Below are 71,013 nucleotides of genomic sequence, written 5' to 3'. Positions count from 1 at the left end.
ATGAGTCGACTTCTATGGCGCGACCGGATACCGTCGCATATTTTTTTCTTTGTGATTTTATTTTCGCCATTCGGGGTCGATTTCGTGCGTGTTTACCACATGTATATTTTCATTCAGTCTAAAAGCGACGATGTTTAGATTTTACCCCCGTAAGGTGTTGTGTACGGACGTGGTTAAATTTAAGGTTATAACTATGCTAACATTTTAAACCACTATGTTTTGCTAAAATATTTACAAAAATCAGGGCTTAAAAATAATCAAATATTACAGAAGGCAAAAATGTAGCACAATGTAGGGTACTTCATTGCTATCAAACGGCAATATTTCTCTTATGATTGGAAACAGGATCTGCATATTTTTTAAACCAATCCAGGATTTTAAAATTAAATGTTCTTAAAATAAAAAAAATAAATTAAAAATATTTAAACACCCCTAACATTTACCTAGAAGTCCTAAACTTTGTTTTATAGTTGAGTTTAGAAAATATTTCCAGATTTTGCATATCAGATGTACACATGTATAGGCCAGTGACCATACATGCACCGAACCTAAAACTCAAACAAAATCAACGAATTGTGTGGTATTCTCAAAGTTAGGCTGCTTATTCACGCCGTCCGGTTTTGCGTAAGTTTGTGGAGTCAATTTATCTCTGATTTTTTTGTTTTTGACAACCAAACAATAATCCTGGATCTGCGTTTACTCTAGCTTGACCACGTTTTATATCACCGACTTTGAATATATTAATCCGTAAGATAGGCTAGCATTATAGACGCTACACATTCACGATAGAAAAGATTTATTATACCAAAATAGACGCTTCTACAATCTACGTAAATTACGGTACAATTCAGTTAGCAACTTACAGAACAAGTAAGTACAATGTGTAGGCTACTTCTGATAAAATCATTCGACAAATAGCAAACACATTTATACTACAATCATCATTAACACCTTATTTCGAGCAAGGTAACCATTTCAACATGGTGAAAAAAAAAGCATTAATTGTTTACTTTTTATAAATAACATATTAGCAAAACGCAAAAATATTCAAGAGGTAGAACAACAAAAAACATTAGAAATCCCTGTGCTGAACATAGAAACAAACTGCTTATTTGGGCAACTGTTGTTTTTTTTTTTTACATGTTTGTAAGCTAAAGTGTTGACGTTTTTAACTCACAAGAAGGGCGTATAAACTTAAGGAAGGAGATTTCTGTTTAATAGGCTAAAAATTATAATGGCACCTAATGAAATCTTATATTTTACCAAAGCGAGTAGGGTTTCGTTTAGTTGATGCCATTTCTTCGTTCAGTTATTTTATGTTTCACCCGAGATGCGGCTGATTATCATGAAAGATAACTTGATCCGAATGAGACTACATCTTCGCTTTGAGTTGCCGAAACACACGAAACTTCCTTCCTGATTTGAGCAGGTGTGGTTGTCTTTTGCAAATTGAATTCCGTTGATGTTAGACTTCTCAGTTTTTCCAACACAGACACAGGACTGCAAAATAAAAAGTAATACAACCCTAATAGTTAGCGATTACGGACACAAAAATGTAAATCATGCCTAAGGAACTGAGGTCTACAGTGTTATGTTATTCCAGTATGTTGAATACCAGTTTTAATTTTGTTGAAAAGAAATAAATTGAGTTATTCGAAACGTTCAAAACGATACCCATTTCTTTATGGGCTTTGATATTCTTATTACTTACTCCAACCTCCAACCATTATGCTCCAAAGTTTTAATTTTGTTATACACACGTACTGTCATTAGGTATAGGCATGGTAGTGCTTCCAATAGCTCTACAGTCTACAGTTTGCGGTTAATTACGTTTGACACGATTAAGAATTTTTAACATTATGCTAAGTAAATACCCAACAACAAATATGTAGTAAAAATATAAAATAAAATAAAGTATATTATTGCGTTGTTTCATGTTTTTCAATAACCTTTTGTAGACCAAGTAAGACACCATCACAACAACGTTAACGGTGAATAGGGTTCCAAGACCGATCATAGCCTTAGCCCAGGGACTGACGCCTGTTTCTTTTTCAGTAGACGTTCCATTTTCTAAAATGGTTAAAATTAAAACATTATTTGTGAGCTCTTTTTATTTTATGTTTCAATGGATTTCTGCAATAAGACCGAAACTAGATCAACATTATCATTGAAATAAAACACAGTTGCGGAAGACCTAAACGTTCTGAAGAAAAAAATTACGACCTTTTGCCTAACCCCGAAGTCAACCGCTAACTTTATCACTAACTTCGTCAGTAAAAGCAATTGATCCAAATTTTAACCACACCCATTAGTCCTAACTTCAAACAGAGGCCATTAGTTCAGTGCAAAGCAGCGACGTTTAAACTACAGACCCAAAATGACAATGTCAGAACAAATGTGTTCAATTGACTCATAGCATTTTCTTACAGTATACGACTTTATTTTTGATCGTATTTCGATGGATTTAGGAATTATTCCGACCGTGTTAGAGCTTATTTCGAGCATTTTTATTCCGTCGCTATACTGCGTATTAATTTTATGATGCCGTTGACCTAAATACTAAAGTTTTATAGATAATTTCGCTTTACGCATAGTTGCTCTATTTGTCTTATTGTGATTTCATTTTTTTTAATAACGAGAAACTGTAAAATATGTCGGGTAATTATGTTTTAAGGTGTACTGTGGGCTGAGAAATTTGTAAGTTAAAATTGAAATCCGCCTAATAAATTCTAAACTTCAGTGGAACTGTAAGCATTACATTTGTGTGCGATAGGGTAAAAACGTGTTCGAAGATTAATTGTTGTCTGACATTAGATTAGTTTGACTGTTTTTTGCAGTGTCTTTGGTAAATTATATTCTAATATGTAATGTGACATGCAACAAAATAACCACTTACCCCGGCATCCCGGCATGGCCACAGACCAGGAGCCATTCAAATGACATTTGGACACGGTGAGTCCAATAATGATGTAACCTTCTTTGCACGAAAATTGCAGAACGGTGTCAAAGTCAAATCTCCTGTCTTTGTTCAGGTAGGGAATTCCTGGGTTGCCGCAACCGGTCTCTTTAGAACAAAGTGAAAGCCATAGGAAATTAAAAACTTGCCTTTATAGTGTTTTCGAATTTTCACCGACACAATTGTGCGTAAGTTACCAATCTGATTTGACTGTAATTCTTAGACAGTTAATAATTCAAAACAATCTCGAAGATTCTTAAGCGATTTGTCACAGTGTCACCTCAAATCATTTAGCAATTTAAATTAAAAAGTATATAGTTTTTAGTATTGTATTAATGCGTTTAATTTTAGACCCTTAGGTGTGGTTATAGCCTTTGTTTTCATTAAGCAAATATTAATATTTTGTTGCAACACATATGGTTTTATTGTTGGCAAATAAATGGTTTGGCCGTTTTTTTTTACTATGACAGTATGATCACACAAGGACATATAGTTGATTATAAGATATTCTACGCCATTTTTTATTATCGTTTGTTTTTAGCATTATTACATGATAAGTTTCCAGTACAAAAATTATTTTGCCAAACAAATTTAGCAACTGTGAAGTTAAGCCCGCAGTCAAGCTCGAAAATAAGATCTCGTCTTTGCATTATGATTCAACATTTTTGCTGCAATCTGGACCTGAATGTAACAAGACAACGAAAAATTCCCTTATCTGCCAGTGTTGTAATGACTTACGTCACTGTTTTCAAATGACCTGCCCTGAATTAGCTCTTTTGAATAAAATGACTTGACTTAAATTAAGTCTTTTGGACAAATGAGTTAGGTTCAAATGTTTTTACTAAGGGTTATTGATGTTAAGTTTTGCGCATAAAACAAATTTCTTGCTATTTGTGGCGTTTAGCGTTATTTTTAAATAAGGTATTTATTGTTCATAATTTTTTGACAAGAAGCTGATTTGAAATTGACCTGATGTTTCAAAATGACTTGTTTACAACACTGTTATATCTGCTAATAGAAGCACCGCACGTAACATTCAAAATTACGTATTTAAGTTCACATACCTTCGTCGCACAGTTCGCCCAAATAACCAGGTGCGCATTCGCACTCTCGCTCGAAATCTCCGACCGGAATGCAAGTTGCTCCGTGCTTACAGGGGCTTGGATCGCAAGGAGGACTTCGCCCTGAAACGGTTAAATTGCATGTAATAATGATCCTCAAAAAGCGTACGTCTCGTTCGTGTATATCTATATCTAACTCGAAGAACGAACATGTTAACCATACCGTTTTTATGTGGGGCATAAAAGTAAAAAATAGACAAATAAAAAGTCTAAACAAATGTCAAACCATTTTTTAACATGTAGTATTTAGACCATTTTGGGGGGAAAGCGGTTAAAATCTGTATAACTGAAAACAAACCTTGGAAAAATAGCAATGAAAATTGCGTAACGTTTTAAAAGAAAAAAAGCGATTTTCTTTTGTAAGTTAAGTAATGCAACAAACTTCAACAATTTGTATATACTTTGCCCAATAAGGCGTTAAACAAAATTACGTTAAGCCTGAAAAAACAACAAGAAATAAACTGGAGAAAAAATAATAAATAACAAAAACAACGTGTGTCCAAACATTTTTTTGGTGGACACATAATAATAAAATCCTTTTTTTTCTTACTCGTTTCGCAGTTGACGCCCTCCCATTGTACAGCGCACTGGCACTTGTACATATTGGGTCCCTCGGCTTCGCTACAGATCGCGCCGTTCTGACAAGGATTCGAGTCACATTCTGCAATGTCGATTTCGCACGTCGGCCCGGTCCATCTATGCACAAAGGACCAATTGACAATAAGATGAGCTGATCACATTTTGAGGTTCTGTGTTGTGAATCCAGAAAAAGGCACAAAACTTTGGCTGTTTTTATCCATTTTTCACTAATATGTTTTACTCAAAAATGCAACTTCATGTCTGATCGCGACGTTTAATATAAATATGCATTCCTTTGTGATTTTACGTGTAGTATTGTAGCTGCCGCTGGTATGGTATACCTTCACTATACTAAGATTTTAATTTGTTTAAATAGAGGAATCAGGTGGCACTGTAGAAAAAACAAATTTAAAATCCTTCATACTTTGACCTGATGGCGCTCTGATTTTATTTATTTGTACTCTTACAGGAACTGATGATGCCACTTAATATATTTTCCTTTTAAACAGAACGTCTGATCCTGTTTTTACTCATGTTTTTAACTATGAGTTTTACTTGTTAATATACGCGTCAGCGGAGCAGTGATCTAAAAACCTGCCGCCGATGGTTTTGGATTCTATAAAGATACACCCTATTGTTGACCTGATGAAGCACGGTTGTGCGAAAGCTTGTCGAGAATTCAATAAAATTTGTCTGTACGTAGTGCCACCTGATTCCTCTATTTAGAATTAGACAAATACGGCCGTATACAAATATAGTTTGTCTAAGTTAAACCAGGGGTGTCCAACTCAAACATGCCGGCGTGCCAATTTTTATCTTATAACTTCTTCCCGTGCCAAAGTTTCGTAACCGAACCAATTCTTTTTAATCATAAAAGCGCTTTTTTACAAAAAATAAGAACGTTTATTTCAACTTAAAAAAACAAACCGTCTAGTAGAAATGCGCATCACTACATCAAAGTGTCTCTCGGTGAGCTAACTTTTGTTTCTTCACACCAAGCTATATAGTTATGTGAATGCTAGCCTCCACACAGTACAATGTTACTATATCAAAAGTAATTGTTGGTTTTCGTGATTGCCGCGATTGTTTTATATTGTGAACAAACAATGACAATTGGCTGAATGACAAACTTAGAATTTTCTGACAATTAGCTGAATAGCAAATTGAGCTTTTTTGCAATTGGCTAAATAACAATTTTAGTTTTTGGGGGAGGGCTTGCGTGCCATTTTTTATTAGGTCGCGTGTCACATTTGGCACGCGTGCCGCTTGTTGGACACCCCTGAGTAAAACTCATGGGTAAACCTCGACGAAATACGTTTCAGGATACAAAGACAACTCTTCAAAAGAACTCGTCAAAAGAAGCGAAAACAAGGCTAAAATCAGTAATAATTACTATACAGACCCAGCATGGCAGCTGCAGATGTAATTGATGCCATCCTGGCTGGCCGAACAATCTCCATTTTGTTTGCAGGGCAGTGCCGCGCATGGATTGTATTTGTCTTGCTCTGTATCAGAAATATGATTATCCAGGTGTATTTATTTTCATTTAAAAGCCTTTTTTTTAAATGCGGAAAAACGTTTTGTTCAAACGCTATTAGAACTCTTTCAACCAGTGGCGGTAAAAGGTTTGTGAATGATGGTATTTGTTGGCTTAAGTTATGCTGCCCACATAAATCAACTGTAATTTGTAATTGAGTTGAATGTAAAACAGTATAGACTTTCTTGTCTCAGTCAAAATCAGTCACTATAGGTTCTAGTTTATAAAAGAGAAATATATTTCGCCAATCACGGCATCATCAGTGTCCAAAAAACGAATCTAAAAAACGAATATTTTTCCTACCATTCGAAGTCATTGTCGTCATTAACGTGCATTGGGGCGAGGAGATATCTTCTTTTTTACATATTTAGTTTGTAATTGAGTTGAATGTAATAAGAGTATCAAAGCCCATACAGAAGTAGATATCATTTGACGTTTCGAATAACACTTTATTCATTTTCAACATACCTACTTATGTAATTTATGGGCTGTGTTATTCTTATTACGTCTTACTACAATCTCCAACCACTATGCTCGGGAGCTGAATGTAATTACTAACATTTTTTATGTAATTAGGGGAAAAAATGTAGGATTCTACCCGAATTCGGTCCACAGGGGATCAACCTAACTTATATCAATAGAAGATACCTACAACCTTGGACACTCCACTATACATTGAACCGAAAAAAAAAATAAAATCACGTACTTTGGTATCCAAGCCGGAATCCTCGGTAGTTTACCGACTCGTCGCTGTGGAAATGGAGGGTCAGCTCTCCCAAACCCGAGACCATAGGGGGCCTGAATGAGCTGGGATGCAAATAGTAACAGCGATAAAACGGTAAGCATAGTTGCTGCTAGGGTTAAATATATAGGCCAGTGGTTCTCAACCGGGTGACGCAGTACCCATTTCGAAGCCTCGAGGGTGCCGAGAGATATTTGGAAATCGTTAAGAGTCTTATTTTTGCTTAACTCTTGCAACTTGTTGTGAAAGATTAGAGTAGAATAAATTCAATTATAACTTTCCACGCTGTGTAGAGTTGATGTGAGTTGTTCCAGTTAACATTTATTATGATAATATATTTGTTATTTCTGAAAGGTGCCCCTAACCATAAAAGTCCGAGAAACACTGATGAAGGCAATTGTTTTACGTAATAGTCTGACAAGTAGTAAGAAAATTGGTAACGATAGCAAAAACACAACTTCCAGTTTTTTTAATCGGTTGATTTGACACATTAAAACAAGGACGTTCGAAGATGTCAACATTACGAAAAATGTTTTCAAAATATTTGGCGCTCAGATATAGTGTTGCCGGTTTAAAACCGTAAAGTTTACCGTGAGTAAACACCAAAGAGTAAGTTAGGTTTCTATGATTTAAAAGCAAATTCTCAATCATTTAAGTCTGAAAAACATACACGAAAAAAGCATTTTTTTAATTAACGTAAACTTAATTGAAATCGAGAAAAAAGCTCACAGATTAAATTTATCCTAATGTTTTTTTTTTCTTTTTTTGTCAGGCCCATCGAAGCAAATTGTGTTTAATACATTTGGACCAAGCGCCGTTTAAGCAAATGCGTTAATCTAGATTCTAAATGATTTCGGGCCAGATTTTTGTAAATCGTTGTTAAACATTTCGATAAAAGTTAAAATATAACTTAAAGACGCTGAAGGTTGCGTCACTAGACAAATATTGACAGTGATGAAAGTATGCCAGACTGTTTTGTATAAATATAATTTTCATGTACGTCGTACTGCTAAAAAATGTTTTTTGTTTTGTTCGTTTTTTACCAGACCATTACATTTTACGCCATCTCCTTCAATGTATTTAAACAAAGATTTCAGTTGCATGTATTTGTGCACTATACATAGAACGAGAACCTAAAGTTTACAAAGGTAACATGTTTTAAGCGTCCTGTTATGACGCAACGTTGTGACGTCATCTCTTAAAAAAGTAATGCGCTACAGTAAGAAAATTATTCAACGTTCACCCCTGAATTTATCCCTCAACCAAATGAGCGACAAGTTGTCGTTGTACCTAACGCCATCGAAGCACTCAGGCCAAGAAACAAGCACCCAGCTGCAAAAACAAGCCTACTTAAGAGTTGGCAGGCCTACTAGACGATACAAAGTAACAAATTCTTTGGCGTTTCTTCTCGTTTAAGATGCGTGTGAAGAGTAAATCTAAGTGGGAAAACGCTCACTTGGCTTTGCCTGATTAATGATATTCCGGAAATCGTTAAGACGCTTTGATTTTGGCGCGTAGATCAATCAGACCGAATGGTTTAAAAAAGAATTATCAGTACATTTCGCCAGAGCTTTTGTAACATTTAAAAAAAGTAGAAAAAAGATTTATTGAAAGTGTCAACACAATAGTTTTCTACATACTTTCATATGTCTTCACTATTACCAACCCCTTTTTAGAGCTTGCATAAAACGACAAGGACAGGCGCCGTTTGAACCACAGAACAAATGAAATAAAAGTTTAAAACGTAAATACAATTAGCTTGATGATAAATTGCAAATCCAAAAATGTTGAGTAGATTTGACACTTTGCAATTTATTACCAAGCTACATTACAGATCGTGTACCCAAGTAAATACAATTAACTGAGTAACTCAGGACTTACCCGCAATACTTTGTCCACCCGATGGAGGGCAGACTAACGTTGAGATAGTCGTAATCGCACGTTATGTTGGAGTTGTTTTCACCAGGTTCGATGGAAAGGTCGAAGAAACGCAACTTTATAAATGTACGTAATAAGAATATAAAAGCTCATGCAAGAGTAGCTATCTTTTTGAAATTTCGAATGACTCTTTGTTCATTTTTAACATCGTGATGTATTCAAACTATCTTGATGTTGAAAACAAATGAAATGTTATTTAAAATGCTACCTATACTTCTGTATGGGCTTTGATATTCTTGTTACGTCTTACTCCAACCTCCAACCTTTATGTTTCAAAGTTTTCAAATATAAGTTGTTTCAATTTGTTACAACGGTTATATCTCAATGTGGAAATCAAAAAAGCGCATTTACAATAAAAAAATGTAACCTTATTTTGGAACACAATATACAGGCGTTCTTATTAGTTTCAATAAAAATATCAAAAGCAATAATGTTAGATAAAATCGACATTTCGTTGTTCAAAAATGTTTCGGCAATATCCCATGCCATTATCAGTGTAAGAGTTCAAGTGATGATAAAAGCGATAAAAAAAACTAGAAAAGAGAACAAAAGTAAAGGAAAGAAGGCGAAGTATAAAGGACCTTTTTTCGAAATATAAAGGCTTTGATATTTTTTCTTAAAAGTAACATAAAAAACACAAATTTACGCATTATTTTATAAATTGGGTTGTTTATCATTATTTTTGCCCATAATAGGCCTACATTTTTCGTGCTAAATGTTGCCTTTTTGTTGTATGTATGTTATTGCTCATAATTGAACTTTCATTTTTTTAGTTTAATTTTTAATTTTGTATGAAACGGAGTTAATGACTTTTCTTGCTCCAATTATGACTTGACTGAGACTTGACTTTGTCACAAAATACTTGATTTTACAAATGACTTGAATTAATTTAGACTTTAACAACTTGACTGGGACTTTTTAGGTCATTTAAAATGACTTATTTGCAGCGTAAGTAGTGTTGTGACATTCAAATTGTTGTGAAAACAACTGCCTTATGGACTGGGTTTGACTTTCATGACATTTAGTTTCATGTTGGCAAACAAGGCTACCACATCTAGTTTCGTTGCAACGTGAAAAAAAATATATTTTATAATTTAACCTCACCCTTTGTAAAGTATCCGATTCCCCAGGGACGGTCCAAGTGCAGTCAACACTTGGGGGGTACCTGGCGTCCTCCTGGCCATTCACAGGGTACCCCGGGCTCATTATGTAGCCCCAGGTCGCTGTAAGGACCCCACCACAGTCTTCCTGAGCTTTGCCTGTCATTTGGAGACAAAAACGTTAAAGCGTAAGGATGGGAACTAAAAGTTTATCAAAAGAGAAGTAGGTATCATTTTGAACGTTGCGAATAACTCTTTATTCATTTTCAACATAGAGGCTAAAAATGATACCTACTTCTGTATGGGCTTTGATATTCTTATTACGTCTTACTACAATCTCCAACCATCATGCTCCAAATAGTAGGAAACAACTGGAGATGCGTATCAAGTTACCTTTGAACGTTTCAATTCTATCTATTTTGCTTGTTTAAGCATAATAGTAATGTCACTTAGGAACCAGATCATTGGTGTCATTAATTTTGTTTAGTTTGTAAAATTTACAACTAAGAAGATGAACTACATTAAAAGTATAATGTTGGGAATTGCGTTAAACCAGCAGTTGTTCGAAACTTGAGACACGTTCCACCAAGGTCGCGTATAAGTATTTCGGGAGGTATACCCGAGCAGATTTCTGACGTTATGTTGAGTTTAGAATATTTAATACAAGTGTAGTATTATTGCGTCTTTCTTGGATTATTATATGTTTAATCACCCTATACGTAAAAATCAATAGTTTGCGCTAGGTTTTATTTTTTTGGTTAATATAATCTTTGACATTATAAATTGATAAATAACTTAATTTCAACAAAATAGTTTATTTTCAAAAAAAGTTATACATGGCCAGGAAAGGTCGTTGATAGGTGGAACAACCCCTTTAAAACACGAAAGGTGGTCAACTTATCTTTTTGCACATTTTCGCTTTTGCGAGACATCAATGATGCTGGATTGCCCTTTATAAGGTTATAACTATAAACAGGTTACCCCAAAATACGAAACATTTCACTTTTACAAACAAAAGCGCCGTTTTTATACACTTTTTATACAAATGTACCGAATGAGATACCCGATATTATCGTCCCAGTATTGGTCTTTGGTCTAATAACAATTTAAAATTTTATGCATGCCAATTAGTCCAATGAGGGTAAGTGTGTTTATTGTACCTATGTGTTACGAGTTCTGGCGATCGTAAATAGCCAGAATTGAAAACAAACTCCGAGTATTAATTTCTAAATGTAATACAAATTTAGAATGTTAAAATGAAGCCAGAATGTTTGTCAATAAAGGAGAACGGACGTATTGTAACGCCCTATCCTATCCAGTATGAGTAATTAAAACCAAATTTTCTACTTACCCACGAAGATGCGAATGCACAGAAGAAAGGCAAGTGGCAACAAATAATGAGAGACTGTTTTCCGTTTCATGATATTCTTTGCATCAACAAGTAAACGAACATTTTAAAGACTTTCTATATTTTTATCTTTTTGCCATGTAGGCAAATACTAAACAATTCGATGTTCTACAAAAGCAAATAAAACTTGCTGATATGCAACATTCAGCGTTGTAAAAATATGCCGTTAATCAATAATGTAGCCTTTTAACGGAAATTTAACATAACCCTTAGCGCTAACGAGTTAAATTATTCGACTTGTCCTTAATGTAGGTTAAAGTTGCAAATCTTAGCAAATTCGGCAGGTGCAAACTATTTGTTTACTGGAAGTATAAAATAATTTGGTAAATATTTCGCTGTAAAACGCCCCAAACTTATTCTCTCTATAAAACAAAACACCTTTTGTTGCTAGTACATCACAACTTTTATTGCTAAAACATCACAGATCGGGCCTAAAACGCCGCCTACTGCATGACATACGACCAAGGATTAACTTCCCACGAATATCTGTCTATATAATTAACGTTTTTTTTCCAACGACAACCTCCAAACAAACTCCGGAACTGAAACTCTCACTTTTGAGAGCGCTTTGCTCGCCAGGTCGCCAAACTCCTCTTTGTTTGTGGTTGTTTCTTAACTTGAAAATATTCAATCACACGTTTTGGCCTCTCCTGTGTGCCCCTCGCCTTGTTTGCTAGCGTAATTGGGGCCAACCGCTTTCTCGCTTTCTCGCAATCTCGAAGTGGCCTGTTACAAGTCGAAAACATCCAGCTGAAGTCCCAAGTCGAGAAGGTGACCAGTTAGCGGCGAACAAAGCGAGTCCGTCGTCGAGTGATCCTTGATTTGGGAAGGCGCTGACCGAGCAGGCCCGCGGTTAGAGGTTACATGAGAGCTTTCCAGAATGTTGCCGAATCTTGGCCCTTTGAAAATCCTCGCGAAACAAACGCACGGACATCTCTTTGATTGAGGCGCGATTTGATTTCGTTTAAAGCGAGTGGCGCTTCGATCAACAATCAGCGCTTTCGCACAATTCACTTTTGGAAGAAATAAACCTCTTTTAGGCATTTAGCCTTGCGCAATGTTGTGCAATTGATTCCGTTCACCCGAGAAGTACATTCATAATCATAATTATACAGTTAAAATAATAGGATCTGCTTTGTAAATGTATAGTACACAATAAAATTAATCATATTTTGAACAAAATAACATCCCACGGTATGGTGTTGACAAATACAAATGGTGGACTAAAACCAATGGTTAGGTTACATAAACCTATTATGTGGTTTCCGAAGGTAAAATTCATAAAAATAGTATACATTTCTTTTACGGATAGCATGCATTTCATATGTCGTAAAACATACTGTAAAGCAATAATGTAATTATTTCTTAAAGGGAACAAAACTCGTTTCGGCTCCTGCATAGGGGAAATTTCAACTTATTTGTTATGAAGTTATTGTCATTGATCAATTTGTAATATTTTGCAAGTTGTATTACTTCATTAGCTATATTTTCTTTTCATGTTAACGATCGGCTATCGTGAATTGAAGCTATATAATTAAATATTGACCAATAATTTAAGGTTGTAGAACAACTAATGATTTCGGTTCGTCCAATTCAGGAAATTTGTCACAAAAACCAGTGAACATTTTTAACGATTAGCTTCAATTTAAATATGGCGTAGGGTAACTGTCTTAAAGAAGTACGAAGCCCATCCGAGTAAATATGTTTACGTTTTCCCCAATTCACTAACGTGTTCGTGCGTCAACCACTCATTCACTGAGTCCCGTAAGCACTTTCTGGTTATCTACTTCAAGTTTTGCGGTCTCTGTTGTCTTTACCATGTTCAGTGTTCATCTTACACCGTTAACATGTGATGTTTATATTGCTACATCGGATGAAAAGTATTTTACTGGTTGTAGTGCTTGTAGGCAATTTTCCTTAGTTCATCCAACAGCTTACCAACTTTGTGATTCCATAGCTGAAACAATCCAAATTAAAATGTGATGATTCTATATAATTGTCTCACAACTTCAAGGCGAGAAAAAGGCAATGATAAGTCTATTATTTTAGAACGTAACCCGTTAAAATTAATTAAACACCAGTGTCATCTTAATATAAGATTCGCGGTTGTGCAAACAGCGCTACTCCCACGTTTTGATTAGTTCCTTTAAGCATAAAGATGTTTAACACTACGTAACACCGAGACGATAACAAATGTTTTATCATAGATATCTCGCCCTACACGGGGTTGGTATAATGTTTAAATGCAGCGTTTTTAATCCGACTCGATTTTGTAAGCAATGTAGTACAAATTTACGAGGTCAAAATAACACTTTAGCATATCAAACCAATGGTATTTGTTCTCGCTATACTTTTTGCGTTATATGGTTAATGGTTATGGTTTTTGACAAGGCAATCACGCTTGTTAAAGTGGAAAAGATAGCAGTATGTGAATCTTTGGTAAATACTTTAAAAATCTGTAACGTCGTTATAAACTTTCTAAATCTGCTACGAAAAGTCGATTTAAATGAAAAAACATCGCGTTGCAGCTACTTGTACAATAAACGTAAAATAACAAAGCTAATCATAGGGGTTCGTGGTACTAAGTTTGTAAGTCTACACACAAAAATATGATGAGGTTACATTTGGCCTCACCTATCGCGTAATACCGTGCACCTACAAATGTCATATAACGTTTTTCGGGTTATTAAGTTTGTAGAAGTTTAATATGGACCAATCCCCCGAACCATGAACAAAAATGTACAGTGGGTTGATGCCCTGAGACCCATTGAACATTAAAGCATGGAAAATACTTCATCCTTCTTAAACTCCTTGCAATATATTGTGCATTAAAATGGTCCCGTGTTGTGAAAAAACACATTTAAGAGCTTTCTAAAATCATGCTGTACACCTTATACTCTGCAGAACTGAAAAAACGCCCAACATATATATAAAATATGTACAAGAAAACGCGAAATAGAAACAAGCTCAATATAAGTCGACTTCCACGAAGCCGAATTTCCAAGTTAAATCGTTTCCCGGTCAAGGCACGTCAATGTAGTTATTGGAGGAGTACTTTGTCGGTCGTTCGTCTTCGTCTGATTCGTCACTTGATATGTTGTAAGTGCTGATCGATATCGTGTCGGCCTTGTTCATGTTGGCCTTGAGACCTGCACCCGGCGCCGTTCCGCCCGAGCCCACTTGCAACCAGGGCCTTGAAGCACATTACGGTGAGAAGACATATAACGCGCGGGTCACGAGTGAAGTTTTGGACAGTTTATACTTAAGCAAAAAAGGTGAGGGTATAGGAACATCTCTACTAAAATTGGTAAAAGAAAGTTACAGAGCTGAAAAAAATATTGGAAAAGTATATCCTATAGCGTGTATTGCTGATATCCTATAGCGTGTATTAATATATTAAGCTACCACGAGGCTTTAAAAAAAGTGTGTTGCTATTTTTGTGGTGTTTTTTTAGAAGAAACTAAAATGAATGTAGCTGGAATATAGTGGGCTGTGAGCATAAATAATGAAATGGCTTAAAATTGAAAGCATTTTGTTTAATCTATTTATGTTTATTTTTATTTTTACAGGATTTTTATTTTTCCTGTTTTTAATTTTTATCATTTTTAGGGGGGGGAGGGGGGGTTCATGGTTTACAAGCCATTGATTTTTTTAGACCCCTAACTCTTTATTACTCTAAAACAAAAAACTTAATCTATCGTACTTAGTTGTATGTCACAAAGATACGATTGAACGAATGGTCAGTAACGTCAAAGAAAAAGATTAACCCTTGAACCAGGGATTCTAAACCTGGGGACCCCGTTAGGGCTCGTAACTTAAAGTTATATGAAATATATGAAGGCTGAATTAACATCTCAATGTGATAATTAAAATGGTATTACTTTTTAATTAAATTCCTGCCTTAAACCCACTTAAAACATCAATATGACACAAAATTGAAGTCAAATATAATAATTCAGCATGTACTTACTTATCCTGGATGAGCCAAACTCCGTAGAGCGTGGCAACGATCCCTAGCGCCACCCCGAGGCCGACCACTGCGGTTTGCCAACTGGAATTTCCGCCTTCCTGTTTCTGCCTTGCCGCGGCGGAAGCGGGATCGCCTGAAAAATAATCCCATATTTTACTATAAACACGGAAAGTGATTTAAACTGTTGGAAAGCCAAATTAAATTGTAAACGTATTTCAATTGCAAACGTTTTGCAAAGTGTTTCAACCATTATTAGCAGGGATATCCCATACCGAGATCGATACCGCATATATTTCACAAATGCCCTCCAGTAAACGTTAAGCCATATAATGACCAATATCAGAATATAGATAGCTATGGAAAAATTTTCTGGCAAAAAACAAATGGGCCTCACTCTTCATATTAGGGTTCCAGACAAGTATTTTATAATCATCTTTACGGAGTGTACAATTTTTATATTTTCATTTCTGATTTTTCGCAAAATATAGGGCTTATGATTAAGGATGACCGATGATATAACGTTGGCGCCGATACCAGATGCTAAGTGTTAGTACCGTTACTCGCCCGATATCGCGATACGATACCAAATTACGTCACTACAGTGCCCTGACAAGCAAAATATGTGAATTGAACCGTTCAAATGTAGTTTTTTCAGGTTATTGGGCTAGAATTTGCTTTAAAGTTAAGAAGTTTAGTTACCATGTTGTTAAACTATAGTATCTTCTATATTCTAAATTTTAAGGCACAAATTGCTACGTTGAATTAAAAATCGTGCCTGAAATTTATGCATAAATTTGGTTACGGCACCAATACCACCCTAGTATCGGACGAGTAGTGATCCTTTTAATGGGTTCACTACCTCACGTGAAACCCTATCACCCCCTGATTAGTTGCTTCCCCTACCTTCACCCCAATTTTTTCATAAACAGTAATCTAAAATTGTTCCGAATTTGTAAATAACGTTTTAAACCAAACGACTTCATATCGTTTCGAAATAAAACAAAACAACGCAGGAAAAAGGTATTTAACCAGTTCACGACCTCACGTGAAACCTGTAACCCCCTGAGTAGGTGCTTACCCCACTTTCACCCAACTTCTTCACACTCACCGACGCACTCCGGCATGTCGTGGGACCACGATCCATCGTCGTGGCAAGTCAGCACGTCCTCGCCTTCCAAGTTAAAACCATCGTCGCACGAGATCTGAACTCTTGACCTCGACGCGAAACGCTTGCTTTCGTCGATTTGGGGAATACCCGGATTCTTGCACCCGGTTTCTAAGAGAAGATATTCGATTTTCTTGGTGTTTTGTTACATGCCTACAGTCAGGGCCGTGGAGTCGATTAACAATAACCGGAGTGCGACTTTCGAGTACCGAGTTCGACTTTTCGGCCGTGTTTATCGAGTCTAACGCCCCGTCTTCGACTTTACAGCCTTTATCTCACCCATTTTTGTTATTACAATAGGGTGAATATACAACAATTCATTCATAGGGCTGTTATATAAATCTACCACACACGAAACATGAATGGGAAAAATTCCATCATATGCTATGCCATATTTCCAATTTACAGTTTACGGCCTTGTCAGTTTTGAAACTCGGCGGCGCGCGTACGTACGTCGGCATTTGGACTTATATAGTATTGTCCCGGATCCAAAATATAGTACTTATATAGTATAAGTCCCGGATCCAAATCCAGCAATATAAACCGACTCCACCGAGTCCCGAGTCCCGAGTCCCTATTCCGACTCCGCAGCCCTGCCCAACACAGATGCAGTATATGTGTTACCCGCGGTCTACCACGATTTAGGGGTGAGTATAAAGACCCATTTCTTCAGATTAAACTAAGGGCGTTAGCATTATGCTCACATTTATTTTTCTTGATTTGTAGAGCCGTGGGTCTCAACTGGTAAAGGCCCATTAAAACTTAAGCGCACATAAAACAGTTTAATGTAAACAGAAAGAAATTCGGTCATGAATGTACCAGTAAATGCATATAAAAAATTGGTAAAAACTGTTCTATTGTTTGTACATTTATCGCTGAAGGCATGGTGTCGTATTATTTGTTTTGTAGCTTAAACTAACAATCTTAGAATTAAGCCGTAAAACGCAACTTGAGATTCAATATATATAATAATAAGTAAAAGCAATAAAAAAAAGTAAACAGAAAGATCTTCTATTGTCGGCAGCTGTGCTTGACATATTGCAAATACGTAACACAGCACTGTGTTAAAAGCTAAATTGGTAACACTGGCTTCTACAATATCCGAATTCTAGCTCTACCATTGCAGAATTTCTGTACCAAAGACGAATTCAAGTGTTAAAAAAGCAATATAAGATATGGAGAATGTTTTTGGGCTGACCACATACTTTTCCCGCAATAGCAACATGCACATAATTAAATCATCGACCGCTTCCTACCAATCTCGCAGTTGTCTCCTTCGTAGAACTCCTTGCATTGGCAGTCGTACTCATCTTCCCCGCTTCCCGAGATGCAAGTTCCCCCGTTCTTGCACGGATGCGAGTCGCACGGGTTGGGAGGAGCCGACTGCTCCTGCTTGCTTCCTCCTGCCGCTCCCTCCTCTTCATCTTTTGCTCCTTCGTCTTTGGCTTCCTCTTTGTCTTCTTCTTCTTCTTCTTGGACTCCGTCGCCTGCGAAATATTTAAAAAAAAGTATGAAGTGGGTTGTCGACTTTGTGGAAAAGAAAGATTAACAAATGGGAAAAGTTCAATTTGTTTTTGACTGTCCAAATGTATATCAGTTTTACTAAGTTACTAATGGAATAACGTTGATTTGTATATAAATTTCCACTGATATGAAATCGTATGTACATATTAATATTATAGGTACTGGTACTAAAGTTAAATTATGTGTATATATTCATATTGCTGCCCCAATGGATAATTTTCTGTGGGCGCCTCTTATTACAGGGGAAGCTAACACGTCGATCGCCACATTACACCTGGTCTACCGCGTCAAACATGTGTTACGTCATTATAGTAGCTGTCGCACACAAGCGGAACATTAAAATGACCTATTGTTGTCTGGACAAGCTTAATAACGAGTTCTTTGACATAACAAATTAACCTCCATCGCTGGCTTGGAATGCAATTAACGCTCAAAGTGTTTAATTAGTGTTCTTGTGACTTTTTTACCAAACCATTCGATCGAGAGTTTTTAAAAATATTTCTGTAGATGGCAATCAACATAAGTTGGTTACACCTGGATTGTAGAGAAGCCAGCTTAACAATCTTGAGAAATAGCATGGCTTCGTATATGTAAACTAACACTTTTGTAAAATTTATAATACTATTCTTACTTTAGGTGTATTTATAGTTACCACATGAATATTCACGCTCATGTGGCTTCCAAAGTAAGAAAACTGTTTCAAAACTTTGATGCACTACTAAAATCTAATTTTTTTTCGAATTTATCGGGGTGTTTATAGACTCGCATGGTACAAGCAAGCATGTGTGCCAAACAAAAACACGAAATTCCTTAAAACAAAAATTTGGTGCAATACTGAGTGATTACCCTATAGCCATAATCATAACGGTTTTCGGCTAAAAAACGAACACCTGCTCAAAACTCAATTTGTTTTATTTCTAGTCAAATTTAGTTGTCCGCTAGTTTATAAACTCAACAAAAAAATTCCTTGACATATGAATTTGGTGGCGCTGCTGAAAGACGTATTGCCTTACGAAATTCGACAAGCTTTCGTACAATTATGCTTGATCAGATAAAAGTTGAAGAATGCAAACAGTGGTACAAGACTTACAGTTTAGAATTTTAAAAGATAAAACTGCAATAGCCAACCAAAGTTAGTCAACGATTTATTTGACGATAGTGAAAAAATGCCAAAATACGAAAAGGCAACTGCACCTTTTCCCTCCAGAAGCACAAACACGGCGTTAAGCATCGCGCGTAATAATGACCGCTCGTCGTTTAATTGCACCACTGGCCGCCCTTTGTTTGCCTGTGTTACGTCATAATGAGAGGGCCGCACAAGCTAAACACCCCCTATTTTGATGAACCTGGGTCGGTTGTTTCGTAGTTGGCAAAAATTTACCTATAGATTGAAAAACAAAAGTGCGATGTTTAAAGCTATTCAGAGCTGTGCTGCGAAGTCGGTTAAAACAACTCGAGTCCGACTCCGACCAAAAAAATATACCCGAGTCCGACTCCCGAGTCCCGAGTCCGACTCCGACCAAATGTAAGATTTTGTCGAGTCCCGAGTACAGACTCGGGTAGTTTTACGCGGTCTTACTCGAGTCCCGTCCGTCTTCGGCAAAACAAAACCGACTCCGTCGAGTCACGAGTCCCGAGTCCGACTCCGATTCCTCAGCCCTGATTCAGAGTTATCTGATGAGGGTTTAGACCCCAAAGCTGCAAAACCTGCTCCGATATTTTGGCAACCGCGATTATTTAACCAAAGGTTGATAAAAGTGTGATGTTTCAAAATTAAAGCAAGTCATCTCAAATCTTACCGATTTCGCAGTTATCTCCTTCGTAGCCACGTGGGCACTGGCACCTGTACATGGCAGGTTCGGGTTCGTAGCACCTGCCACCGTTCTGGCACGGGTTGGAGTTGCACTCGCGAATGTCAATCTGGCACTGGTCGCCCTTGTAGCTGTCAATCAAAAGGCGAGTAAGGTTAGTAGCTGTAAATTGAAACACTAAAACAAGTTTTAACCTGTGAGTCTATAAACTGAGCTTGGGAGTCGTAAAATAGATGCCAAATTCTGTAGGAAAAATACTACCTTTCAAAAACCTTAGAGAAAAGGTAGTAGGTGTAAAATTAAAACACTAAAACACATGTTACCCTATAAGTTTATAAACTGAGCTTTGTAGTGGTAAAATAAATGAAATATTTCCAATGTACGCTTTTGCCAGTTTATTTTTTTTAACTGACTTTAAAATTTTCGCGGCTGAAAGTACCTTTCAAAAAAACGCAATCACATCTCTTTAAAAATAACGCTAAAGCTTGTTTAACTTAACACAGCTATTAAAACAATCGCAGGAAAAAGAATTTTCCAGATAATTCCAAATATTTCAACTAGTAATTCCTGGCATCAGGAGTCCAACTTGGCTATTTTTAAAAGAAACTTTGGTGAAAATAATTTTGCATTTGTTTGGGAAAGATACCGGTATACCGTTGCTTTATGCACTTTTAATCTAGTCTAGCATTTTCGAAAATAAATGATCCTACAAGTTGTGTTGAACAATGGCTGAAATCATTTTTTGCCCTAACATACCGAAACTATTAAAATCTCGTTTTCCAAAAAATGACGGTTTTGACATCTGAAAATCTTACCCTGGTTCACAGTCGCACAATGGCAACGTCCCGTCGTCTGTTGTGTTGCAAGTTCCGTAAACACACGGGTTCGGTTGGCATGGGTCGTAGTTTTCAGTGACTGCGGAAACGAAAACGTAATTCGCAACTTAGTTTTAACTTCATTTTGACGCAAATGTGTCCAACAAATTGTATTTTTTTTGTGTTTTTAATTAGGATAAAAAATTTAGGAGACTTTCCTTCCGTTTACCGCTAGTGGAATTGTGCTTAGCAAATTGCGGATTTGTTCCAAACAAAAATAATTATGATAATTTGATGTTTCGGTAGTAGTTATTTAACGCCGCTCACAGAAAACAGAGAGAATTGAAAGCAGACTATGACCAAAAAATATTTTGTAAACGCAAGTTTATTAAACGCATAGGAAAGTTAAATCGAATTATTTTAAATGTAATATCGCGTGAAGTTCTAACACTACTTTACGTTGATTTAATGTAGGCCCATTAGAAGGTCCATGTTGTTAATGCCTAAACAGCAATGACTTAGCCGCCTTACTTCTGTACGTTGCAACAAATCCCCTGTAGTTGACTGAACTGTCGCTGCGAAAGTGAATATCCAGTCTTCCAACTCCCTTGCTTTCTTCTGGCGGCAGATGGTACCTGGAGTAGAAAGCAAAACATCAGACTCCTTTGAAAGTGTTTGAAACAAGTCATTTTAAACTGATCTCTACCGGTAAAAACGCTCTACCGGTAAAAATTTTTTTCTAGCCATGACCCTTTTTTACAAGGCCATCCCGCCATCTTCTTGAATGTATTTAAATTCAGTGGTATATTTGTGCACTACATCGAACGATAGGTTTCGTAAGATTGCTTATTTTGTTCCGTGATGACGTACCTTTGTGATCTAATTTCTAAAACGTTTCCTGCGTTCAGGTATAAAACAAATTCTACTTTTACGGACAAACCTTTGCACAGATGTGTTAAGTATTTTAATTGCTCTGATAACACGTATAGTAATACCCGCAATATCTCTTCGATCCGACAGATGTAATGGTGACGTTGACATAATCGAAATCACAAGTGACATTCGAACCTCCTTCGCCAATTTCAATTTCCAAGTCCCAAAACTTCAACTTAAAGAGAAAGGGTATTGAGGAAAGCGTAAAGAGATAAAACCATGCCGAACACTGTAGTGCATATTATTATTCATGGACCTAAACATATTAAGATTATGAGTCGCATTTTTATTTGAATTTTACGCTAATTGACTCAGGCTTCAGGTACAAGGTTAAGTGCTGTATTACCTTGGCCAGATTAATTAAGCATTCGGGTATCCAAGTTAATTGCTTAAAAGCGATGCGACATAAAAATTGTTGGATAATAATAATCAGAGGTTTCAGAATTCTGTGCAGAACTATAGGCCACAACATGTCGGCATAATAACTAGAGACACCCTACGTTAACTCTGAACCATCAATAAACTCTTACAAATGGAGGTAATTTATTTAAATATCTCAGATGATCTAAAAATATATAGGCCTACAAATAAATTGCAATAAGCTACAATAATAATGTTATCTTTTGTAAGTTTGGGCATACTATTGATAATTGTGTAAAAATTATTGACCAGAGTTTGTTGACTCACAAGTCGCAATGAGGATATTTTACATTATTCCACTCACAGGTCAAATGATAGTCATGTGATGATTTGTCGAGATTACCCCATTTGTGTACAACTCTATCATTGGGGTACGTTGTTAGCCTAAACGTTTCCACAATCTTATACAGTTACCTGCACTAGAGAATCCGCCCCATCTCTGTACCAGTAGCAGTCCTTGAACGGGGGGTAAGTGCCGTTTGGGTTTTCTTGGCTGGGGTACCCAGGGGTGACAATTTCGCCTTGCAGCTCCGTCAATTCACCGCCACAGGACTCGTTCTGGGCTGGGTGAGGTTCACCCCCATAGTCACTGTAGTTACCGTAGTTGGGGTAGTTGCTGTAATTTCCGTAGTTGGGGTAGTTGCTGTAATTGCCGTAGTTGGGGTAGTTGCTGTAATTGCCGTAGTTGGGGTAATTGCTATAGTTGCCGTAATACGGATAGTTACTGTAGTTTCCGTAGCTCGGATAGTTTCCACCCCCGTAATTCGGGTAATTCCCTCCCCCATAGTTCGGGTAATTTCCGTCTCCGTAGTTTGGGTAATTTCCGTATTGCGGGTCTTGGCCTGAAACTAAATGTAAATCTATTAGAAGGAAATTTCTAGGAATAAATATAGTTACGAATTAGTATTTGCCTATGTTTAATTACGCACCAATGTTAAGTAAGTATAGCGTTTATCATCGTACCGAGCCGTTATTAATGAACGAATCGTTCTAGTACGGATGCTAACATGAAGTATTTTCAATATCCAATGGTAACGAAATATAAAGTAGGAATAGCTCACCTTTTACAAGTTTTATCGAAAGGTAAATCGCCACGATCAAAACGTCAAAAGTTGTCATCGTTTTAATCCAAAAAATCAACGTTCGCAAAGTTTCAGGTTTTAGGTAACACCGTCTTAGCTCTTTCGTTTTTTTGCTTAGCCTGGTCGCTTCATTGAAATGTTCGAAGGTTATCTTTGCGGTCGGTCTTCCTAATCGGAAATAAGCAGGCAGATCGCTTTCGAGTGTCGCGACTTACAGATGTCAAGTCCCAATCTCGAGCTGAAACAATGCCACAATGGCGTTCGAGCAAAAAAATTCAACTTCTGCGAGCCTTTTGGTTCGTTACTGTTTCGTTTCCTTGGCGCTGTGACTAACGAATAGAAAAAACGGGATCGCCAATCACCAGTCGCTCAAGATTTGAGGGTCCTTGTAAGAAGACTAGGAACAATGGAAGGAGGTTTAGAGCACGCTGTGACGAGGTTAAGTTAGGACTTGGCGTATTTGCGCTTCTTGCGTTTAAGCCAATTAGAGCTGCGGTAAATCGTACACAAACAAAAACAGTCAACACAGTTCTCGGCGATGCTGATTCATCAGCGTAGCTTTTGGTTGAGATTGGAAATAAACTAACACTTGAAAAAAGCAGTTCGCCAGGGTTTAAATCGTCTGTTTTCGGTACAATATAAAAACACTCAAGTTCGAGCCTAGTAAACCACAACTGCACTCAACTTAATTAAAGACTGTTCACAATGAAAATGCTAAGAGAAGCGGCGGGAAAGTTGACTGTTCCACTTCGTGCAAAAATTCCTGAAACTTACAAGTATTTAAAAGTACAAACAAACATTGTTTTAATCGTATTCCGATTGGATGAATGATTTAAATTTTAACACATTTTGGCACTTGGCAATGATTGTTGTAAATGCTTCAACGAGGTATGCACTTATGTTTAAACAAAGTCGGCAAACATCTAAAGTGGATTGTTGACACAATGTAACTGTGGATAATAAAGCAAAATTTTGACAGTTTTGGCATAAACATAAATAACCTGGGTTAATCCGATTTTGTTTTTCAGGTTAACATTGATTTAGAAAAACAATACTCGCCCCGGTAAAAACAATCAGTGTTTCTCCACCTTTTTTCGCAGAGACCTAACTGCTCAGTTTGAGCATAACATCAATGTTCTGTTCATCCAATTATCTTCATTGAACTTTTAAGTGAAAAAACATTATTTGAAATAAATTTTAAATTTAATAAATATGATATTTCAATTTGTCCCACAGTTTTCTCACATTTTGAATAAAGCTCGCTCAAAACAAATCTCAATTAACTAACCACGTGACTACTATTTGTAATCGGCAATCCAATTAAATCAAACGACGACACAATATTGAGTTACAAACAATAGGTTGAGAAACACTGAACTGAATAGTGCAAATGGAACATTACACAGTTTTAAAAATAAATTGATTGGTACTAGTGTCAAGTTTTTGCGTGAACGTTGCGAAAACGATGTAAGTCTTAAATCCGGAACATCGTGTTGTGCGTTACAAGTGTTCATTTTATACAACAAAACTCCCTTTTTCGGAATAGAACATAACAAAGGCTATGGAAGTTTACGAATAAATCAGGTAAATTTAGTTGGGTCACAAGTACAAAGCAATAAATAACATGCGTTCGCCACAAAAAACAAGTCCGTATTTAGAAAACATTTTGATAAGCTGTTATACTCTGTGAAAATTCTCTGATGCAATGATAAAAGTAAACAACGCATTTTCTTTCCTAACGGTTTAGTTCCCATCAACCCGATCACAAAAGCGGTGTAATTAGGATTTTTCCCTATCCACGTTTTACTTATACAGGCTGTAAAATTGCAGATCATAAACACAATCACATTACAAGATTTTAAATTGTTACAAAACTACACGAGAAGTGAACGTATATCGTCCGAAGGATAACAAAGACAAAAGTAAAAATGTAGATTCATCTAAAAAAAATTCGTGAAGTACGGCAATCATCAGTAAAACTCGGCACTTTTCGCGTCTTCCAGAAAAACGCTGTCGCTAACTGTGCTCATTTGCGACATCGCGCGGCCTGTTAATTCCTCGTTCTCCAGTTTAACCCATGGCCTTTAAAAAAAAATTAAACACTATAAAAACATGCTCAAACAGAGCGAAGCTTGTATGAGCTAAGAATTAATTATATTTAAGACAGTCGCATTTGCAAACTACAATTTTAAACCAGTATTACAAATGTTCTGCAAAGTGCACTAATTTCCATAGCATGTCTTGCCGCCTTGAAGCATTGTGACAAATGAACTGCGCATTTGAAAAGACGCAGAATATAAATAAGTTTTTCTATAACTTCGTATACGCCGAAACCTTGATCAGAAGTAAATAACATATGCACAAATTTACGTCAAGTTTTGTTCAAAGTATTCGGTCGCCCATTACTAGAAATTACTTTTTGTTGTGACCAGTTTTGTCATACCCCTTATAAACCATCCAGAGCGTGAAGGCGACAACAGTGACTGCAAGTGTCACTCCGAGTCCGATCATAGTCCCAAGCCAAGAAGATATCGATCCCTCCGGTTCCTCAGTAGAATAAGTTACGTTGGCTGGATGCAAATAAAATTTAAATTACAAACGCCCTTGCTCCAAAAAAATGTTACTCTACGTTTCTGGTTTAGTTTTTTCTTTGTTATTACTTGCTTTTGTTAGCCGAAACGGCGTTCCGGTAAAACCCTTTTTAAGCCTTTTTTGGTTACGCCGGTATAAAATGCTATTTCTTTACCAAGCAATGTCCTTCTTTCACCGGGCAATTTCGCCATCTCCTTAAATGATGTTTCAATTGCATTTTTAGGCAATACATCCGACGATAACTTCCGGTTTCCCAAAGTTACTTGATTTAGACGTAATTTTATGACATAATCTCAAAATGTTTATGAGTTTCCGAAATTGTTTTTTTTTTATTGGTTTTTACGCGACAGACTTTTTGCAATTTCTATATTACTTGTCGCCATTGAACAAAAATTGCTTAAAATTACAAAAAGCTTACTACATTAAGACTGGTGTAAAAGAAAACATAATAAAGTACCTAATACATAGCGAAGTTTACTAAAACAAACTCGCTTTTACTCCATGAACTTTTTTAGGTTTGGTTTAGGATTAACACCTTTTTATTAACGAACCGTATAAAACCACTTCACGGACCACAATTAGACCACGTAACCCATTTCGACTTTTGGAAGCACTCTTGTAAAGTGATGTTGAAAATGAATGAAGTTAACTTTGTAACACAATGGTTGAAAGTTGTAGTAAAACTTTATAAGAATATCAAATCCCATAAAGAAGTAGGTAGCATTTTAAACGTTTCGAATAACTCTTTATTCATTTTCAACTAGATAAACTTTAAGATGTTTAAAGTGAATAAAGAGTTATTCGAAACATTTAAAATGATACCTATAGTTCTGTATGGGCTGTTAAACCTGGGTACACTATGCACGGATCTGTAATGTAGCTGGATAATGAATTGCAAAGCTTAAAAGGTCAAGTAGATCGACAGCATCTTAATTAAGACGTTTCGATACGAACTTGTATCATCTTTATTTAATTTACTGAAAGATGATACAAGTTCGTATCGAAACGTCTTAATCAAGATGCTGTCGATCTATACTCGAGCTTTTTGGCTTTGCAATTCATTATTAGGCTTTCATACTCTTATTACGTCTTGTAGAGCAGTGCTTGTCAACCTTTTTTTTTTTTACGTTTACTCAAAACTTTTACACCCCAGTCCACGCAATACATCGAATCTGTAGTAATCCTAATCGAAATAGGGATAAGCAGGGCTGCAAGTATAGGAAATCCGTAGCATATTTTTATACAAATACAAAATTTCATCAGTCACCTAATGCGAGCGCTGCTGTTGAATTTTCTCAGTCAGTTGTGCCAACCGAGGCATAGTAGCCTTGTTTCGAATGCTCCTATCATAAGCCTATAAACATCCTTGATAGAAATTCGTTTTTGGTTTTAATTTTAACAAGAGCAGAAAATATTTGCTCGCAAAGGTATGTCGTGGGCATGCGAACAAGGATGGAAATCGCCTTTTCACTGAGATTTCGGTATTTAGGAATGTTTAGGAGCGATACCAAAGGCCCACCCGATCTGTTAGAAATTAGTGCAGTTCTAAGCAAAACGGTCTACAACAATTAGGGCATCCAAGGGCAGAAAAGTCTGACTTTTAGACCTTGGGGTCGTGGTAATGCAGTAATTGGACCTTTAGCTAAACTCCCGGCATAAATAAATTGAAAATATTCGCTAAAAGTTGATAGAATTTAATATTTACCTAAAGTAAATAGAATTAATAATTACCCAAATAATGTGCGTTAATTTAATAATTATTTAAACGCTGGGGAAAGCCCATGCTGTGGTGGGCATAATATTATTTCTCGCCCAGCTCATAGGATTGTTAAGTCACACATTGGTGTACTGGGGCCTAAAGCGTTTATAGAATTAATAAATCAACGCACAATATTTGAGTTAGGGTGCTGATTAGCGTTTGGGTTCGGGTGGGACAAGTCAGACTTTCTGGTCCTTTGGATGCCCTAATTGCCGTAGACCTTTTTGCTTAGAACTGCAATAATTTCTAACGGATCGGGTGAAAATTCAGTATAGTTTTTAAAATGTTTAAACTCTGCCTTTGAACCAAATATGATCGTAGTTCAATGAGTTCACTGGTTAAGTAGTCCAAGTTACTCTTCCAAATGCGGCCCGCGGAACCAAAATATGTGGCACGCGGTGTGCTTTACTTTTTTACCTGCACCAAAAACCATTCAGTTGCAGGCATTTGAAATTTCTTCAGGGTATCGTTGCAACCATATTTTGCTCTAAATAGTGTGTCAAAAACTTTTAATTCAGATATCCTTTACCATTTTGAGTTGGCAAACCTTAAACGTGTACAGCAAAACCTGCAGATGCTTACTTTACCATCGTTTATGTCGAGTAGCCACAAATCCACGTCAAAACAACAGGTTAATACAGGTCAAATTGGCCGCACGATAATTCACAATGATCATTGAGAGGCGGCAAAGTAACACAACTGCTATCAGATAGCTAGTCATCGGCCTATTGTCATGCATTATCTGGTACACCCCTGAACACCCCCATCTAAATGGTACACCCTTTGAAAATTATGGTACACCCTGGGGTGTACGATACACCCTGTTGAAAAGCACTGTTGTAGAGTCTTTCAGTTTTCTTAAGCAACTTCCGACTCACCTACACACTCCGGCATGTCGTGGGACCAACTGCCGTCCACGTGGCACGTAAGGTTGACCGGACCCTCCAGTATGAAGCCGTCCGCGCAGGAAAACTTTAAGGTCGCCCCCTCCTCAAACCTGCGCCCGTTCTCCAGGTTGGGGATTCCCGGGTCGCTGCAACCTCGTTCTAAAAATTTGAACGGAGAATTTTTTTCGAAGGTTTTGTCGCTATGTTAGAGTGGCTTAGTTTGTAAACCCGATAATTTTTATTCGAACTGTTGTTGGGCTTAAAAGCCAGTACATTTAAATGATAGTGTATCACCCCAAAAATTTAGAATAGTAGAAAATTGTGTCTTTGTCGCAAGTTTCAACGGATATTTGTTTTGTCGTTATGCTGGAGTGGCTTAGTTTGTAAACCCGGTAATGATTCTTCGGGCTGTTGTTGGACTTGAAAGCAAACACATTCAAATAGCAAACTTTGACGACATGGAAAACATTTCAGAACTGTGGGAAATTGTGTTTTTGCCGCAAGTTTTGCAACAGCGAGTCTAAATTTTTTTTATTAAACATTTAGGTTGCTTAATTAGTGTTCTCTAACGCTTCAGCTAAAATAAAAAGTGAGCAATATAATCTTAATAAAGCGAGCTCTGTACAGCAACCCCTAGTCAAATTTATGTTATTTCTACTGTTTTCGTGTTCTGTTTTTCTGTGTGTTTTTTTTCGCATGAAAACTTAAAGATAAAAATGATAAGCAACAGATGAAATGCAAGATAAACAAACATTGACACATTTCGGACATGCGTGTATTGTTTAGCGCTTCGTAGCAGTCAGATGCAGGTGATTTGCCGCTGGTGCATAAGCGTAATTACTTTTCTAAAAGCAAGTATGAGCAATCTAAGAAATAATAAGCTTTAACTCAAAACAAAATGCAAGTCCTTTTGTGCTTGTGGTAACAAGCTATTAAATGCAAATGTATAATTCAATTGATTTCAGGTATTCAATTTTTTACCAGGAAAAAGCAACATTTAATCGAACAGACCTTTCAACCCTTAATCTGGATGAGAGTCCAATTAACAGAGATATGAAAAACCGTGAACAACTATTATAGCAATACAATATTTATTTTGACATTGTTCATCCTTCAAAAAGCAAGACTCTAACAAAGTCAACCCTCCTAAAGTGTGGGAGCGAAATAACTAATTTAGAAGACTGAGAACGGCCATTGGATATACACCAAGCCTAATAGTGATGATAGTCACCCTACAAAAAGCAGCAAACTCGCTTGATTGCGCGTGTGCGTTTAGCTATAGCGCTTTTGTACTGTAGCAAGTAAATAAGCAATTTTGGCCGGTTGCGACTGAAGCTCAACCTGCATTTCGTTAAATTGATTTTTCAGTTGAATTTTTGTGCAAAACAACCAAAGATAACCTATGATTTCCCAAGTTTACTTGCTAACGTAACTTTATGACGTCATCTCGAAATGTTTCTCAGTTTCGGTAAGCATTTGTTTATCGATCTTGTAAGAAAATTACTCTATTTCTACCTATAGTGATAATACTCATCCTAAAAAAGCAGCAAGCTCGCTTACATGCGCGTGTGCGTTAACTAGCGATTTTGTACTGTAGCAAGTAAATAAGCGCGATTCTGGCCGGGTACGACTTAAGCTCAACCTGTTTGGCAAATTTCGCCACGCCAGTCGGCCGTACAGGTGCACTCGTAACCATAGAAATCAGATATGAAACCCTCGTCGTTCGTCGCTCGGTCAGAGTTGGGGAGGTCGTCGCAAGAGGCGCCGTTGAGACAGGGCGTTGACTGGCAAGGAGGAAGGTCGGCTTGAGCGGGAAATTTGGGACAGAGAAATTTGGTTATTGCTACGGCACGGAATATTCAGTATTGAGCATATTAATTATATTCATTGCGTTTACAGAAGTAGTGTTTCATATCGGCATTACACCATTGGCGAAAAATTATTCCGATACCAGACATTTTGGACAAAAAAAATCGAAAACTGATCCCATAATAAATTACGTCATGACCATTTAAACAAGCAAAATAGATGAAATAGAAAACGTTCAATGGTATTTTCACAATATTAGGTCAATAGCAAACTTTAGTTGACTTCATTGTTAACCTACTATTTTTTTCATAAATTTAACTTCAAATCATTGAAAGGTTCAAATCATTGAGCTGAAAGGCAAATCATGGCTGAAACTCTGTATATTAATTTGGTATCGGACCAATACCGATACTACCACTTAGTATCGGGAGTCGGGTCCGATCCTATGTTACCGGCCATCCCAAACAATAACGTATACTAAGTTAACTTACCTATCTCACACAAGCTTCCCTTGTAGAACTCGGCGCACTCGCATTCAAACTCGAAAAAATCCTCTATGAATAAGCAGGTCCCGCCGTTCTGGCAAGGGTTGCTTGAGCAAGGCGAGTCCCTTTCTGGCAATTAAAAAGAGCGAAAAAGCATTATTTTCGATTCAAGCTATAGGTAGAAGTTTTTTGGTTTATGAATCGTGGATCTTACACAACACGTGTCGCCAAACTACGGCCTGCGGACCAGATGATTTGTATAATCAGGATAAAGTACACTTGGAATGTTATGGATGCAACTCCAAATTATATTTAGATTTAATCTCAAACTTTACTAGACTACTGTACGCTTACTTTGATTTTTTGTTAAATTACGATAATCAAGGTAATAAAGTTCGCCACAAGATTTAATGTCCGGTCTGAGATCAAATATCCGACCCTTCACAACGAAATAATGCCCCGTCAATAACGCACGTTTCTTTGATGTACTCGACAAACGGAAAATACGCATTTAAAACATGTAATCTGGGTCAGTTCAATGTTATTTACTATGCAAACGTTACCACTCAAATGACTTGTGTCTAAAGCTCTTGTTACGCTATTTAAAAAACACAGCCTCTTAAGGCCGTTTTTCAATCTATGCGTTGCAACCCAAAATTGGGTCACCGACTGCGGTAGTTCACCACATTCCAATTTATTTATGATAGTTGTCTAATGTTTTAGATTTGGGTCGCCAAAGCTTCGCTGTTATGATTACGCTTAGCATTCGGTCGCCGCATAAAAAAAAGGTCGAGAGACACTGGCCCAAAGGCATAACATTTGTCAAGCATCTTACACAGTTTATCAGATAAGCACCTCAAACGGCTCTAGTAACACAACACTCCGAAATACACACGAACCGATTTCGCAGTTGACGCCTTCGTAGCGTATTGGGCACTGGCACTTGTACTCATTGGGCGCGCTGGAATCGTCGCATGCCGCCCCGTTCTGGCAGGGATCGGACTCGCACTCCTTGATGTCGATCTCGCACCATTCACCAGACGAACTGAAGGCGAAAAAAATAGGGATTCGTAAAAGTTAAGTAAATTTATGTCCATTGTCTATTAGAACAGTGCTCTTTAACCTTTTTTGGTTTGGCGAACCCTTAAAGTTGTTGTGACGAACTCATGCACTCTGTTTACTTGAAAGGTAAACTTAGCTAAAAAGCAATATGATCATGTCAATTAAACCGAGCGGAGCCGCCGAAGTTGTACACACTGATGGTGAGAGTTCAATTATGGCTGCAGGCTGCTTGCGCGTTTTATTGTGTGTCATAAAACAGCATTCAATGTCAAATATTAATGGTTTTATTAAAAGTTTGTCATACACCCTTGACCCTTGTATACCTTTTCGTACTGGTGTAGCCTATGCATATTTTGGTGCACCCTAGGGCCTACCGTGCACATCTGTTGAAGCGAACTGTAGTAGACTATATAATTGTCCCTTATATGACTCCGTTATATCTGGTTTCTGTCGGTAGTGGCGTACATCAATCCACAATTCGGCTAAGTCGATTGCGTTAACCTGAAAGCTGCGTTCTATAGTTTAGCCGTAACTCGTTTTTCGTAAGTACATTACACCGGACATAGGAGAGAGAAGGGAAAGAAAGGCAGATGGCGTAACGTATAAGTATAGGTAAGGAAATGAAAATGATGGACATCGAAAAGGCGGAAGGAGAGGCCGTGATATTACGCGAACAGATTTATATTTAATTAGGTAACGTCACTCAATAGGCTTGTGAATGTAAAAGGCAGTGTTGTAATGACTTGATTTTGAAATTTTGTTTATTTAAATTTTCAGTAAATATAGTTTGGTTCAAATTGAGTTATTTGCCTCAATCTTACACTAGTAAATTAAGAGTTTGCCAAACGCTAGAATTATCGCAGTTGTTTGACGCAGTGTTTTTTAACCTATGTGTCGCGACCCTAAATTAGGCCGCCGTTCGAAATGGTTGGGTCGGCTCCTTTAGTAGTTTTCCTTTATTCAAGTTGATTCTCAGCAAGATTACTCAAATAGCGTAAAAAAGGGAAAGAAAAAAGGTTGAGAAATACTGGTGAAAAAGTAAATCGTTTAACAAAGTCGATCGTTATCAGCTTAAGTAGTATCATAACAAACATATTGCTTTACTCAACTTACCCTGGGTCGCAATTGCATTTAGCCGATACCCGATCTTCTGTTCTTCCGCATTCGCCATTTACGCAAGGGTCCGGTTCACATGGGTTGTGGTCTGGGGAGACTGCAAGGAAGAAAGTTGCGATAACAATAATATCATGCCTCAGAACTAATTTGAATGCTAAAGAAATGAGAAAGGAGAATATGGTAGACATATATTAATGACCAGCGTCACGGTTTATATGCCAAGTAACGACTTCAATAATTTTAGGGAGGTAGACTGTTGATAAGAGAATTAACTGAAATTTAAGTACGTCTATACCACATCAAATAGTTTAAAACGTACCAAGTAAACGTCCCCAATAGTTTAAATACAAAATGTATGCTTATAAAAGTTAAGACCTATACTCTTTTTTTAATTCTGTTACGTTTCTATGTTTTTCAATATTTTTACAAAGACAGGGTTGTGCTAAAAGCATTTCTAAAAACGTTGTACTAGCTTTAAAGGGCAATTCAAATTATTAAAATATGACTTGATATCTTGCAGATAATGTATGTTGATGTCATCTTGAACTCATACGTCTAGGTGCAATCATTCCTAATTTATTTGACAAAGTAAAAATAAAAAAATTGGGACCTGCGTTATATTGATTTGCTTGTGTTTTGAACCATGGTTTTTCTAAGCCCAAATATATATAGGGCAAATAAAATATAAGGAAACGTCGTTTCCATACCGGAACGGCCATGCATCGACCAAAAGAGTCAATGCCGTTTGTTTTGTCAGGTTGTTCGCTTACTTTTGTAGGTTAGTCGAAATCCCTGATAGTTGACTGAAGCGTCGCTTTTGAAGATGATCGTGAGACTTCCAAAGCCGATGATTGTGTCCGGTGGCGCAACGAATCTTAACAACGATTATAAGCTTTAATTATTTTACTCCCCGCAGTTGGATAACCAGTGTTTTAATTACAAGTCACCGTTTTAAATGACTTGACTTGACTCTGCTATATATTGCGTTATTGTTTGTAGTTGCGATACTGATCATACACGGACGAGATTTTCAATTTTAACAGTTTATCTGCTGGGACTTAATTAGGTCTTAAAACACTTTGGTGATCATGTTGATGTTATCTGCTTTTTTTTGATCCTCCCAATATTGTTATTAATTAATAAGAGGAATATAGTTTAATTTCGTGATTTTTACATTGTCATATTAATCTTATTGCATTCAGTGTAGCGTTCTCTCATTTTCGGTATAATAAATTTTGATAATTTGTACGCCTTACGCCACATTAAAACAGATACGTTGTTGATAATATTGCCTTCCAATCCTAAAATTAAAACTCTGATTTGCCAGAGACTTCTGATCATGTAACCCTACTAAGCATATTTGCTACGCGTACATTGACATGCTCATCGAGAATTGTATGTTTCATTTTTTTACCAATTGGAATTCACACCATTTAAATTATTTTCGCCGGTAATGTTGTCGGGCTTGCAGTCCAAATAACTTAATCCAAGGAAATAAGCTTCTCACAAAAAACACCCAAAATTCGGATCACCACTTAAGCAGCATAAGATTGTTAACCTATTAAGCTCGCGCGTCATCAAGTACCCGAAAAAATCCGATGTGTCATTTCAGGCAAAACGAAACGAAACTTTCTCAATTGAACTTCAGGCAAAATGGCCGCGAAAAGAGCTCGGCACTAATTCGGAAAACAAACCACTTCAAACGTCGTCTTGGTGGAAAGCGTCGCCTAATCGCAGCCAGTTACCCAAGGCAGAAATAGCTTATTATCGATTTTTACTGGGAGCTTTGAAGACACTTCAGGCGGCTTGCAAGGGAAACTAAGTGGACCTTGTATTTGTCTCAATCCAATGAGCAGTTTGGCTTGATCGATAAAAAAACATCGCGAATATTCAACTTCAAACAAATTTTTAACAGGGTAAAAAAAATACGTTTTTTGTTCGGTTTCTGATGCATAAATCAGACTGTATTAACGTGTACCACATTTAAGCTAATTGTTTGGAAAGGATAATTTCCCCATATTTCACTTTAATTTGATATAAGTAAGTAATACTTTTACAGTTTAAATGCCGCATTATCATTAAAATGTAATGTAGTCATAACAAGCCAGTCGAATGACTTGGTTTTGCTTATTCAGAGAAGGGCATGACTTGTTATTTAGTGAAAAATTTCACTGGAACTTCGGTTGACTCAAACCAACTTTCGGCAATGATGTTTACAACAGTCTCAAACCACCCTCACCCGCAATATTTAGTTCCCTCTTCGCCCTTCGAAGTCATCTTGATAGTGACGGAATCGTATTCGCAAGTCGAGTTCGAGTTGTTCTCACCACTTTCAATAAACAGGTTCCAGAACTTTACCTACAATAGAAAAGAAAAATTAACAAGTGACGGTAAATTCGTGTGTATATGTACTTTTTCACGTGGTGAACGCATTTTGTTTTCTATAATAAATATTTTATATAAGAGGCCCACATCAAAGTTTAAAACGATAAAAAGGTAAAAAATCACTGTACAATAATTATTCTTAGCAACCAGAAATCAGTACTACTATGAAAAACACGTTTCTGCACACAAGCTGATAAATGACTTAGGCTTTTAGTGATTTTGTCCCCTGCGAAGAATTCGACATAAGAGTCTGTAATAGAACGGAAAGTGTTGTTATTGAGTCTTAGAGTGTTCCTTTATAATTAATGTATTTTACAAGAAATAATTTTCATGCTATGTAATCGTTTACTCAAATAAGAAGAGGGGGATTTTACTGAAAGACGACGATGAAGATCAAAGATCGTCAAGAAGTTGTTTGTACAAAATTAGTCGTTTGTGTAAGTTACAAAGTTTCTTATAATTGTTGGAAGTTAAAGACGTACATAACATAGTGACTCAATTCATTATGGATGCCGTTTTGGTATCTATATTATAAACGGCGTTGTTGACCTATAAGATATTTCAGCGTATATTTCGACTTCGTTTTTACAGAAGCCGCCTCTTTACTTCGTATACTTTCAATTGCGAAAAACAATACTGCAAATTTCCACGTCAGTTTATATTTTACACGTCCTATACTACGCAGTTAAAGCCAATAGAAAAAATAAAAAAATGCAAACGATATTTGAAAAAAAATCCCGACACATGTACAACACCCAAACAGAAAAACAGATAAATGTATTTCGGATAAATGCGTATAAGCGGTTTTACATTTAATTGACTATTTGATCCTAAATTGTTCATTTAGCATTTCTAACTGTGTTTAACTTCAAAGTTATCAGTAACGTGCAGTGAAAGTATATGCCGGAACGGGCAGAAACGGCTACCGGTAAAATAATTAGGCGTACCCGCAAAACTAGTTATTTTTTACAAGGCCATATCCCAAAACTATGTTTGCCTTTTTTAGTTCACGCCATCGAACGACAACCTCAGGTTTCCCAACTTGTTTTATGACGTCTGTTGTTACCCAATTTGTGACGTCATCTTTGAACATGTCAAGCGTTCCGGAAAGAAAATTATTCTACTTTCATCCATAGTGAAGTGTTACACTTTTGATATTAATTGGGCGAAATTCTTTACCGGGAAAGTTTAAAATGTTTGTTGCGTAAAAATAATCGGACGTGCTCAGACCAGGACAAACTGAATGTGTAAAATAGGAAGATATCTCCTCGCCCTTTACGTAACTGACGACAATGGCTTCAAATATGAGCAAATATACTTAAGACTTTCCGTCTTAGTCAGTCATTCATAAGCTTCCAGTCTTTAACAGAGAAATATATTTCGTCAAAATATGGCATCATGTGTCTCTTATTCCAATAGAATCTAAAAATAAAAGTAAAAATGACCATCTTCTTTATTTCACGCCAAACTTACGATCACTAGTGTATCTCGATCGCCGTCGTAGAACCAAGTGCAGTCCGAGTTTGAGGGGTATTTCGATTGGGGGTTGGCGGCAGTTGGGTAATCGGGGCTTATCAGAAGGGTCGCAGCAATTGGGGTCAGCTCACCCCCACACACCTCAGCTGTTGTCCCTTCGTCTTGACCTAAAAATGTTATTTCAGTGATATTAATAATTCTGGCAGCTGTGTCGGATGTGTTGCTATAATTGGGTTACGTTCTAGTAGTTGTTAAACTTTAAAAACAATACAAATTTTTACAGAGTTATTTAGAAAAAAATTAAAATCCTAAATACAATCAATGCTTCCGTTGTTTTTTTTCGTGAATTTTTGTGGTTTGTTTGATGTTACATAATACTGTTAGCGGTTTTCATCCGTTATTTTTTTTTACCTTCTCTGCTAAAAATGTTTAATATGTTGATTCACCCAAAATATAAACAAAGGGATATAAACAAAAAGGATTCCTCATTTGAAAACAAAATTTTTTAAGTATGGATAATTTTAACTCATATTTTTTACCATAGGCCTGTTTCTGGAACCCTTTACTGAATAACACGCTTTTAGTGTATCGGAGAAAAAAAGTTTTGTAAAACAGTAGTTTTCCAGTTGGCAATAGAATTTTACCTAAAAAGGGAAAATTTGATAATTTTAGGCGGTATTTTTTTAATTTTAGGGGTTAAAGTGTTCTATATAACCACAATTTTTAAACTATTTAACGCAAATTTCAAAAAATAATATTCGTTTCGTCCAGTGTTTATTTTCAATTAAAAAAATATATATTGAAAATTTGTTACGTTCTTTATAGGGGTAACGTACTCAAAAGTTTATTCGCACTCTTTTAATGTACCAGCAACACACTCAAAAAAGCGGGTCGTTACACAACAAATATATCAAATCACACCATTTTTAAAGTTAGGCTTACAAAAATCCTTAAACGTTACTCACCCCTGGTAAAGTGAAGAAAAAACATAATTAAAAGAGCGCTCGCGTATTTCAAGACCTCCATATCGACTTTGCAGAATAGCCTTCGCCGTCCACCTATAACACTGTCATGACCGGAAGATCAACAAAATGAGAAGTAGTAACTGTCCACAGTACAACGCAAAAAAGGACTACAACCTTACTGGCTATCGCAGCAGGCCGGTTTGAACTTGGCTTTAACCAAACTCACGCTTCATCACTTTTCAAGCCACAAGTACAATCGACCCCAAGCCTTTCTTCGCGCGACAATTGGCCCCTTCAGTTTTCCACCACAATTTTTCTTTGTGACGTCACAACGGCCCTTGATTGGCCGTTTGTCTTGCGACAAGGGACCGCGCGTCGCCGCTGGGGGGGGGGGGGGAGAAAGGGGGGGGTCATGGCCGGTCGTGTGACGTATGGCCAAATGAGGAATTTTGGGATAATATAATTTGTTATACCAGTTAGGCTTTAATCATGATACTTCTGTTCAAATAGCAAACACATACTAACACAAATTTATAGTTTTACATTTTTTCGGCGCTGAGACGCAAATTTATAAGAACATATAAACAGTCTTAAGAACATCTGATACGAAAATAAGAGTAGCCTATTTCTTTTACATTTTATTGTCTGTGGAAGATTTTTTACTTCCTAAAGTGTTTCAGCTTATATTTGAGCATGTTTAATTACTGGCTTCTCTTAGACAGTTTGTGACCAGCAAATGCTTTAAACAGATCAAAATTTTCTTTAAAAGTCGTAAACATAAAGTGAAACCGCTTTTGTGTTGGACAAATCTTATTTTGCAACCCACCAATGTTAGTTTTACGAGGAACCCCTTCATTCAACAAGTTTGCCTCACTGATGTATCACCGTCCAATTGTAGCCCGCAAGACAACCATTGTCTGAACAGACGAGTACTTTTGCGATACTTCAAAGTCTTAGGCGACGGGTCCTCTTCATCAAACCCATCGTCTGACGCCATTGTCTTACCGACATCGCCTCTTCTGTTAAACCTGCAGCTCGTCTTTTTAAACCAAGTGGGGAATCCGCTTAGCACTGCAAGGTTAAGCGTTTTCACATGTGGGGTTAATGGTCCTTCGCCAAAGGCCGATTTGTGCCTTTACGAGCAAGGAAGGCCTTGCCCAATAGATGGTCCTGTGCGGATAACTTATAAGTAGACATCCCTGTTGTTAGATCATCTTATTTTTGAGGTCCGGTGATAAAATCAAATAAAAATTGAAATATTGAAATTTGTTTTTATTGGCCCGCGTCTATTCTTCTTTTATATTATGTTTTCCCAGTTTCAAGGGAATCTATTTCAGCCTATATAGACGCCGTGTAGTATTTTCACTCTTTTATGTGCCCACAGCCTAGCGATGAGACAACTCTCTATACGAAATGTTTTTTTTGCTAATCTATCCAGTTAATTTCACATTCTACATATTTCCAATATGTGGACTGTAGCGTGAGTACAACGTATCCAACTTTTAAAATAAAATAAAGTAATTTATGCTGTTTTGCGCTTCGTGTGAACTATTTAGATCAGGGGTTCTCAACCTTATTTGCTGCTCGCACCCCTTTGTCAGGTCAGAGCAATCTTCGTACCCCCAAAAAATTCTGATGAATTTTTTCTGATATATATTGCTAAATTGCATTTCTTTTATAGCTCCATTACAAGTTAAACCGGTATTTCACTAAAAAATACAAAAATCGGAAAGAAACTAAATGTCAGTTATTTTGTTTATCACTTCTCAGTGAGATATTTGTTGCTGCTTCATTGATAAAATTCGCTCAATCGATGGTTCGTAGCAATTATATCTAAGTCAGTCACCTTTCCAAGTCAGGTTGTTGATAAATTCACAGTTTTTTATAATACGAATATTGCCTTTGAAACAATTGATTGCAAACAAGGTGATATCGACTCTGCGTTGAGTTACCCAAGTGTTGTGTTATGGCCATCCAACGCAAAATATTCAGCTGGAAATATACGCTGCGAATCTCTAAGTGCTCTAAAATTTACATATAATTTCTTTCCACAGTAGTTTGATTACGGCCACAGAATTAGAATTCTGGGAACTGCCGGATGTAAACTAAATTCTTGGCATCGCATTTTCGTTGAAATCAGTTCATTTGCATACTGTTATAAACCGCATACCTTTTTGCATACAGTTTCAGTACGACAAAACCGGTTGATTCATCCTGGCGCGTCACGAGATTTAATCTGTTTCCGTAACACAAGGAAAACTATATTTTAACGCATGGCTGGCCAACTGGCCTGACATGCGACGTTATAACAAGCCGTTAAAACGAACGAAGAGCTCCTTTGAGTTATTCACAGAGGCCGGTAACCCAAAACGACATCAAAGCGCAATGGCCCCATTGAAATGGCCGCTGGCGAGGGGGCAATTGTGGGTAATTGGGGTTCGCGGGGGGCACTCGGAGATTTTTTCGGTCCCAAATTGATTTAAATGTCATAGTTTCTGTTCGCCAATTTTCGCCACAATTTGTGTTTGATGTTGGATGACGTCACTAAACTGGGTTCGGTTTTTGGTGCCTAATAAGGCGAGATGGGTCGGGTTTATATTTTGCAAACTGCCCGTAAATCGCCATTCGTGCATCTGGAATTGTTCGGGACAGCGATATGGATTATTTCTGCTCGATTCTTTTAACGGTTACATCGGTTTTGCTCATATCAGGTGTGTTATTGTTACAAAAGGAAATGTTAAGTGCAGGCCAGAACGTAAGAAGTGAATAAATACAACTAGGGGCAAACAGAAATACCAAAATAAATGTATGCATCCTAAAAAAGCGTACAACTAACACACAATTTTTATTAATTTGATGTATGTTTTATGATCGGGCTACAAATTTACGGCGTCCTAAACGTACGATGGATTAGGCTTAGCGCAAATTTCGTAAGCCTATAAGGGCAGTAATTCAGTTGGGGATGAATACGTTGTTCATTGGAATGCAACGGTATGGCTTTTACACAAAAACTAGCGTTCTCCAAAGAATAGACCATGTGTTTGTTTATCGAGTAAGGTCACTTAGAACTACTATTAGAGGCCCGAGTCCGACGTTCACATGCGCAGTACGTGATTTTCAAACTGACATGGCCTCCAACTGTAGATTATAAAGGTGGAACAGCATATGGTGGATATGTATTAGGAGTGGAGTATGTATTTAGGAGATTAGGATTCCACCCCTGTAAGTGGATTGCTGAATATGCACCGTATTTAGTTACGGTAAATGGCGGAATACAGGATTTAGAGTCGGAGCCGAGCTGGAAACTCGTGATCACACATGGGCCGGCGTCGGACTCAGCTTACTTTTTTGGCCAGGGTCGGACTCGGGAGTCGGATTCGGGTTTTTTCAAGGGACTCCTTAGCCCTAGTTTGTGTTACACGTAAAACAGATGCAAAAGTTCAACAGGTGTGTCTGTCGTTGTAAATGCTGATTCCTTATAAAGCATTTCAGGCCGCGTTCTGACCAGTTAAAATACGGTTGTAGTATTAAAGTCAATGCTGTCACACCAGGTAGCAATATCAAAACTAGCTCAATTCCGGGATGACATTGGTAATACTGAATTGCTTTACAATTATTATATCGGTTGGCACGGAGTACTAAACATTGGACATCCAAACTGTTAACCGCAAGGTACCTCACGTTTTAAATCTACATTTCTACTACAGGTTGCGATGGCAGTGTGTGCAAGTTGTGCACCGCCACGACCAACCTTGCTGAGTGCTTTCTGAACTGGAATTGCGGGATTGGTAACGGGTGTTATTCGCGCACATGGCTGCATCTCGGCGCCAGATTTTGTGAGTAAAGAAACTTTGTATGTAGGCTATAGGAATTTTGTAGCTTTCTATCACGCACAAAGAAAAACACTGATTGCATTGTACTACTGTATATTAATTACCCGAAAATTGCCTTCTACTTTTTAACAGGAAAAGGTTTATTTATCTTTGAATTTAAATTGTGCTACAAATATTTGTTTTATAAAATATTATGTCTAAATTTTGTATTTTTACAAAAATTTCAAATAAAACTTAAACTGTGTATATTTTTCAGTTGTGACGCAAATCAATAGGCTTAAGACAAAAGTACACAAATAGCAAAAAATACACACGAAAAGAGTTTTAAATAACTGATACTTATATAATATTACGAATTAAATTAACTCGTTATAAGTTTTAGAAGCTCATGTGCAACCTATAAAAAGAAGGTAATATTGCCTATGAAGCAAATAAAAAATGGATTTATTTTGTCATGGTTAACATGCAAAATCACATACAGTCCAATAGTAACGATTCATCCATGACTTTTGAGATATAGTTTCTTACGTTTGCAAAAGTTAAATGCATAGTTTATACGCAAATGTCAAAAGATTAGACTGCAAAGATTAGGCTAAAATATTTCCTTCCTGGCAAATCACTGCCATCGAATGTCGGACACGCCAGAAAAATTATGACGTATAACAAACTAATTTAAATAAAACAGTAACCAAATTTATTGCCGCGGGCTAATAAGAGTGTAACATCGTCTTGAAAGCAAACCAAAAAAATAGAGGATTAAGAAATTTGCCAGGCGGTATGAGACCGTTTGTGGAAAATTATCTTTGATTGAAGCTTAAAAAAAATATTTTTCTAAAGTGTGTTTTCACGGCTTCCTTAATCATTCGGTGAATGAATTCCAATGTCCGTTATTGAACAACTTGTTTAAAAGGTTTTGCCTTAATGCGTTAATAAGCCTAACAGTGAAGTCGCTAATGCAGACAAAGGCAATTTAAATGCCATGAACACCTAATTTTAGCGCAGTTATTTATCAGAATGACTTAAGTCCAAGTCAAATCATTGGTCCAAAATACCTCAGTCAAGTCAAGTCATTTTGGTCGAAAGACTTAAGTCACTTAAGTCCTTGAAAAACTGTGACTTAAATCCTCTCAAGTCAATAAATCATTACAACACTACAAGTACTGATACTTCCTATTAGCATCGGGTATCGGCACCGATCCGATATTGCCGAATATCCTAGAATGCGCCATAACAAACATTCCAATCTTACTTAGATCAAAAAGGCTGCCAGACGTCGACCATCGTCGATTGCCAGAAGAACGCTGAACTATTTTGCACATTGGACAACTCGCTTTCGTGTTGCCAGTCGGACTTTTGCAACCAGGCCGACCCGTTCGTCAACTGGCGTAAGTTAACTTGCAACAGCAAAAAATGCATATATATATCCAAGTTGAAATATATATCCAAGAGGCTTTACAAAGGCAAGAATGTTGTGGCCGAAAACTGCGGTTTTAAAAAGGAAGTCCGATAATATCAGACAGGAACGAGGGTATACGAGGTCGTCAAACTGTTATATGCATATCCAGTGTCGAGTTTATTATCAAGATGCTATTAATTGTTATGTATGGGTGGTCAAAAACATACAATAATTTACAAGCATATAAATTAATGTCGATTTTTAATTAGCCTATGGAAGGGCGCCAATAGCCGTATTCTGTTAAAAACCACTCACTCATCTAGTTTCGTGGTGGCAAATTCGATACCAAATTTTGAATTTAACCCGTTTTAATCGAACTGATTCAGTGTTTTACTTTCTGTAGCTCACAACCAGACTTAACTTTTAGTTTGTCAACACCCTCGAAAAACAACGAAGAGGTCAACAGCGAAATCGCATACATGGTTCTTCCAACTTTAATAATTTAACCTGGCTACGGAAGAACCGCTACCGGATCGGTGGGCCATACTTGTAGCATGCGAAATTCCATTTCTTACTGAGATACCAAATTAATAGAATCACGTCTGTGACAAGAGTATTTGTTGCAACCACCACTTAGGCTACGCGATTGTACTTGATTATAATCATGGCTCAACAAATAGCTTAATAAAAGCCATGATTACTTTTATTTTCTGATAATGAACACAGTACTAGGGATGTCTAATAGTTAGGATTGCAGCCGACACCAGATGCTAGTGGTGGGATTGTTGCTGGTCCGATACTGTGATGGTATCGCTGCCGATCCGGTGGGCTACCACGTTTATGAATTTCAGACATGATTTTAATCCAACCCAGCGATTTTCTACCTTAAATGGTTAAGTTATTAAAAAACAGCAGATTGACAACAAAAAGTAATTCAACGCACAAAGGTTAAGGCGAATTTTGACTTATAGCAACAAATACGTTAGAACTTTCAGCTTCATCTATTTTGCTGTAATAACGAAATTTGGTCGGAAAGCGAAACCTTTTGTGCAAAATATCAGGAATCGGCATCGGAACAAAATGTCAAGTACCGGTCATCGCAGCAAAGTACTATATAAAATTAACCACCTTGCTTTTCCCTTAGGTCCAAACGTGCCCCAGGGAATGGTAGTGTCGTCATTTGGTCCGACAACAATGACGCTGAAGTGGGCTTACCAGTGCAACAACGTCTACACTTACCAAGTGGATTACTATAAGGTCGGAGACAACATGAACGTGCAATCGGTCACCAACATCACTGGACAGGAGGTGAGGATTACTGGTTCGAATCCCAGTCAGATAGGTATTTACTTAAGTTGAAAGGTTTTCGAATGAACGAAGTTTTGCCGTGTCGGTTCTTATTTTTTTTCCAGACGCCCTAAAATGTGGCATTTTAGCATTCTTGCAAAAAAGTCAGGCCTTTTTGTTCATTTCACGGTTTCAAGTACAGCGTATCATTTAACTGAGTGACAGATAGCACAAAATTGAAGATAGACTCTATAACAGGGGTTCTTAAACTGGGGTCCATGGACCCCTTGGGGGTCCGTGAACTAATTTCAGGGGGTCCATGAAGGCCAAACTGAAATATCAGTGTACATTTAAAAAAAATCAAATTAAAAAAATATTTTAACTAAAAATAAAACGTTTTACCATTGAATGTTAGACTCCTTTTACTTAAATCATCAGCATATTTCTGACAGGATATTTGATTGTGACGTCATTTTTTAAATTTTTTTGCCTACAGGGGTCCACGCGAAGCAAAAAATAATTTTATGGGTCCGCGGTGAAAAAAGTTTAAAAACCCCTGCTCTATAAGGATATGTTAGGTTTTGCCAATAATGCTAGAGTTCTATAGATCCGTTACACAGTTTAACTTTTCGCATAAGTTTGTGAGCGCCTTTATAGGCTGCAGAGTTTACATTTTCCTATCAGCCCTGTTAATTCTCGTAATCCTTTCGCACACAATTTTGTACCTAAATGTTCCGATTGCCTCAGTTTTCAGTACAGTGCTCAATTGTAAACGTACAACCTTGACACAGTGTCAATACCACTGTAGGCTAACTGTTCAACACCTCAAGGTGTTAATTATTGCTCTAAAATTAAATGGTCAGAAAGTCAAACTGATAAGAACTCTGGAGCATAATGGTTGGAGGTTGTAGTAAGACGCAATAAGAATATCAAAGCCCATACAGAAGTAGGTATCATTTTGAACGTTAAGAACAAGAACTCGTTCCACCTTTTATAAATGAGGTTTGGATATACTTCTGTCACATGAACTGATGGTGATGCAAGAATTTATCGAAACGTCGATTTACTCGACCTTTTTGGCTTTAAGGTGCATTATCAAGCTTACATAACAGATCGATACAGTTTTCGTAAGAAAACGTACAGGTCTTATAATATCTCCATACGTGTTTGTGATGATAGAAAACTACGCGCTATGGTGTTAATCAGGTTGTATGTTTATTATATTCAGGTCACAGTGCCAGGATTGGAATCGGACGTTTCCTACTGGTTCGAGGTGCGATCCGTCCACATGGGGCGCTTCAGCGCAAGCGCGAGTGTCCAGCAGAAAACCATTAACCACACATGTGAGTGGCATGTAAACCTATTTGATTTTTTGGTGCGATAATGCAGTGTTTTAAACCTTTTGAGCCACGGAACACTTTATGCGTTAAATAATTTTTGCGAACACCAAATTAAACTTTATATATAATAATGCATTAAAATATTCCACACAACAAAGCAAGTTTGTTCAGTTGTTTCTTAGTGCGATATCTGGGCCTGTTTTGAAGAGCACAAAACTTATTTTAGAAAATAAAAACTGTTAATAGTGGATGATTACTTTCATAAATTTAAAGTTGCCTAATTCTATTGTGCTATAAACTAGAACATTATCAAAATGGGATAAAACTCACAAGATTTTTTCATTTAGTAGTACAAATATGGAAAAAAATACATTTTGGGGGGCTACTTGATCCACCTCCAACCTGGATCCGCCCCTGACTCAAAATAATGCAATTTACTTGTCCCTTTTTGGTTTAAAGCTATTCTGGCGTGTGCCTTAACGACCAACGCTACAGTTTTCGACCTCAATGCGACCTCGATGCAGGCGTGCGCCGCCAACGAAGAAATGTGCGGTACGACCCTCCACTACCCGGTCGATGGTGGATCGACGTGAGTTACATGTGCTGTTGGTTACGTGTGTTTACGCATGTTAGCTATTTGGTGAAACATAAGCTCTTGTACTTCAAATTTGGATAACGAACTTGGATTGTTGATAATAATTTTAATTTATTCAATTGCTTTAGGGATTACAACTTGTGGCTATTACTTTTCATTGTATAAAATTATTTTTTTTATTCTATAAATTATATTCAAATTATTGTATAAATTATATTCCTTCCTAAGATACATTTAACAATCCACAAAAGTTTGGCGCCCTTAACTCTTAACTTAAAATTAGTCTAAATTAAAATTTTAACGAAGTGTTTGTTGACCTCTTTAGCGGTCTACATTAGTTCACCGTTCTTTTATCTGGTTAAACAGGTACGCGATTCGTAGCTGCATGACCAGGGAACTGTGCGCCACACTGGAGTCGTCCAACAAGGACTCGTGCCGACCTGGAGTATCGGGTGCCTTATGCCACTTCTGCTGTTCCACGTTCGCCTGCAACATTGGCCACGGCATCACGACAGGTAAGAGCTTTTTTTGATTTTGCAAGAATGAGAGTTGTTGGTACAATAGTGCAAACTTTACGGAAGTCGTTCTTAACCATTTTAGCATCGTTACTCACTATAGCAGTGGTTCTCAATTAGGGTGCCATTTTTAACACCCAAGGGTGCCGAGAGATATTTCAAATTGTTTAGATTTCCAATATTTGCTCTATTGGTGAGCTTCTTGATACTATTTTTTGTGAACGATAAAAGTGCCTGAAATTAAAAAGGTTTTTTCAACCGTGTGCACAGTTAATGTGTAGTTTCAATCTCGTTTATTGTAACGTTACAGTTAACCACTCAGCACAAATATGAGCAAGGGTTCCGCGAACTGTTTATAATTTCTGTAGGGTGCCGCAAGCCAAAAAAGGTTGCGAAACACTGCACTATAGAGAAGCGATTATTATTAAACTGCGTGCAGCAGGACATTATTGTGCCACGAGAGTTTTTGAGGGTGCGGCGAACATTCTTGCACTTAAAAAATCCTATTTGTATAACTACAAGGCATATAGCTAAACCTGCACGACTTGAATGCACTCTTTATAAGATGACAGACAATACGATATGATTTATCTCCTACCTTACAGTGTAGGTTTGTAGGACAATTGGTAAATTTTAATTCTATGATTTTGTAAAAGCGTTTGGCGCTTAAATTATTTTCCTTTTTTCGGGGCAGGCTGAAAAAGTTAAAAAAGTATTGCTCTAGAGATTTATTTTCAATAATGAAGTTATGCACTGGAATCAGTTAGTCACCGGCAACACTAGAGTGATCTAGTAATTTGCATCTAAACGAACATGAAAAACCCCCAAAATTAAAAATTATCCGATAATAATACCTACTTTTTTCAAAAACGGCATCTAAGTAACTTGCACTAATCCAACAGTTACCTATTTTAAGTATTATGTAAAGGGAGACAGCCTATTATGTTAATTCCATCAATTACGTTAAGTGAAAAATAATAATTAATTTAACATTTTTATTTTTAGTACACATTAAAAATCCTGGTAAACCGTTATTGTTAAAGCAAAACTCAATAATATTTTCCAAAGTAAGTTGTTATTTAATAGTAAAATCTATTAGTTGACAAACTCTTTTTATCTAAACCACAAACTTTTTTCCTCCTCAAGTAATAATTTGCTTTGGTTTGAAATGTATTTAGACGAGTTTACCTTTAATCGTGATGATTTGAAGCAGCTTATTTCTTCAAAAGTTCACGCGGTAAACAAATTAAAATTGCAACACGGCAGCGCAATATCTGTGACGACTTCCAAAACAGGTGTGCGAAATTTCCCCAAAACTTTCCGCATTTCGACTTTCCTGAACTTTCCGTATTAAAGATGTTGATGTAACTAAGCCCGGCCGCACACGTTCAAAGTTTAGACATTAGACATGTATTATATTATCGTTTATTGGAACGCCTGACAAAACAACCTCGGGCTTGGAACTTTGCCTGCTTTGGTGTAATCGATGAATTATATTCGATTGGCGTATATTAAAAAAGATAAAAACAACAAAACCAAAAAGCAGTAATGAAAAGTGTGATCTGTCCAGTTTTTGGTCATATCTTTATTTTTATGAAAAACATGACTATAATGCAAGGTAACCTTTAAAAAAGTTATCACAGGCGAATATATTATGGGAAGCTGCGTCAAAGAAATTCTGTAGGCAGACTGAAGCACTTTAAAATAATCTTTGTATATGGCCGTATTTGTCCTAATTCTAAATAGAGAAATCAGGTGGCACTGTATAAAGACAAATTGTATTTGATTCTCGACAAGCTTTCGCACAACCGTGCTTCATCAGGTCAAAGTAGAAATGAAAACAATTAAAATGCACGTAAAACTTTAAAATAACTAACTCTAAGGTGTTTTGCTTGTCATTTCGACCACCGTATATTTTTGTTTCAGCAATTCGACCACAAAATCCACATGGGTCCTATATTATGTGATCTAGTCCTGCTATAGTAGTAGGCTACTCACCAACCTTTAAGACGTACATAAAATTAAAACCGGGTGCCTTCTTAGTAAGGCTATTACCGGAAATCGCCAACACAAATAATCCGGCCCGCGACCTATTTCATAAACTGGGCACGAGGTCATTATTCATATTTTTTAGCTATTTCAACTACGAAAAAGCAAAAAATATTTTGCGCTTTGCGTTAATCTTGTTCCTCCGTCGAGTGTAAATTGCAAAATACCCTAGTTTTATCCTTGATTAACTGTCGTTGCGGTTATAATAACATGCGTGAAGTATACCAGTTAATATTTAACGGCCCTCAGAGACCTTTCTTAGTTTGGTTAGGCCCGCGACTAGAAAAAAGGTGCCCACCCCTGGTTTAAGGCATTTATACGCGCGGCAATACACCAAGTGCTTTCGTTACTCAACATCAGTAGTTTATTTATAGACCTCACGTGCGACTTGGAAACAGGTGACTCGAGGATTGAATGCGGATGGGAAGGCATCGACGAAACGACCTGTTTGTCAAGGTTGTGTTGCTACCGACCAAACACATCAGCAACGTACGACAAGTGGTGCTATCACAAGAAAGGTAAGAGCGAGACCTTACTTGCAAAGAGAACGGAAAACACGACCGACCACGAGGCAAAAGCTGTTGTGCTTTACAATTTATTGGATAACCTATAGTAATTAAACCTTATGAAATAATATAGTTTGCATTATGTTGGCTCTATATAGACAAGACTCATCTCGTCGCACTGTTTTAATGAAATTTGTTAAAAAGTCCCTAAAAGTTGCAGCACCAATAGTTTTTCGGGTTTACCTCAGAAAGGCGCAGCTTCTAATGCGACCTTTGCCAGAAAAAAAAACGAAAAACGATACGTTCTCTTTTTGCAGCCATCTTGAACGCCTCCGGCCAAAACCAATATACGTCGGCCTACGTCATCCCCACAGAAATTTCTAGAACCGAGTCGATCGATAACGGTAATGACCTGAAATGCAGCAGCAACACCCGCTAACATTTCAAGGCAAAAAAAGGAACAACAAATATGATTTGATTTCTAGAAACAAAATTTAGGCTATAGGTTTCTTTCAGATTTTAAAACCATTCAAAAAAAGTTCTTTTTCTAACGTTTACTGGCACGTACCACCTATAAGTGGCTTTTTACGATGGGTGTGTACTTGATCGGTCGAAAAAAATTAATGAAAAAAAAAAAAAAAAAACTAGCAACGTATTTGTCAGAGTCGCTGATTTCAGATTTATAAGTCGATGAAATGTGGCAAAAACAAAATAAAACCATGAAAATATTGTTTGGAGCATAATGGTTGGAGGTTGTAGTAAGACGTAATAAGAATAGAAAATCTCATACAGAAGTAGGTAGCATTTTGAACGTTTCGAACAACTGGTTAAAACGTTTTTAAAAATGATACCTATACTTCTGTATGGGCTTAGATATTCATACTTCGTATTAAAAGTATACCTTCGTTAAACTTGGAGGCCAAACAGCGCAATAACCTGTGCCACATTTTATTAAATCACAACTTTGGAAAACGGGGCCGATGTTTAAACATTTGTATAGCACAAGTAAGCATCACTTGTGAATCTTTCTAGGAACATACGCTCCCACTTCGACAATCAGTCCAACAACAACGACTATCGATGGACCCCTAGTGGCTGGATTGAGCAGCTGGCTGATCGTGGTCATCGTACTGGCGATACTGATACTTATCGTCATTATCGTGATCGTGGCGTGTTGCGTGTATAGGAGGAGACGGGAAAAGAAGAGTGGGTATTACGATGCAACAGCAACTTACGCCGTAAGTTGTGGAACAAACACTTCTTCTTAAAATGACATTTTCTTCCAGATAGATTCTCTCTTTCTTACTTTAACTTAGACAAGTGATAACTAAACTTTAACGCTCGGTATGTTACTTTAACTATAAATACAAGTGACTTAGGCCTACAGAGGCGGATCCAAAGGGAATCACAAGGTCATGTCCAACTTAAATAATATTTCTTGCTAGCTTCAACTAAGTAATCGTAACAATTTGTCGTCTACTTCGATTTTGTGCCATGTTTTGCCCTATTCAAGGAAATCTTTTTAGTCTAAAATCGGAGCATATTGTTTTAAAATTTTCTATTTGTGTCTACAGCCAAATCGCTGTGTGGACTCAAACTGTTTTAGAAATTTGAAATGAAGTCACATGTGTGGCACACTGCTTCATTTTTTTATCGCGAACTAAACGTGTTTGGACTGACACATAACCCAAAAGTAACTTTCCATCGTTATAATCGCCCTTGGATATTTAATGTGGTGGATAAGGTTTTCTGAGAAGCGTTTTAGTAGCACACACGCGTAAGTGATGAAAAACCTCACAACAGTAAATCCACATGTTTTTTTGTCTTTGTTTTGTAATACTTTATGAGTACCAATACAACCTATCCAGTCAAATCTTAGCTATCCAGTCAAATCTTCTTTTTGTAAATCAGAAAACCTAAAAACTGTTCTAAAGCAATACCAACTCTAAAGTGAAACAACGTGAACGAAGTTAGAAAATTTACGCGCTTTAAAAAGTTGCAAAATCAAAAGGCGGCTTTTATCCTATTGGATCACTGACGTTAAATATTGTTAGAAGTGAAACACTAGAAGTTTCAGCGGTCAGCGTCCACCAGAAAGCAGCAAAAATGGCTTTGAACAAAGTTGGCAAAACATATTTTTTTTAACAAGCAACTTTAGCCGTTTGCTATTTATTGTTGCAAAAACAAGTCATTTTGAAATGGTTTACTCCAAGTTACAATATTTGCAAAAAATTACAAGTAAAATAACACGCCTTTTGTCATAGCTAGTCCGAGTAATTTGTATCAAATCAGAAAGTTAAGGTATTAAAATGGATCATACGATATTAAACGAAATTTTAATTAGCAAAAAACAAACACGTATCAATTCGAACAAACTGTGTTACAAGCAGAACTTGGGTGAAAACTAATTGAATTTTCTCAAAAATATTGAATGAAAACACCCCTTTGAAATGAAAACACAATGGCTCAAGTCATATATTAAAGTCAATCATTTAAAAGAGTGACTTAAGTGGACGTAAGTAAAGCAATTGACTCAAGTCAATACAACACTTGAGCCATCTTCGCACATTTAATCATAAGTACACCGAAAGCCATCGCAGACTAGCTTCACCAACAGTGATCTAAGCCCGTGTAAAGCTGCGATTTAACCAAAGATTACAGCTTAGGTATCATAGTACACCGAAAGCCATTGTAGACTAACAAGAAGGGCTATATCACTGTTGTTGAACACCTATGTGTGTTTCTTTCATATAGTCATACGCTTAAGTGTTTTCTCGCCTTGGCAGATCCCTCACAAGAGACGCACTCGAGGGGTTATTCCGACCATCTCGAGAGAGGCCAACGAATCGGTCGTGACGATTGAAGAGCTCCCGTGACGTCACAAAGGCCGCGCGCGAGATGTTTCGGCACTGCTGCTGCGACTCGCTTGTTGTTGTCTTCTTTTAATTTGTCGGGACCTTGTTTAAAGAGTTTATTCGCTATGTTTTGAGATTTCGGGTTGTGAGTTGTACAGCGTTTTGACTGTATTCTGATCGTAAATAGTATCAAAAGCATTGTAGAGGATTATTGTTGGTTTAACATTGAATATTTTATCATATTTTAAAAAAGAAAACATAGTTTATTGTACGATCATGCTGTCATATTTAGAACAGCGCTTTTCAATTAGCTTCTTTCAGACTTGTTTTTGGAGGGGGGATGTGGAATAACAAATAATCGACTATACAATTTGACATATTTTGTTATGGAATTAATCTATTTGTCGTTAATTCTTGCACTCCAGAAACATAAACACTCTTCATTTTAAAGATCCTATTTGACAAGATAACGGAATTGAATTTGTTTAAAGTCAAAAAGTTGATGAAATCTTAAGAAAGGTTGATAAAAGTTAATGTTTTTTAATATAGTTTTGTTATTTTGCGTGATGCCATATTTGTTCGATATTTTGACTCACAGCGATTGCGTAATATACACACACTTTACGAATATATTGTGTTACATTGTATGCAGTTTTCACATGTAAACAGTTTATACCTAAACAGTTTATAGCACGTCAGTAAACCTAAATCCGGCTTGTTTTTAAACTTTTAAAACAAAATATTTCAAGACCGCACACTGTAAAAAGAAATTTGTAATCTAATACTAAACACTTTGCCGGTAGAAACCATTCGGCAAGGAAAAACCCTAGAAGTTTTCTAAAAAATGCAGCAGTTGCGCTTTGCCATTTACCCGAAAATAGAAGGCCAACTTTTTGTGGCAATTTGTTGACGCGTAAAAACATCAAGTATATTCTCCTCAAATGCGTCGCAGCTTAGATTAGCCCAAAGATAAACGTATAGGCAAGGCGCGAGTAGCTTCATAACAGGGAATCATTCGCCGCATTGACCGCTTCCAGCCGGTTTGACGTTCTCGCCAATTTTCTAAACCTTGACACTTGGCCGTGGCTGGCTGAAAAACCGGTAATAACTGGAAACTTTTCAAGTTTCGATATTTTTTTATCGTTGTTATTCAAATAAATTCAATAGTTTCGTGTTACATTGGACAATAGCCTATTTCTTTCGCATTAAATTATGTGTATCCCTGTTTTTGAACATACAGATAACAAAGTAAAACTTAAAGTGACCTGATTTGCAACTTAAATTTTACCATATTTCAAACAAATATAAATAACAAATGGTTTCAAAAAAATTCACGAGTTTGTTATACAAACCAAAGTAAAAATGTTCCTAAACGGTTGCTTATTTAAGTCCCTCTTTTCCGGTAAAAGTGCAGTGTGACAAGAGTCGGATTTACCGTTAGGTAAATAAGTAATAATAAATAATTCCATAATAAAAACTCCACAAAAGGGTATCATGGTCTACTGTAAAGCTTTGCCAAGGCTAAGAAGGGTATTTAATAACTTTATTACAAAAATTTATCGCGCAAACTTAGGCATAATAAGTTTTCGTAAGGTATTATTTTGATTTTTTTTTGTTTTTTTACCAGTTAAAAACATTAACCAATGGCCACTTGCAGGTTATTTTATAATTTTATTACATAAATTTATAGCGTAAAACCTTGGCATAATATTTTTTTGTAACGTATCATTTTTATTTTATTTTTACTTCACTTTTTACCGGTTAAGCAACGAAAAGGCCATCAATATACGGTAAAATACAGTAGCCTACATTTTTCCTAGAACACAGAACAGAAAAAGAGCACAGCCAAACTTTCGCAAAGATATATAACACTAAACCAAGGTCCTTCCGATATTCACAACGCCCTGTTATCCGAGGGAGTCCACCTATCTTCCCCCGTCATACGCAGGCGGTACAAGGCGGGCGGCGCGTTGGCCAAGTTCAAAGCCATTACATATTGCCACGAAATCGCACATGCCGCCCGCTCGCCGACCTGTTGTCACAATCGTCAGCACGCGCGCTCTTACGCAACAAAACTCTCGCGCTTTGGCACGCGCGTTTTGGCCCCGGGCAAGTTAACTCGAAGTCGTGACGTAGGCTACGAAAACGCGCAAGGTCGACTTCTCGGATCTCGTAAGTTAAAAGAATCGCCTCCTTGCCTGGCACTCGACTTGGGCCGCGAACGTCTTGTGATGACTTTTTTCGAGGGCTTAATTCGCGCCCTTTGGCCAGAAGGCTCGATCGTTTACGGGAAATGTCGTGGACGAGCCGCATTGTTTTTGTTCCACAATAGCACTGTGAGCTGTGTAGTTGTCTTGTGTTGTTTACGTACAGGTGTTTTGGACTAAGAGTCTCAATCCCTTTGTTTATCTTTGGGAAATTGCGTTTATATTTTGGGAAATTTTTAGTGTAGTATGTTGAGGCTAGGTTTGACAGAGATTTCAAGAAATTGTAGCCATGGTCAACGAACTAGTCTCAGTAAGATGAATTTTGGAAAAGTTTAGAGCAGGGGTTCTTAACCATTTTTGTATGTTTTACCCTTTTAACAAAGATGAAAATCATATTTACCCCCTTAAAGTGGAGCTCATTTATTAAAATAACGAAAGTCACATAACGAAATACATCTGTTAATATTCAGTGCGACGGCTACCCTGGTAAAGTAGTAGATAACGCCTAACGAATATCAGATGCAACATGTTTAAGTCGGTTTCGTACCTTATATTTGATATGCAGGGAATAGGTTAGTTGAAAATAACGGAACCAGAATATTCAGAGCTTGAATACATATTCTTGGATTTACCCCTAAAACGAGGAAATTTACCCCAGGTTACGAAAGGCTGGTTTAGAGTATAACTATCTAAACTTAATTCAGAAAGGCTGTGTCTTTTCAAACACTTTGTAACAGTTACCACCCAACGAAAACTAATTTGTTTTGAAAGTATTAGGGAATATGAAACCATATCAACCAGAGCCATTCGGTATTAAGTTACTCCGAAGGCAGAATCAAATACTTTAATAAAGAAAATTTATCATCAGAGTATCACTTATTCATTTCTCAATGACTACTAAAACAAATAAAACTAATTAAAATGTAAATTACACCGAAAGGTTAGTTAAGTGTTTTAGTGCTTTTATGTTTGTTGGAGGAGTTTTAACTCTACGCTACAATAGTCGACTCTTAAATTGTCCTGCAACTGTCTTAACAATTCAGGCTTATAACTCGACATAATTAAACAGGAAAGTACAGGTTACGGCTGTTTCAAATTATGAATTTAGCCTTTATTTTACAGGGAGTATTGGTATTTTTGTATGAGCTAATCCTAAGAAGAGAACCCTAATTAACCAACCTGTCTATCTCAGTTTGAGATTAGTGGCATAAAAATACACAGGAATTTAGATTATCATAGTCATGGGACAAGAGTCGAGTCATGTTACGAAATGATCACTGCCTATCCCATGCCTTAGAGAGCAATGTCTATAAATTATTATATTCTAAGGTTAGTCGTACTATAGTGTGTGTGTTTATATCTGAATACTTATATGCAGAGCTGCCATATCGTCTTTATTTTTAAGGTCTACATATTTTCTGCAGTTTAAAAGAAATGTGACCTACATGCTTTTTTCCTAAAATTTTAATGAAAGTAACAACTAAAAGTTTAGACCCGTTTCTATTATCCTAAATTTCAGGGCTTTTCATTAATAAAACCAAATTAGCTTCAGTCGTCCTTATTTCGATGGGTAGAGCGATGGAAGTCCTATTTAGGCTATACGTCAGTGATGTAAACAAGTCATTTCAAGATGACTCAAGACGCAGTAATGTCATTTGATAAACAACCTAAGCCCAAGTCAATTTTTTCGTCCCAGTCAATTCAATATCTGAGGAAGTCAACTTCAAGTCAAGTCATTGGCATTAAAACAAAAAAAATTGGAATCATCTGTGTATGAGAAATATATCAACTAAAAATAACAAAAACATACAGTAAGCAAATTGTTTTACGTGAAACGAGATAAATAATTTTTGAACAAAAGACTTAAGTCAAGGCAAGTCATTGAGTTGAGCGACCTAAATGCACTCAGGACAAATGATTGCACGTCAATACTACAATGTTATACGTAATATATATGAAGGAGTTGGAGTCTTTCTCCAACTTAGCTAATCAAGTGAAGTAAGCTACTTTAAATCATGGACGTAGTTTATTTTGCCTTTTCCCTTCTATATATTTGCATTACAAAGACTTGGCTCTTTACGAATTTTTGTGCCTTAAGTAAATGACTAGACATAAGTGCACCTTGGTCGCTGTTTTAAATGACTTGACATTGACTTGTCTTAAGTCTTTTTGATTTAGACTTAAGTCATTGTGCCAATTAACTTAGATTGAAATTAAGTGTTTTCAGTAATTGGGTTACTTATTTTAATTTTTGTACGGAAACCAATTTGCTTACAATGTATAATATTTTATGTTTATACCAATGACTTGACGTCTTATAATGACTTGACTGGAACTTGACGTGAGTTCAGAGAAGTTAGTGACAATTTAACTGCTTCAAACCGACTAACAAAAGTTGAACGTACATCGCAATGTTTTTCACGTTTGCACACAGGTAAAGTTAACTAAATTTGCTGGCAGAGTAGACGTCTACCGCCGCTAACATTAAAAGACGCCAATGGATTTGTTGCGTTATTGGGCCGTGTTTATCCTGGTCGCGGCAATTACGTCAACCCTCGGAGTCTCGGATAAAACGATAACATGTCCGCTGGACGAAAGCAGCAACAGACAAACCTGCTCCGAGACTTGTTTTCCTGCTAACCGAAGCGAGTTAGTGAAAAGAGAAGATGGCAATATTTTCACGAAGCAGCTGGATAGCTACATCGGCCAGTGCCAGATTATGTTTGTCGAGGACAACTGCGGCAAGCTGACTTGGAACTATAGCAAAGCTGTGGAAGAGGCAAGACACATGATGATCACCGTTTACGTCCAGACGGATAACACGTAAGATTTTGCTTTGTTTGAGGGTAAAAAAGTCCTAAACTTGGCTTTTTAAGTCAGTAACGATCGATTGGCATGTAGGTGAACCAAATAGTGGATTCTCGCGGAATAGTACGACGATTCATTGTTGTACAGAACAACACAGGGCTGCGGTGTCGGAGCCTGACTCAGGACTCAACGGAGATGATTTACTTGCCTGGAGTCAGATTAGTGAATCGAGTAAAATCTACGAAGATTATTCGAGTCCCAACTTTGATAAATCGGGGCAATTAACAACAGTAAAGCCCCAAATTCGATTGAAACTTTTAAGACCGCACACTCTAAAGTAAATGTGGAATAGCATTGCTTTGAATATTTCCGATCCACGTATCGTGCGTAGATGAGTTATATGCCACCCCATGTGAGAATCGAATGCTGTATATATATATATATATATATAAAATGTCACATGGATTGGTAAAATACAAGGCTGTTAAGTAAGAGCCGGCATCCAGGCAGAACATGGTCGTTTTATTTGACAAAAATGGAACTTCTGACTACACTTGTTTCATGGGCGGAAGTCGTTCTGGAGGAGCTGCTTCAAATCGACTACACAAATTTGGAATAAAATCCATATTTATTTATTTTTTTAGTCCAACTGAGTTATAAATGTTTATCAGATTTTATTATTCGGCCTAATGCTGTATGGTCTAAAAGTATAGCTCTACATTCCTTGGTTTATCTCACTAAACTGGTTAGAGCGAAAACGTTGTTAAAACAAGAAATTTATTAAGCGTTCAATCATCGCAATTTAAATAGTTCAGCGTGAAATTATATAGTGTATTTGATAAGGCATTTAGAATATGTTACTGCAGGTTTGTATCACCTTAATGTCCTATTTGTGGGACACACTTTTCTGTTAATTAGGTGGATTATTTAGACTTGGTTCTGTGGGTAGGTTATCACGACGAAACAACTATATTTGGGTTTAGTTGAAACAGTAGGCATGTTGTAGACTGAAGCTGCACTATGCACGGATCTGTAATGTAGCTCGATAACGAATCTCTAATGACAAGGCAAATCGGTCGAGTAAATCATTATGTCAGTGATTCCCAAACTTTTTTTCTCACGTACCATTTTGAGCTTTTGTACAGTGTTGATGTACCACCTAAGTTACACCTTACTAGAATTTCTTAAATTTTAACTATTTTAGCATATTATACAAAAGAAAAAGAGCATGTAAGCAGAATTAAACTTTACCAAACGCCATACCAGGAAGACAAAGAAGCCATAAATTAAACAAAACCCAAGGTTTAATGCGATAGTTGTTTTTCTTCACCAACTGGTCAATACATACGACAATACTACACAGAGCTCACTATTAGTTTATTACTACATATATATTGAATCAGCTAACAATTAGCGTTTTATTATCTTGAACAAGATAAGTGTTACGTCATAAACGCGCGAAACCTCAAGTTAAAGAGAACTAAAACGCAGCACGGTAAATTACCCAATCTGAAAGTTTTAAAAGTTGAACGTTTTCGAAATTTATACGTATGCTGAAGTTAGTCGCGTACCACCTGAAAGACTCTCGCGTACCACAGTTTGGGAACCACTACATTATGTTGAAAAAGACGTTTCGATTCGCAATCGTATCATCATTAGTTAGTGTGCTGATGACATTAACTGATGATGACACACTCAAGTACGTATCGAAACGTCCCATCAAAATAATGTCGATTTACTCGACCTTTTTGAGCAAAAGGTTGACCAAAGGTTTGAAGGCCCGGTCTAAACGCAATACATTCTTCGCAGAACAATGCAGCCGCTTCCTGGGTGTTGTGAAGTTCCGCTAAGTGACAAATCGTGTACGAGCAAACTACATCCGCTGCCCATGGACGTCTACTTCGGCCTGTCGCTTTTCGGCGCCAGGTCATTTGGTTGGGTTCAAGAGGACATCCGTTCCTTTTGCAAGGACGACGTTTTTACAACGACTACCACTATGACCTCGACGGTCAAGAACCCTTTTTGGTACTCCCCCAAAGTACCTTCGCAGAACAACGTGGATAGTATCAGGGTGCCCTCACGGTTTGCGCCATCGCGAAACCATTTTATGGGTGAGTAACGAATACGGTATTGATGTTAAAACGTGGCAAAACGGTGAAAATCTCTTAGGATTACAGCCTTGTGATCTAAAAAAATGTTCATCTAACCAGGTTCATTATTAAACTGAGAAACCATATTCTTATAACTAAAAAAAAATATCTCTTTAATATTCCATGAGTGATACCTATAGTTGTGCGCAGGAGTAGAAATAGTTTTCTTAACGGAACGCTAACAGTTTTTAGAAATGACGTCATACAGGTACGTCATTGCAGGACGTTTAAAACAAGCAACCTTAATTAGGAAATTTAAGATTATTGTTCTATGTCGTGCACAAATATGCAACTGAAACCTTAGTTTTATCACACTAATGTCGATAACAGCGGTAAAACCTAGTAAAACTCGCGTTACGTTTGGCTAAATTGCTAACGACTATATAAAATTCCATTGTTTCCAGAGTGATTTGAACTATTAAAGTAAATTAAACAATGCTGAGGATTTATTTATAAATTTTCTATTAAAGAACCAACATTTTCCGGATCGGATATCGGATCGGATATAATTGCAATCAGTAGACATCCGGAATCTACCCCCGACTCTTTGCCCTTTGACCCTGTTGTTGGACGAACAGGATACTTAGACCCGCCACCTTTGCAAATCACCTTTCAGAAGTACGATGGGCCGCGTATCATTGAACAAGTTCGTAGCCTTGACGCGATAAAGTACAACTATGTGTGTGTCTTCCAGGAGTCGAAAGGTAAATTTTATCGAGTGTGCTGAAATTGATAGTTTCAAAATATCAGTGCTGTAATGACTTGGCCAATGTGCACTTAAGTCACTGTTTTCAAATGACTTTACTTTACTTAATTCGTTTAGACAAACAACTTAGATGAAATTAAGTGTTTTCATTAGGCATTTTTTTATTATTTTTGGTTATTTGTCCTTATTTTTCGATAAAAACCATTTGCTTGCTGTATATTGTGATTTTTGGTATGTTTAGTTGGTTTATTGCTCACAGTCGAACACAAAACTATAATTTTTATGACAAAGACTTGACTTGGAATTGTCTTGCTCTAATTATGCCTTGTTATTTATTTAAAAATACCTGACTTGGACATAAGTTATTTTAGAAATGACTTGACTTGGACTTGAGCTGTTTTACGAATGACTTGACTGGAACCTCTTGAGCAAGAGGGGCTGTAAAAAGGAAAGACATTTTAAAGAATAAGGACGAAATTGACTAGTAGCCAACACTTTACCCTTTCCAGCCGTGGTGATGAAGGACCGTGAAGAAGTGTCGCCATACAACATTGACAGCGCCCTCTTCAACCGCGGTGTATTCGAGATGCCTGGCTACCACTACAAGCGAAACACCCTTTACCACGAGAGCACCTTCATGCAGCCCGTAAACTGCACCAGCAGGAGCTTTAGGAACAGCAGCGTGTACAACATGTCGTCGCCCAACCCCGATAACAGCACCTTTACTTGCCTGGTGCTGTGGGCTACAATGAACGCTTCGGATTCGGTGCAAGTCAAGTGCATGCCACACAACGGTTAGTCTTGGGGAAAAGAGTAGAGTAGTGCTCTTCAATTTTTTTCAGCTTGTGGAGAACTTTATACATAAAACTCGCGAATGTTTTTAACACTCCAAAACAGTTGGACATTGACGCGAACCTTACTTAACGCCCAAAAGATATATTATCACCAGTATTCGAAAGGATGTTGTGCGTTTACGTCCCCATGCTTGTCTGAATCCTTTTCGTAATACCAATTAGTTGTTTCCTATAAATTCAAAAAGTTCTTCGAGGCCAACAGAACCACTGCTATGAAGTGTGCTGCGTCTTATGGCTAGCAAGGTGATTTTTAAACAACTTTTTTGCAGTAAATTTGCATTGTTTGCAATTTCGGCGATCGAAAATAGAGATTAAATTGTAAGATACTCCTGGTAGTTGAGTCAGTTAACGAAACCTATGTTAATAGTTGATTTCCGGTAATAGAAGATAACCTAGGTCTTAAAAAAAGTTTTAAACATTACAGAAAGTTCATAAAATTAAACCTGGGAATTATCGAATAAGATTAAAATACCTGCCTTGATAAGATATACGCTAATTCGACTGATAAAAAGTAGGCGTACCGGTAACCTTAAAATAACAAGTAACACGACTCCGGGAACGTCGCGGCACACCTGGCATGGTCTCCGGGCACACCGGCTGCGGAGGACTGAGTTAGGCTATCTTAGACATCCCGACATACGTAGCAAGTTCGAAACCGGTTTATAGACAGAACATTTTTTGGGAGTTTTTGGTGTGATTTGTTTGACTCTCATATAAGTAAAATATACACCACTATATTTCCTATTTTTTTTAAGGATATAGACAATTAGAAATGTGTGGTCTATCGTTTAACGACCCTATAGCTTTAGGTGAAACAACTTCAAATCTCATAGACGCCAGCGTAATGTTAACAACTGCAGTTCAGGGTTTACTTCAATAACTCAAACTATACATTGATTCTTCAATTTTCGACAACCAATCGCGACGTTTTAACGTTGACGAAGATGTCAAATGTAAAACACAAATTAAAAAAATGTAGCCTTACAGCGACTTTACAGGACACAAGCCGCTTTACAGTTATTGTGTTTTCTAGTGGTAACAAAATCTGTATAAACTGATATTCGAATTTAACAATGCTTTCAAGGCGATATAATAAGAGTTTAAGAATAAATTGCAAAGCCAAAAAGGTCGAGTAGATCAATATTTTGATCAAAACGTCTTAATTAAAATGATGTCGATCTACTGAAACTTTTTGGATTTTAAATTCATTATTAAACTACACTACAGATCCGTGGATAGTGTACCCAAATAGGAGTTTAAATATGTGAAAAATTGCATCAATACCGGTTTACGCCGCTTTGTACGTGTTGTCGTGATGGGACCCGGCATTGCTGCGATTTTAAGAACCAACAATCAGTAGATCAATTGTACGTGACAATACCCTTTAGCGCTGTAATTAGCACGACAAGCCCAAGGAGCTTCAGAGACGAAATACAAAACACGAGGAAATGTAGAGCTAATTGCGGTAATTATAAAGGCAGGAATAGACTTCCTAGGGTGTAACTTTATTTGCACTACGTTAATGTGCGATACAATTGGTAAAATTACTTAGTTTTTAAGTTGGCGATCCATTAGGACGCCTACTCAAAAAAGCAAGGTCAGGGGTCAATTACAATTTGGAGGAAATCTCTTTCATACGCCGCTTATTAAATTCGTTGTTTTTCAAACCATTAAATTGATTTTGTTGTTTTTCAAACCACCTTGTTAAGCATTCTACTAAACATAAATAGTCTAGTGTGCTTTCAAGACGTTCTATTTAGTTTTGTAACGACTGAACTGAAAAACCTAAATGAAGTCTTTAAATGAACTCATAAGTCATTTGCCTTGAATACTTGAACCTGTATAACTGGTCTTATAAGCGTGTTTCGTTAAAGTGCCATAATTTACAATGGAAGATGGATATACAAAACTTAGTATGATTTAAAAATGCATAGTTTTGGTGGATTTTAGGTGATAATTGCTCAAGATCGAAAATTGTTTAAAAAAATACTTGTTGGTAGTCAAAAATATTCAAAAGCGTTATATCGTATGATCCCGTGATTTTTTGAGGTGGGACAACTGCCCTGATTCGGATTCAGTTGTTTCAAAACGTCTTGTTTAAATCATTGTTTAGTCGCAAAGCCACAAACTTAACAGAAGACTAACACAACTTTGGAGCATAATGGTTATAGGTTGTAGTAAGACGTAATAAGAATATCAAAGCCCATACAGAAGTAGGTATCATTTTTAACGTTTCGAATAACTCTTTATTCAATTTCAAGATCAGAGTTATTCGCAACGTTCATAATGATACCTACTTCTGTATGGGCTTTGATATTCTTATTAGGCTACGACTAACACAACTGTTTGCTTTGTTTCAATAGCGACCTACCTCGAGTCAGAAGAGACCCCCGAAATAACGCGTGAGGATTTTCACACCGCTATGATCATCATCATCGTTTGCTCAGTGGGATCCACCTGCATCCTGGGAGTGATCATCACTCTTATGTGGAGGTGCAAGAGGAGATATGACAAGATGATCAAGGACACGAGAGAGCTACCTGGAGGATTAGTGAGTCAAAAAATTACTGAAGTTTTGTCATTAAGTCCGGTTATGAAGGTGTCGAGTTACTTTTGGAACGACAACTGCGCTGGGTTTAGTTGATAAATTAAAACACATGATCTTATTGCAAAATAACTGCGGTTCATTGTATATTTCCTAAATTACTATATACACATAAATACATTTCCGGTTCATTGAAAAAACACCAACCTCGAGTTTTGGAACCTTATGAAAATGGGTTTAGTTTAGTTGATACATTAAAACCCATGTTACTATGGCAAAATAACTGCGGTTTAACATATATTTCTTAAATTACTATATACACATAAATACAGTTCTGGTTCATATAAAATCAGCACCTTGAGTTTTGAAATATTTCATTTTGAAAATGGGTTTAGTTAATACATTGAAACCCATGTTCTTATGACAAAATAACTGCAAGTTAATATATAATTCCTCGCGTTAGGCAAATGTGGATCACTAAGTTATTTAATCAAGACGTTTTCTTGTATAAACAGAAACGTAAATCAGTTATACTAAGTGAAACGGTTACAAGTTTGCATGGCCTGATATTATTTTTAAAATATTTTTTACTTGAACTTTAACTTGGAAATGAATGTCAAATTCAAATAGGCCGAATAAGTCGACATCATCTTCGATGTTTCCATACACACTTTATCATCATAAGTTAATCTGTGTTCATTTTCAAGCTACGTTACAGATCCGTGTATAGTGTACTGTATAGTAGTTATAGTTTTGTAAAAGAACTAATAACCTTACAACTTCAAAATATTATCTTTTTATGAGAAACTATATGCAATAGAATATTAATGTCAGCTCGATTTAAACCATTTCCGAGATCTAACTTTCTTCGCGACCAAACTAAATTGATTGATAAAATGAATTGGAAGTCATAAAAGGTCGAGTAGATTGAAAACATCTTGATTAAGATGTTACAAACGTCTTCATAAGTTAATGTGGGTTCATTTTCAAGCTACATTACAGATCCGTGCATACGGTACCCAAAATAGATTGAGGTCGGCAAATAGCTGTTCAATATAATCTCAACCACCCTTAAACTTTCAGGGGAAAATGATGGACGAAGATTTCGATACTTTGGCGTCAAGGAGAAGCAGTTTAAGCTCGAAAGAAGTGGTGGATGTGTACGAATACCACCAAGTCAAGAAAGGTAAGGCCTTCCACTGTGTGTTGTCGCTTTACTTAATCTTCCACGATCACTCAGAGATTAAGTTGCGGTATATTAGTGCGCCAAAACCGCGCCACTCGCCTGCGACGATTTAGGACAGGGGTTCTTAACCAGGGGTACAGGTACCCCTTGGTGGTACGAAGCAACAAAGCAGGGGGTACGACATGAAATGTGAAATTATGCGCTGTTTAGGCATATTTGAGAAGAATGCGTAATTTACAAAAGCAACAACAAAAAGCCATTAGTAAATCGAATGATTGTTTGTGTGTTGTTAATATTGTTGAACTTACAAGACTGTTTTAATTTATGCATTCAACACGTAAGTTATAAATACACTGAGTTTAGTTCCTATTATTACAATTTTATTTTTTCTCGTCGGCCATTGTAGTACGAGAAAATTTCATGAAAGCTCAAAGGGTACGAGCGCGAAAATGGTTAAAAAACACTGATTTAGGAGATAGCGCTTTAAGCTTGCTGCTATGCAAAAACACGATTACGGTCGGAAATTGGAAATGGCGCAAACAGTAAGGCGAAATACCGCACTTTGAAGGCTGGGAAACGTAAGCTAAATGCTGAATACGCAAAACTTGAAAATTGTTGGTGACGCATTGCTTTCGTTTCGGCGCTTGTTGTTCACCTGAAATAACTAAGGTAGTTCGAACTGGAATTTCATTGAAAATAAAATTTCACAGCTGTAGTTCGAGAATAATTGGGCGCAAGTATTGGCGCAAAGCCGCGAAAATTTTCCGAGTTTTACATTATGCACCGAAACAAATAAAATCAAACAAATAAAAAAATCGAAATTCTCCAATTATTTAGTCAGTGCATAATTCAGCTAAAATTTCCACTCCTCTACCGTGAAAGATGTTTTTTTTATGGGATCAAGGTTTACTTTTTTTACAATGAGTAATATTATTTTATTTATAATTATTATTTTCTTATGAGCACAATAAAGTGTAATATTTTTATTTGCCATTAAAAAGTACTTTGTTAAGCTAAATATTTAATACTTGCGGTTTACGACATATTTTATTGTATTAAAATTGGTCGTAAATATAGTTAGACACTTATAACTAAAGCTAAATAAAGGAGACACATAAAGTAATAAAATGGTATAAAAGGACGAGAGGCCTATTAAAGTTTTGGACGCGGTTTATTCTTGTGTAAAAACGGATTTCAAGCCGATTAGGTAAAGTTAAACTTTAAAGGACTTAACAAAGACAAAAGCAGAACCCGATTTAACTTAATATTCACAATTGAACATTGTGAGAAAAAATTCTATTGTCGCACAGCTGAAATACCAGATACATGGTTTAGTACAATGGTTCCCAAACTTTTTTGTCTCGCAACACACTTAAAAAATCTTAACTCATTCGCGGCACACTTTTAACAGAAGAACATCAGAGTAATTTTACAATCGCTCTTATCACATTACAAACTATTTGTAAATGTCTCGAAATTAACAAGTTGTAACGAATAGTGCGTATTTACGTCTAAAATGTTTGGGTGTATGCCTATTGCCCTATTGGTAATACAAATAGTCTCTTTTTCCGAAATAACAAAAAGTTTCGCGACACACTTGACAATCTCTCGAGGCACACAGTTTGAGAATCACTGGTTTAGTAGATCGACACAAATAGAGTAATTCGTGCGACGCAATTTCTTTACCTTGGTGTCACTCGGAAAGAGACGATTGCAAAAAAAGACCTGCCCCGGGGCTATACCATCTGTACATTCGGCCAGTTGGCATTGACAGACGTCCACATAACAAGAACCCAGTTCCATTTAAAACAGTATTTCTGAAAATATTTCAGCACATGGTGCACTGAAAAGATTTTGAGAAAACGCGGTTAACTTTTAAACAAAAGTAAGTTAGGTAAAACTACTATTTTGTAAATTTTGATGCGATGACTTTGTTTGTTTTGAGGTATAAATAAGGGTGAAACGACTTTCTTTAGTTGTCTTAAAGTACACCAATGTGTAACAATTAGTATTTACAACTTCGCAATCGCCGTTAGAACACAGGGCAATCGATTAGAACCATAATTATTTCGGTTATTTAATCTAATTGAAAGTGTGCATGAAAATTTTGCATGTTTGTCTACATGTCATTTGCAAGGCGAATACGGTATTTTCCAAAATTAAATGAACGTTTTGCGGTATAAAGTTTAAATTAGGGCATTTTAAATGGTTTATAAGAACAACATGTGTCCTAACTAACTAAAATCTAAGCCCTAACGGTTTTATACACCCAAGACGACACTTTGATGTTTTTTACTAAATTTCCATAACCCCCTCTATCCTCAGTGATTTTTGTATGAATTTAAAGCATAAAGTAACTCTTAAATTTGTCAAACAATGATAAGTTTTAGGCTATTAGAGTTCCCTGTTGGATGTTCAACTCACAAAAACGCTGCCAATGATTTGTTTAAAATACAGACCCGTCGAAAATACAATTTAGATTTGTAACACAAACTGCAATGAATGACGGAGTAGAAATAAACACATAACTATACAAATCATAACACAAACTATAAAACTCATAAAAGAGTAGAATAAACCGATTAGTAAAATACAGCTTCAAAGATTGCAAATCAAGCGCGCGAGGTGTGATGAAGAAGCTTTACAAAACCCACTGGTGATAGTAAGCCAACACGGTCTTTCACCGGGCCATCCCGCAATCTCCTCGAATATACAAACTGTTGCTTGCTATACCTGGCATTGTAATACCAATCAAAAACAGCTCCTCTGGTACTTGGAACTGTAAACCAATGTCGCAAAGCAAATTTAACTTTAAACGTCCTCTAAAATTTTCATCTTTTTTCGCAGTAAATTTTGCATAAAAACAAAACAAAAAACTATAAACCAATGTTTCGGCAACCTATTCAAATCGCGTTCTTCAGGGTGAATGACACCGAAAGCTCGAATGTGTCCTTGAATACATTTAAACCAAAATTTGAGTTGCATGTTCGTGCATTTAATCGAACGATAACCACAGGTTTTTTAAGGTTACATCATTTAGACGTTCAGTTATGACGTGACTTTGTGACGTCATTGTTTGATTTTTTTCGACAAGAAAGGTGTTCCTCTTTCGCCCTGACCACACCTATTCATTTATTCTTGGCAATATTCAAAACAGAATTTTTCTTTTTTAGATCGGAACGACTGCTTCACGAATGCGAAAATTTCGGAGCCGCGGTTGAAAAATTCTATCGACGACCCGCGTGCATACCTCAACCCGGCCTACGGTGAGTTATAAATAGCCTAATGTGCATAGAGCTACTTGGAGTGGATAACCATAGCGTATACACAGTAGTCAGTCAGTACTGCAATTGAAAGTTGTGACGGGTTGGCTCGTTTTGCTCATCCTCAGATATTTGTTATCGGTAGCATCAAAGTGGCTTCGGAGAAAATAGCATGAGTTCCTAATGCACGTTTCCGTTTTTCGCCATGCAGTCGTGTGATGTTTATCGTTTCAATCATGAGAACTATTTTACCATACGTGTTTTGTTATTTTTAGGTCCTATTCTTACATAACCAAACAAGTGTTATATTTTTTTGGTTGGTTTGGTAATTTACAAAAAAATTTTGGTTGGTTTGGTAATTTACAAAAAAATGCATTGACCATATTTCGTTTTAGCATATTTTATACGAGAAGTTTCTCCATAAATCAATCTCTGTACTAAATTACCATTTGAATGGTTTAACGGATTAAGTATACTTCTAACCAATAGGAAGAACCCAAGGAATTATTTTTGTTAGCCACCAAACTCACAATTTTTCCGAGTACAGTGTTGCAAAAGTTATTTTAAAATGGCATTCCAATCATTCGCATAAAAACAAAGTCAATCATCATTGAATAATGCCGCCTAAATTACAACAATCAGTAAGTCAAGTCGTCCCAGTCTAAATCATTAACACCAAGATAAATTTTAAACTTGCAAAAACGTTCAACAACTCCCATCGAGAGTAAAATTAATATTTTTGCTGCTTTTGTTGAATGCTGATATGCTTCCTTATACATATTTCAAAAGTATGAAACAGTAGGTACCTTTGGTCTAGAAAGCCTAAAATACAAATGTTGTAGCCTGTTTACTATATTTTTTCTTTTGTTTTACAAAAAACAGAGATGTCAAAATTACCTGTGTGCCGAAAACCGAAACAAAATCCAACCATATATTTCGCCCCACACGCTTTGATGACTTCCACCGGGTAACAAACCCACTTAAGATAACACGATACTAACGCAGGCTTAAAAAATTAGTACACCAATGAGTAAACTCGTTTTTCTCCTTCAGACGGCGAGAGATTCGGGAAATCGCGCCAGAACACTTCGTTCGATTCCGGTGTGGGCAGCAGCAGTAGTAGCGCTGGAAGCAGCGGTGCGCAGTCGCAAACCAGCGACAACTCTCTTCACAAACAGCACATCCTACCAGCATCTCTAAAGGATCAGCGGCGCAACGAACTCCACGGCGGGGACAGTGGTGACAGCGGTGTTTGCGTGGACGACTGCGACCTTCCCTACCTGGAGCGCAACGGTCTTCCCGTTTCGCCGTTCTTCGCCATCAACTTCGCAAAGCACAGCCGCTCGCCGTCCAACACCAAAGCCGAAACCAAAGTCTCGGTCGAGGCTGAGACTGAGAAGGCAAAGCCGCCGGGGAACTATGTAAAGCGAGCGGCGCACAAGCCTGGCAAAGTTACGCAAAATACTGAAGTGCCAAACGACAAAGTGCCAATCCGCGGGATTAGCATGATCGAAATCCCGCCGAAGTCTGACCCGCAGGCTGTGATCTCGCCAGATTCCGGCATCCAATCCGGGCCGGTGTTTTTTTACCCGCCGTCGGCGAAGGATTCAAGAAAGACTCCCGTAGAATCAGAAGAGGAACCGTCGCCGCGGCTCAAAGCGTTTTCGTTTGCGGACAGCGGCTTGCCAGGCTCGCCGCCTAACCTGTGCACGGCTGATGACAGCAGCGATGGAGACGAGCCGTTGAACAGAAGAGGGTGCGACTGTTTACACTGCTCAGCTGAAGTCATAAAACACACAACCGTCCCTGAACGATTCGGGTCGTTAAAACATGAAAACGAAGCCTTGCCGCATTTAGATGATGAGTCCGAATGCGATGGCTACAAGCCGAAGGATTGGCCGATGTTGAAAGAACAATCCCGCGTCGATTTTCCAGAACCGGATGAAAGCCTCGAAAGGTGCGATTTTGATTTACCGCTAGACGACGCTGTCGCCGAAGGCGAGTATAAAACGAAAGACTGGCCCAACATGCGCTGTGAGGAGTATCGAGAAAACAAACCCGGAGAGAACTTTTTGACGGAAAAGTGCTTAGATGATACTCCTAGGGAAACGGTTAACGAAGCAACGAAACGCGAATTCGGCGAAACGCATCGATTTAACCAGGAAAGACAAGAACAAACGTCAAAGACGGAAAACACCACATGTGACGGGTACGTGCCGAAAACATGGTACGGCAAATGCGAGCCTAGCCCAGAACCGCGCGACGACGGAATAATCCCGTCGGAACGAGTTGCCGAACTTCACGAAAACGCAGATTGCGCTCCAGCGGGCTCGCGAGACTTGGCCGAGTGCCAAACCTACCTGGACAAGTTCTCGTTGTTAAACAACTTCGAGAGAAGCGCGATTGAGGCACATTACCTGGACAAGCAGGCACTGGCGCCCGTGCCGGTTTTAGGACGTTGTGGTGTCGACCAGACTTCCACAGAACGATTTGTTAACCCCGAAATTGCGTGATATGCATAAAACTTGTTGGTTTTGTTTGTTTTTTGTTTCTTATCAGTGTTTAATTTGTGGGAAATCAAGAGTAGTATAGAAATCAAGTTTGGAATTAATCTGCCGTGTTAAAAATTGCCCTTCACACTTTTGAATGTAGGCTCAGCAGACAATTAGGTGGTAAAGATAAAAAATTGCTTCTAAACAGATAACATTTTAAGACTGTTTATAAAACGGGTAAAAAAACAGCAACAGGAAATAACAACAAGTTTTTGCATTTTTTTCTATCTTTATTTTGCTGAAACTGACGATGCCTGTTTTACACGGCAAATTAAATATATTTCTGTTTATCTTTTAAAAAAAATATTTTTGGTTTTACATGTTGTTTTATTATACATTCCAAAGATTAGTGTTACAACTTAATAAGAATTTATTATTTTTGTGTGCGTTTGTTACTACAACCTTGAACCATTTTGTCCTTGAGTGTTCATTTAGTTTCATGTCAGTATTATTTGCACTTCGGACAAATGACAACATGTTTGTTCGTTTTTTATGGTTGTCTTGGCGTTTTATTATTGCGAATAAAGACGAAAAATGTAACTTACTTTTTTATGCATACGTACAATTTGCTTGATTGATAAAGTCGTAAAAATAATGCATCCGTAGTGAGACTGTGGCCAAAAGGTCGTCGACTTCACAGTTCGCGATAAAATGTGTTTTGCTGTACATAACAAATATTCAATTCCATTGAGGTGTTTACGAAAGGTAAAACAATTCAAAAGTTAGAAA

General features: G+C 37.1%; 4 protein-coding genes across 4 annotated transcripts; 2 read left to right on the top strand and 2 right to left on the bottom strand.

Moving 5' to 3' along the window:
• Positions 1-14,402: 14,402 nt before the first annotated feature.
• On the bottom strand, positions 14,403-23,138 carry LOC146157312 (uncharacterized). The gene is made up of 10 exons (XM_083388167.1): positions 23,081-23,138; positions 22,434-22,861; positions 21,662-21,774; positions 21,198-21,301; positions 20,667-20,766; positions 19,840-19,982; positions 17,773-18,003; positions 16,460-16,627; positions 15,352-15,484; positions 14,403-14,574 (listed from the first exon to the last, which is right to left on the bottom strand). Exons 1-10 carry the CDS (start codon positions 23,136-23,138, stop codon positions 14,403-14,405), a joined length of 1,650 nt encoding a protein of 549 aa, XP_083244293.1.
• A 1,933-nt stretch (positions 23,139-25,071) lies between these two features.
• LOC146157311 (uncharacterized) lies at positions 25,072-37,698 on the bottom strand. Its single transcript, XM_083388166.1, has 11 exons — positions 37,638-37,698; positions 36,670-36,839; positions 35,051-35,169; positions 33,582-33,685; positions 32,809-32,908; positions 31,533-31,678; positions 30,640-30,762; positions 29,982-30,143; positions 28,331-28,498; positions 25,545-25,671; positions 25,072-25,183 (listed from the first exon to the last, which is right to left on the bottom strand). The coding sequence occupies exons 1-11, from the start codon at positions 37,696-37,698 to the stop codon at positions 25,072-25,074; spliced, it is 1,392 nt and encodes a 463-aa protein (XP_083244292.1).
• A 2,586-nt stretch (positions 37,699-40,284) lies between these two features.
• LOC146157310 (uncharacterized) lies at positions 40,285-52,374 on the top strand. Its single transcript, XM_083388165.1, has 10 exons — positions 40,285-40,348; positions 41,345-41,473; positions 42,724-42,855; positions 44,011-44,174; positions 45,382-45,496; positions 45,953-46,082; positions 46,455-46,603; positions 49,027-49,170; positions 50,191-50,396; positions 51,945-52,374. Exons 1-10 carry the CDS (start codon positions 40,294-40,296, stop codon positions 52,032-52,034), a joined length of 1,314 nt encoding a protein of 437 aa, XP_083244291.1. The 5' UTR covers positions 40,285-40,293; the 3' UTR covers positions 52,035-52,374.
• Positions 52,375-56,465: 4,091 nt separating this feature from the next.
• Positions 56,466-70,800, top strand: LOC146157309 (uncharacterized). Its single transcript, XM_083386844.1, has 8 exons — positions 56,466-57,043; positions 58,838-59,139; positions 59,649-59,882; positions 60,394-60,678; positions 63,102-63,289; positions 64,367-64,469; positions 67,643-67,735; positions 68,786-70,800. The coding sequence occupies exons 1-8, from the start codon at positions 56,718-56,720 to the stop codon at positions 70,243-70,245; spliced, it is 2,991 nt and encodes a 996-aa protein (XP_083242970.1). The 5' UTR covers positions 56,466-56,717; the 3' UTR covers positions 70,246-70,800.
• Positions 70,801-71,013: the final 213 nt, after the last annotated feature.

This window comes from Ascidiella aspersa, chromosome 4 (assembly GCF_963924565.1).
Source record: "Ascidiella aspersa chromosome 4, kaAscAspe10.2, whole genome shotgun sequence".
Taxonomy (NCBI): Eukaryota; Metazoa; Chordata; class Ascidiacea; order Phlebobranchia; family Ascidiidae; genus Ascidiella; species Ascidiella aspersa.
The sequence above is the reverse complement of the archived record's forward strand: the minus strand, read 5'-3'. Positions and strand labels throughout refer to the sequence as shown.

Coding starts and splice junctions, on each gene's coding strand:
- LOC146157311 (XM_083388166.1), bottom strand. CDS start 37,698: ATGGAGGTCTTGAAATACGCGAGCGCTCTTTTAATTATGTTTTTTCTT. Junction 35,170..36,669: donor ATCGAGATACACTAGTGATC/GTAAGTTTGGCG, acceptor TTTCTATTGTAG/GTAAAGTTCTGGAACCTGTT. Junction 30,763..31,532: donor AGGCGTCAACTGCGAAATCG/GTTCGTGTGTAT, acceptor TTTAATTGCCAG/AAAGGGACTCGCCTTGCTCA.
- LOC146157309 (XM_083386844.1), top strand. CDS start 56,718: ATGGATTTGTTGCGTTATTGGGCCGTGTTTATCCTGGTCGCGGCAATT. Junction 59,883..60,393: donor TGTCTTCCAGGAGTCGAAAG/GTAAATTTTATC, acceptor TACCCTTTCCAG/CCGTGGTGATGAAGGACCGT. Junction 60,679..63,101: donor CAAGTGCATGCCACACAACG/GTTAGTCTTGGG, acceptor TTGTTTCAATAG/CGACCTACCTCGAGTCAGAA.
- LOC146157310 (XM_083388165.1), top strand. CDS start 40,294: ATGGATTATTTCTGCTCGATTCTTTTAACGGTTACATCGGTTTTGCTC. Junction 45,497..45,952: donor GAAAACCATTAACCACACAT/GTGAGTGGCATG, acceptor TTTGGTTTAAAG/CTATTCTGGCGTGTGCCTTA. Junction 49,171..50,190: donor GTGGTGCTATCACAAGAAAG/GTAAGAGCGAGA, acceptor GAATCTTTCTAG/GAACATACGCTCCCACTTCG.
- LOC146157312 (XM_083388167.1), bottom strand. CDS start 23,138: ATGACAACTTTTGACGTTTTGATCGTGGCGATTTACCTTTCGATAAAA. Junction 22,862..23,080: donor TTCGATAAAACTTGTAAAAG/GTGAGCTATTCC, acceptor ATTTAGTTTCAG/GCCAAGACCCGCAATACGGA. Junction 15,485..16,459: donor CGACATGCCGGAGTGCGTCG/GTGAGTGTGAAG, acceptor ATTATTTTTCAG/GCGATCCCGCTTCCGCCGCG.